Source organism: Neolamprologus multifasciatus, chromosome 1 (genome assembly GCF_963576455.1).
Source record: "Neolamprologus multifasciatus chromosome 1, fNeoMul1.2, whole genome shotgun sequence".
In the NCBI taxonomy this organism is placed as follows: Eukaryota; Metazoa; Chordata; class Actinopteri; order Cichliformes; family Cichlidae; genus Neolamprologus; species Neolamprologus multifasciatus.
Genome location: NC_140439.1, coordinates 6787572 through 6859660, shown reverse-complemented (window position 1 = coordinate 6859660; position 72089 = coordinate 6787572). Strand labels below are relative to the sequence as shown.

Genomic DNA, 72089 nt, shown 5'->3' with positions numbered 1-72089 from the left:
TTTGTGAGATACTGTAGATATTATATCTGTGCAACAATTTCAGAGATCGAGAGAGAGAGAGAGAGAGAGAGAGAGAGAGAGAGAGAGAGAGAGAGCAACGACCACTCATCAGCAAGAAATCGTTCCCTTTCTACAGCTTTGTTTGAAAGATATGGGAACAGGCAAAATAATAAATACCTCAATTTCAGGTAGATGATGAATAGGGACCTGTGGCAGACAGAGTTCACATCCCTGAGCTGCCCTGTGCCAGAGCTCATAAATCTAACTTTACAATTTCCAGAAACAATAGCAACTTAAAATAAGACAGTTTACATACTTTGAAAAATGCTGGAGCAGGTATGATCTGTCTGCCAGAAAAAGGTCGAGTAAATGGCAATTTTTAACTTCCTGACACCATCAGTCCATTTTAAATTGGGACTTTTCTGCACTTTATACATCATTATGCTAAAACATGTTTTTCACTTTGTTAAAAGATGTTTTTTTAAAAATATATATATATTATGCTGTGGTTTTCAGTAGAACATGTGTTTCATAACTCATCCAAGTGATGAAGTGGATGTCATTTGGATAAAACATTTCTCCCACTGAAAAAAGATTGGCTCTGGATGAACTCAATCAACTTTTAGGGACTTGTTTATGTGGATTATTGAGCATGCATAAAGACATTCTTTAGCATTTCTTTTGCCTTATTTTCAGCCTTAACAAGCAGCAACAGTTTACAGAAGAAAAAACTGTATCTGTGATTTGCCAATCATCAAACAGCAAAAGATTATTCAGCCAAGTTTTATCCTCGAGTGTTTATTAGGACCGAAACTGAGCTGAAACAGTGAATTAACTTTATCCTGGAAAGCAGAAGGTGAAAGTAACACCAGTACAAAGGAAATACATTTAGTATTTGCATATAGTTTAAGGATCTCTAACAGTCAAAATTCACTTGGACTTAGGATAGGAAAATTCACTTTAGGATTTAGGATAGGATTTGATATGTAATCCAATCATCTCACAACATCATGCAAAATGAAAGAAAACATGAATTTGTGCCCTTATTTTTAAACTCCTGAAACAAGTAAAAGTATAAACATGTACAAGTCACAGACTTGTCTCCTAATAATTCTACACAGCTCTTTTGAAATGATTTTAATTGTGAGATTAAACGTGAGACTAGCAGATAAAGTAGGACACAGAGTCAAAAATCACTGAGGCCGGTAACTTTACCAGTCACTGCTGATAAACATATTTGTGCCATTTGTAGGCTCAGTCACATTTGATTAAACAAGGGGTATATAAATAGAAAATATATGAGGGTCAGGAGATGGCTAAACCATTAAGGAGAAATCCCAACTCTGACTCCATCCTCAAATGTCAGAGTTTGTGCCATTCCTGGGGTACACATTATTTCACGTCCTTTTTCGACATTCATAAACAATGAAAAAGCATCCACAGCTGATCTTTGTGGAATGAAGGCTCTTGTTTGCTTTACCCACATTAATCGCATTTGATTTACTTTCACTGCGGTGACCCTATCCATCGCCGCTCAGAGACCACTTTAGAATTTGTTGCTACCTTAATCTGGAAAACACACCAGCCCATTACCTTGATAATGTAAGTTGTTGTTAATTCTGTTTTCCAGTTAAATGTGTAAGGTAGCTGCAGTTAAAATGAACTTTAAAACAAAAGAAACTCAAGAGGAGAGCTTCATCTGTAAAATCACATATTATCAGAATCAACAGTAAAGCGAGCAAAATGGAAAGAAAACGTTTAGTTTAAAACGCTCTAAGCACACTGGGCATGTGTTTGCAGTCTTCTCTGCAGAGGTCTCCAGTCAAAAGCCTATCTTTAGCCTGCTGCGTGATTGTGGCAGAGCTCTGTAGGCCTTGTTTAGTCCCCTAGTGCAGAACTAATGTGCTTCAGATCAATAGTAGCTCAGAGGCAGGGCTGAGATGAAGTCTGCACTACAGCAACAGGAACACGGCCACTGTGCTCCCTCTCTCTCTCTTTTAACAGAGACAAATGCAGGGTGGGCTTAATTTCAGACTTCTTCTGCTTGATCTGAGGTTTCTGACATTCCAAACTTTTAAATTAACAGAAGAAAAAGTTCAGCATGACTGCATAAACAACCCTGGAGTACTGGTGCACTTGATATTTTCACTCACCGTGTCCGCACTGATTTTCCTTTCTTCTTTTCAATTCTGCAATGCTGATTCATGTGCGGCATTCTTCAAGCTTTGGCCAGGACTAAACAGCCTTATCTGTGCCCGCCTTGTGTTTGTGTACGGCATGTCAGAGACGATTGTTTTCAGAGGACATCACAAGCAGATGGACAGATACTGCCACGTGCCGACTCCTTGTCAATTCTCGGAGCGGCAGCGTATTCGTTCGCTCTGTGTTATCAGGCGGGAGATTGATTTCTGTGTCCATCTTGTTTACCCTTCCCTTTTGTGTTTCAGAGCTCAATTTAGAGAGGCCTATGATGTATTGACGCACGTACTGTGAATTACTCTGCTAAAAGATGCAAGCGCACAAAACATCTCGCCGAAACTGATAGGTCCTGTCCTTCCATTTCTGATGGCTGGTTGTTGCCGTTCAGGGCACGTCCTCATTGTGAGGCAGCGTGTGATGTCTCGCAGAGATGAGGCTAATGTTTGGCAGCCAAACGTCTGACTGCAGCAGCACTAACCAGATCAGGCTGCTCTAAAATAGGATGTCAATGGTGACTAATATGAAGAAACTATTTGCCTCGTGGCGACGCTTTTTTTCTCTCTCTCTTTCTCAGTTTCGCTCTGTTCGCCTTGCAAACACATTCATCACCGAGCAACACAATAAGCGAAGAAACACCATCACTCTCTACTCACTCTCTGAAACCCACCATCCCTCTACACACACACACACACACACACACATTTGTCCTCTCTTTATCCACTCTCCCTCCATAAACCTGGGCCTTTACTTCATTACCTCGACAGGCCGTTTGTAGTCCTGAATGCTGCACATCTAATTAAGAAACTTGCTTAATTAAAAAAGAGGCAATAAGCCCTTAATGGTGACTAAAAATAATGATTATGTCAGTGAGGGAACCAATAATGACTAAATGAAATACTAATGCGGTGGAAGGCGTCTGTGTAAACATGGCTAGTCCTCCATACATCCAACCACTGTCCTCCTCCACCACAGACGGGTCCTCCAGAATTCTTCAGCCCGCTGCTGTCGTTGTTTGGTCAGGAGGAAAAATGAGACCGTTAGTGACTGTAATAGATGTGGCTGTAAAAGCTGGCATGGCTGTATTAGCTCTGCTCTCTCTGCCATCAAGAGCGGAGCCGAATATCTCAGCCACTAAAGGCCTTGAGGAGAGGAGGCACATGTCCAGCATACAGAGGAGCATCCAGCTAAATGCCAGCGGGCCGCAGTCATTTATCTCACCATAATGTTTTGTGACTATTATTATGCCCATTCATACACTGTGATGTACAGAGTGGAGAGTTCAGTGGTGTCAAATGGGTCTAATATTGCCAGTTGTTGGGTTTTTTTCATGTTAATTGTCAAGCATTTGACCCTGCACCCTTGAATCTGGGGGGTGGGCAGACATTAAAATCTAGTGAAAATAGCTTGTCATCAGTCATCTGATTTCGTAAAACTCTGAAAGGATATGATCATCTGCACATTTGCTATTGCAAACTGAAATAAGACAAACTGCAAGATAACATATATTGCTCCGTGCTATGCTATATGCACAGACTCAATTGACTAATTACAACTGAGGAAAATCAGTCATCAAGCCAAATCAAGCCTATCACTATGAATGAAAAATATTTGATAATGTACTTAAAGTGGTGATGGCATCAAATCAGCTAGAAGGTAACAGGTTTAGATAACTGGAGCGCTGCAGCTGACACAGCTGATTGGTTGGTCCACGCACTGCTCAGCTGATCAGGGAAATGTTCAAATGGGTGATGATCAAGAAGGGACATGGTGAGGATAAGGAAAACTAAGATAAACTCGTATACACACTTTCTAAACACTAGGTAATGAACTCCATTTTTCAGCTTTAGTTTCAAAGTCCTGGTTGGAGCGCATACAGGCTCAAAGGCACTCCTCTTGGGCTCCCTGAGACAGTTACGTAGTAGCATCACTGATGTGCTTATTTTTCTGTGTCAACATGTCGACACAACTGATCAAACCATTAAGACATTTTGAATCAAACTGTTTTAAAAGTAGGCCATATTTGAAAAGTTGTTTCAAGCTTTTTCATGTGAATACTTCTGAGCTTAAGCTTAATTTTGTTCAGCTGAGTTTTACTCTTGCATGAACTTATGCCCATTCTGATATTTGGTCCTTGAGGGTCTTTGATTTAATTTTGAGTTAGATATCTCAAAATTTCAAGTGAATAAGTCAGGTTTTGAGAAAATAATTTAAAGTTTGGATAACTTGAAATTTTACAAATTTGAGTAAGTTGAAATTACGAGTTAGTTTTAGGATTCAGACAGGTCTGTGAAGGACTGCACTTCCTTGTTACCCAGAAGAAAATTCAGCAGATGCATGCGCACTCAAAATCAGGTAGTGACAGCATCAGTGAGCTACCCATGTATAGCACACTGGCACCAGTGAATGATAACTGAATAAAAGGTATAGAATCAGTGTGTTCATGGTGAACTGTTGGACAGCTGATGCCTTCAGCTTCTGGGTAACAAAGAAACTTCCGGACCTTCACAGAGCTTCCTGATTGGCAGACCTAACTCGAAATTTTGAAATATTTTACTTGAAATTTCAACTTATGGATAATAATTTGTTTTTCATTGCTAGAAAAAAGCTGACATACCTTGAAGTAGGGCTGGGCGATATATCGAGTTTTTTTTAAAAATATCAATATATTTTTATACGAGATATAAGATGTGACAATATCTTTTATATCGATATAGTCTATGTTATGTTATAATTATAGTTGTGGAGCCACAAGTTTGCCTCTCTTTTGTCTTTACGCAACGTTACTCGGCCTCGCCTCTCCTTCACTGAACACAACTCCCCCTCCTCCCCCATTGCTTCACCTGCAGGCAATGACAAGATGGACACGGCAAATCTCTGTTAACGAGTTACTGCGCATCGCCCCGTGCGTGGGGCTGGACGGCGTCAACGTGTTAACGAGCTAACCACGCTAACGAGCTAACCACGCTAACGCCATGCACGGCCTAAAATCCTTTCATTTTCTCAAAAATCGACAGCGCGCCTTATGTATGAATTCTGGTCGTGCTTGATGACCGCGAACCGATTTTATGGTGAACACGGCGCTCAGAAATCTGTCAAAAAATGTTTTAGTATGACTTTGCTAAGCTACGGAGCTGCACTGGCTTGATGGATTGTCGGAGCATTACGGCTACCGAGGAGTACTGTGCTTCAACGTAATATTACCGTATTGTGTGTGCATAAGGACCATAAATGGCACCTGTTAAGAGACACAGTTATGATGCAGATTTCAAACTCCAGGCTGTCAGTCACAAACTTGGAAAGAGAGCAGCTGTGAAATTTGTCTTTGTTATTCTGCTCAGCGTCTTTTTGTTTACATTTTGACTGCACAATTGTGAGCTCTTTGTTATGCACAAAAACAACATAGCTTTCTTTTATTTATGGAGCATTATTAATTAATAAATGCTCATAATTTATTTTTGAGTAGTTTTTTTATGTACATCTATGCTGTATGTTAATAAAAGTGCCTGTGTGACATCTGGGACACAACTTTGACTAAGAACTCTCTTTTTGTTCTTACCTTATGGCTTTAAAAAAATATCGAGATATATATCTTATATCGCCATCCAGCTAACAAATATCGAGATATGAATTTTGGGTCATATCGCCCAGCCCTACCTTGAAGTCTGTGCTGCTCACTAAGACTGTGTGGGCTCAGGGTCATTCCACTGTGAAATCGTGCATCTGGGAAAGTGGGTGCCCTTTTTGAACATTTTTTACTTTTTATGTCAGCTGCATCAAAATTAAATATCCGACCTCAATTTGTCAAGATCACACACGCACACGCACGCACGCACGCACGCACACACACACACACACACACACTTCAGCAAACTCACCATTTAAAATCTCAAATATGCATTAATTTTGAACACGTCCATTCATTGTTACTGATGGCAGATGTGCTTACTGTAAGACATCATGCTGCAAAAGCCACATGTCTCCGTGATTTGAAATAATTTACAGAGGTTTAGGTGTGGAAACTTGATTTGGCGTGTTTTAATTTAGCCAGTTATACTTAACACAAAAAGGTGGGAAAGCCACAGTTCATCTTTTCAACATTGTGAGTTATTTGTTAAATTCTCCCTTTAGCGAGAGCCATTATAACTTGGAATGCCATAAGTTCTGCTGTGCGCAAGGTGTGATAAAAAATATCGGCTTGGAAATGCATGTAAATACCTTCATGAATGCTAATAGCACATTTACAATACAAAGCAGTGCGCTCAAGAAGGTGAAGGAGCTCGAGCATCGTGCATTTGCTATATAACAGATGGTTACATCGGGCTGTAAATTTCCTCACACAAGGCCAGCGACTCTACCGTGATGTGACCCAGTCTGTGAGGAGAATGGGGAGAGGCGAAATGGAGGAGGGTGAAGTCAAGGATGAGTGTGCTCCACGCTCAGTTTCGGCCAGGCTGTAATTGGTGGGCTAGAGTTCTACAGCTTTGTTGCTATACCGAAGCAATAATCAGTGCCTTTCTATCACCATGAGAACGACTGTCTGAGGCCTGAGAGGAGAAAGTATGAAGAGCAGTGGTCAGGGATAGTGCTCAGTGTGAAATGCGACAGAGGTCATGGGCTTTCATGCATGACAAACAGGCCACAGTTGCTTCCTTTTAAACCCAGACCTTGAACTTAGCGATGAAAGTAAGTGCAGTCTTTCACATCATAATTATGGACATGAAAGAAGGGGAAAAAAACAAAACAAAAGAATTCACCTTGTTATTTCCTGCAAAAAGAACACACCCTTCAGTCCCTCAACGTGCTGTTTCTTATTTCATCCAAACGCATCTCGGCTCTGCAGCACTTTATTGTGTTTCGCTGTTTCTGAGTTGATTCAATGAACTAAAATGAGATGAGACACACTCATTCCCGCGGGACAAGACAAAACCTCTCCAGAGCAGAATCACTGATTGAAGCTTAAACAGAAAAAAGAAAAAGAAAAGCCCTCATGCATCAAGGTTGCGTTTTCCTGCTCAGGTAAATGACTCGTCATTCGTTAAACTGATCAGATTGTGTTTCTGTGCAGAGCCCTGCCATTATTTATTTAAAAAATTGAAGAAGAGTTTTACTTGAATCTTCTCCAGACATGACTTTAAAGTCACTTTTCTGTAAAAGTCTCACTAATCACAAATTTAAAAAATGCACCAGGCTGAACCAAGTTCCCATAACTCTTTCAGGAAAAGATAATTCTGAGTTTCTGTAATATCCATGATAAGATGTGTATAGAGGGACTGAATGTATAGGTAGCCAAAATAGGTCACCCCCACATGCAGCAGAGCAGATGAAATATATCTGCTTCAGTATTGTATGAGTCAGCCCAAGTACACTGAAACCATGTCCAAGTGCTGACACTGAGTCCTGTCTCTATTTTATCATCAGACATGGCCTATAGTTTCAGTGTGACCACACTTACCAAGTCTCAGCCAAGCCGGTCCAAATTGACACCCCCCCAAATCTCTCAATTTTTTAATGGGCAAATATGTTTGCCCCTCAGGTTTTTCCAAGTCTTCACACATCCCCTCACGTCATTTCCATAGATTCAGCAGGCTCCATCATGGCACTTGTTGACATTTCACAGTCCTTATATTGATGTCATCATTATTATTACTTGTATTGAGACAATGGCTGTTATTTTCTCACTGATCAATTCAAAAACTCTGGTGAAAAACTAGCTGGAAACGCACAGGAGGAATCAGGTCTGTCTAGTACAAAAAAAAGCTTGAGGGGCAAACAGTTTGCCTCCAAAAAAAAAAAGCTAATAACAACATTGGCCACTTATTTTGGTTACAGATACTACAGTGTCACCATTCAGTTTTATTCCACAAAGCATTCACAGCATGCACAGAAAGCTTTGAGCTAAAAGCTAATGCCAGCATGCTAATGATTAGCTTGGTTTCATGCTTCCAAAACACCAAGATGGCAACCATTTAAGCATTTAGCTCCAGGTTTCAAAACTAGATTTTCCTAACTTGGTGGTGGATACGTCCATCTTTTATACCGTCTACGCTGGAATTTGTGTTTGTCGCTAATGTGATTGAAATTAATTCTGCAGGCATTTTGTTCTAAATAAATTTGACATGGTGGTCTGCTGGGAGATTAATTGGATATTACACATATCCCCAGATTTCAACACCAGTGTGGGGATCACAGAAGCGAGGAGAAAAAGAATCTATGCCAAATGCGAATAAATCCAAGACACCCATCATCATACTATCTTGTCGTACTTTTTTGTTGTTGCTTGATTTGATACACACCTGATGAATATTTTTTATGCATTAGCCTGAGAGAACAGGAATCACTTTATTTCAAGATGGTTGGTAGAAGTAGTGAACTTCACAACCGCTGCCTCAATCAGTCATTACGGAACATTTATGTGTCTGAAAGACTAAGAGCCATTAGCTTGACAAATTAAGCCAGCCCTGTTATGTATTTGATGTCTAAAAGGGGCTTGGTCTGATTCACCGTTCATTTTTATTCCACACAGCACCGCGTACCCTGCCTTTACTAACGGCCGGCCGGCGCTGTCTGCCTCTATGATAAACAGAGCTTCACATGGCGCTCTTAGTGTTTGAGTGTCTGATGAGCGCATGGACAATGTAGCATTAATGGGTTTGTGAGTGCTGTTTTAATTTCCCATGTGGAGGCCAGGGGAGCCCGTCCTCCTGACCCTGGCGTGTGTCAGACAGCCCTTCCAGAGCTCAGTGGAGAAAAACGGCCTTATTAGCCCAGTTCATTAAAATCATTAATAGTCATGAAATGAGAGGCACCAGAGTCCAAAAGGCTTAATGCTCCATCCATATTAATTAGACACCCACAAATCTGAAGTGAGGGAAACTGGCCTTGCTGCAGCTCCTGGAGCAAACACACACATGCGGGCACACACGCACACACACGCATGCACACTCAAGCAACCTGCCTAGTGTGGCGTAACCCCCTCACACCCCTCACACTCCCCTCCTCCGACTGTCAGTGCCGCTACCCTCCTGTTACTACTCCCGATTAAATTCTGTTTTAATTAAAACTGATCACATTAAGAAACTGATGTGGTTAATTAACTGGACTCTAGTGGAAGTGCCTTCCCCTACATCTGACGGCTGCATTGTAGAACACTTCCTGCTGAGGGAAAGGGTGCTACATATAATACCACGGCCACAGTCCACCACTGCCGCACTCGCTCTCTTCTCCAACATGATGCTTATTTGTCTTCAGTTCATGGAAACACTCATCAGTCCTCACAATGCATGCAGACGTTTTCAGTCTCAGTTTAAGGTAAATAAAGAGTGCACAGCCAAACATCTTTGCTTTGATCAGGAGGAAACGGCTCTTTAGTAACATCTACTGGCAGCTGTAGAAAACCACATTAATAAAATGCATGTCCACCTGAATAAACCTGTTTTTTTTTTTTTTTTGTAGAATTTTGCATTCATTCTGTATTTTTATTCTGTATCTCAATCATGCTACTATTTACTATACAGGTCCATTTTTAATCTAACCATCTAACATGAACAAAGTTCCATCCATCCATTCGCTTCCGCTTATCCTTTTCAGGGTCGCGGGGGTGCTGGAGCCTATCCCAGCTGTCATAGGGCGAGAGGCGGGGTACACCCTGGACAGGTCGCCAGTCTGTCGCAGGGCCAACACACAGGGACAGACAACCATTCGCACTCACATTCATTCGCACATTCTCAACTAGTGACAATTTGGATTATCCAATTAACCTATCCCCACAAGCTGCATGTCTTTGGACGGTGGGAGGAAGCCGGAGTACCCGGAGGGAACCCACGCAAACACGGGGAGAACATGCAAACTCCACACAGAAAGACCCCGGCCTGATGGTGGAATTGAACTCAGGACCTTCTTGCTGTGCGGCAAAGTGCTAACCACCATGCCACCGTGCTGCCCTACATGAACAAAGTTTTTATTTTAAATGTTTTTGAGGATTCCAGACAAGCATAATGCGTAAAAACAGTGGAGAGTGTACAGGATGCCAAAATTAAAGTGCCAAAGTGTTGTTTATGGAGTGTGAGAAACATTGAGGTTACCCAGCAAATACACTAAGCCCATGTAGAATTCTGTTAACTTGGAAAAGTGGACCTGTCTCTGTAAACATCCTGTTTTAGTCTGAATTCTTTGGCGGTTACAGAGATCGACTTTACTAGATTAAACTTCAGTGGCATATTATGGTTACATAAAAAACTGGCATATGCACCGACCCCTGTACAATGTGAAGAAAATAATGTTCGATTATTTAAAAGCTGTTTTAAAAGTGAGAACAAACTTTTCTGCACGTTTTCCAATCTTTATGATCACCACTGTCCTTTCCCTCACCGTGCCTTTTCCCCTCCTTTCCTTGTCTTCCTCCCTGCCTTCTTTGCCAGCCTCCGACCACACAGCGCTGTTGCTAGCAGTTAGAAGTTATGGTTTGTGGCTTGTGAGCTGACAGTGCTACAGCAGAGGGCGAGATAAGGTTGCGACCTCTCTGGCCAGAGAGGATGAGATGAATGCATTTGCTCCCTCTGTGATGGGAAGCCGGGATGAGGCAAAGAGGGAGAGGAGGTGTGGAGTGTGCCGTCCCTGGGTGCCTGGCCCCCCAAATATATCTGCTCTATCTGAAGCAAGACGGCACAAAGGCGGGCGGATGTGGGGGATGGGTATATGCGTGTTCATGGGTGTGTGTGTGGAAGTGGAGGTGGGGAGGTGGGGTGGGGGGGATAAATATATATATGAGTGTGTATCGTCTCTCCTTTTTCCCCAAGGCCTGATATTGGATGATGTCCCAAAATCAAGGCCTCCTGGCCACGAGGCCACTATTCATCACCCTGAATAGATTTGCGAATGCATGTGTGTGTGTGTGTGTGTGTGTGTGTGTGTGTGTGTGTGTGTGTGTGTGTGTGTTTTCTACATGCACAGCGCACTGTATAGTATAATATTTTACTGCGTTTTTTTCTGCCTGCAGTACATTGGCACGGCATAAAAAAGGTGAATTAAAATAGCTTCTTATCTGATTTTGTAGATCTAAAGTGTGTCTGTGAAAATATTAAATATAGATCTGCTAAACTGTTGCACTATCCCTCTCTGGCACTGTTACTTATTGCAGACTGTACTATTTTTACTCTTTATCTGGCTATTTAACAATAATTTGTGGGATTGATAAAGTTTCTGTGACCTTACCTGGAATTTAACTTCATTTCGAAATGAGGTGGTGAGTGAGTGTATATTATATATATTGGCTTTCAAGTCTGACTAAAGTTCTGTCTAAACCAATAGAGATACATTGAAAAGAGACATTTTACTACAACACTCCATTGCTTTTTTCTGTTTTATGTATAAAACCAGATGTTAAACCCAAATGATTTACTGTCTACATAATTTGGGGGCTGTGGCTCCGAAGTAAAGTAGATCTTTCACCTGACTTTGGTCCTGACTGCTCAGAGAATCTGTGGAAGAAATTGAGTGCCGCGTCTTGCTGCATCCGTCATTGTGTGTGTTATAGAATAAGATACCGCTTCACATTAGGCTGGCCCCAAAGCTTGGGGTTTAAAAATCTCTCTAAAAGACATTTTAGAAGTAGCACCAAAGTTTTTGGTTATTTGGCCACACACTGATCTTTTTTATTTATTGTTAGTTTTATTTATTGTACAATATTTTGTCTGTTTCACTGTTTTACTATTATTTGTTATGTTTTATGGTTTTTATTATTTATTTTTCTTGTTTTTCCTGACAAACTGAAAGAGTAATATGTGGTGTTTCCTAGAAAAAAATAGAGTTCTTGCGTCAACTGTTCACAACAGTAAAAATACTTTAAGGAAAGAGGCATTGTTACTTTGTCTTTCATGGCTTTGAGCAAAGCAAGGTCAGTGGGCTACCTTGCAGACAAGAGCACCAGAAGTAAGGAGGCAGAGTGGTCACTGTTGATGACCGAACGGGTATGAATGAAAAACCCACAGAGTTATTTTATTTAGTTTTGTTGGAGATCAATATATACAGTGGGGCAAAAAAGTATTTAGTCAGCCACCGATTGTGCAAGTTCCCCCACTTAAAATGATGACAGAGGTCAGTAATTTGCACCAGAGGTACACTTCAACTGTGAGAGACAGAATGTGAAAAAAAAATCCATGAATTCACATGGTAGGATTTGTAAAGAATTTATTCGTAAATCAGGGTGGAAAATAAGTATTTGGTCACCTCAAACAAGGAAAATCCCTGGCTCTCACAGACCTGTAACGTCTTCTGTAAGAAGCTTTTCTGTCCCCCACTCGTTACCTGTATGAATGGCACCTGTTTGACCTCATCATCTGTATAAAAGACACCTGTCCACAGCCTCAACCAGTCAGACTCCAAACTCCGCCATGGCCAAGACCAAAAAGCTTTCGAAGGACACCAGGAAAAGAATTGTAGACCTGCACCAGACTGGGAAGAGTGAATCTACAATAGGCAAGCAGCTTGGTGTGAAAAAATCAACTGTGGGAGCAATCATCAGAAAATGGAAGACATACAAGACCACTGATAATCTCCCTCGATCTGGGGCTCCACGCAAGATCTCATCCCGTGGGGTCAAAATGATCATGAGAACGGTGAGCAAAGATCCCAGAACCACACGGGGGGACCTGGTGAATGACCTGCAGAGAGCTGGGACCAAAGTAACAAAGGTCACCATCAGTAACACACTACAACGGCAGGGAATCAAATCCCGCAGTGCCAGACGTGTTCCGCTGCTGAAGCCAGTGCATGTCCAGGCCCGTCTGAAGTTTGCCAGAGAGCACATGGATGATACAGCAGAGGATTGGGAGAATGTCATGTGGTCAGATGAAACCAAAGTAGAACTTTTTGGTATAAACTCAACTCGTCGTGTTTGGAGGAAGAAGAATACTGAGTTGCATCCCAAGAACACCATACCTACTGTGAAGCATGGGGGTGGAAACATCATGCTATGGGGCTGTTTTTCTGCCAAGGGGACAGGACGACTGATCCGTGTTAAGGACAGAATGAATGGGGCCAAGTATCGTGAGATTTTGAGCCAAAACCTCCTTCCATCAGTGAGAACTTTGAAGATGAAACGAGGCTGGGTCTTCCAACATGACAATGATCCAAAACACACCGCCCGGGCAACAAAGGAGTGGCTCCGTAAGAAGCATTTGAAAGTCCTGGAGTGGCCTAGCCAGTCTCCAGACCTCAACCCCATAGAAAATCTGTGGCGGGAGTTGAAAGTCCGTGTTGCTCGGCGACAGCCCCAAAACATCACTGCTCTTGAGAAGATCTGCATGGAGGAATGGGCCAAAATACCAGCTACTGTGTGTGCAAACCTGGTAAAGACCTATAGTAAACGTTTGACCTCTGTTATTGCCAACAAAGGTTATGTTACCAAGTATTGAGTTGTATTTGTGTTATTGACCAAATACTTATTTTCCACCCTGATTTACGAATAAATTCTTTACAAATCCTACCATGTGAATTCATGGATTTTTTTTTTTCACATTCTGTCTCTCACAGTTGAAGTGTACCTCTGGTGCAAATTACTGACCTCTGTCATCATTTTAAGTGGGGGAACTTGCACAGTCGGTGGCTGACTAAATACTTTTTTGCCCCACTGTATATTCATTTCCGGGAAAACAGAAGCAGGACCCACCTGTGTCACCTGTGTGTCAGTGGACCAGCTATGTGGATTTACACACATTCGCAAATAATGAGGGACCTTATTCCTCTAATTAGTAGTGCATTAGTGCACTTTCAGCTCCTTGCATGGCATTCCACATCACGCAGGTTTGTCCACACTATGAGATTACCTATGTCCAGAGCAGTTTAGTGGAGTTTAAGTTTAAAAGCCTATCTAAAAATTAGGTAAAGCATATTGGGTCCTTACAAATTGCTAGTTGCAATTGCTAATGACTTTTATATCAGATAGAATGAAGATGAATAATCAGCTGCCTGGAACAGAAGACAAAGTACATCCACATTTCTAAAACACAGCAGGGAAACGTTCAGTTGTGTAAAGGGTAATCAGTTTGTATTAAATGGCTGAAACATGCAAACACACTGGTGCAGTGTGCGTGTCTTTGTTCAAATGTGCTTGTGTCTCTCTTTTGGTTGTGTGTGTGTCCACCAAGGGCATCATTTATCCACCAGCCCAGAGGCAAAAACAACCTGCTGCCAGTATTGATGGTTCCTCCTGCAGCACCTGTGTGGATTGGGTTCAGAGGTCACCAGTCACAGGCAATCAGGAGTAAATGGAGCCTGTGTAACACTAGACAAACGGCTAAGAGCTTTAGAACAAAGCCAAGGCTGCGTCCCGAGTGTGCTGCTGTGTATGTGTGTGTTTGTGTGTGTTACTGCAACGCTCCCTTATTTCACCCAACCTTAGCCACTGTAACAGGATTAATTCCTGTTTATTTTTAAGCGTCTGACCTTCCTGATGATCCGTTTATCCTTATTTGTCCTCAAGACTGCAAACCTCACCAAAAACGCGCATCTTTTTTTTTTTTTTTACTTTTAACTCAATAAAAATGACCGCCAGGTGAGCCGTGGCAGGCCTGAACACATTTCCAATCCCTTTATGCCAGTAGTAACCTTTAACACAGTCAGCTGATACAGCCAGCATCTTCCCCCTGTTCATCCGCAGGCTAATCCAATGCTGTTTTATTGTCTTATTAACTCTCTGGGCCTGAACGCCAAGGCTCGTAACAGCTTGTGGGAAGCGTTGTGAAGCCAAGACGGCAAACACATCTCCGAGTAGGCTGAGCCGCGGAGGGGCTCGCTTGAGGAGGAAGACACATATCAAAGAAGGTTTTAAATGCACTGATCTGCCTTGCCTTAACTCACTCTTACATCATCATAAAACATCATCCAATTTACCAGCACTGTCAGAGAGGAACCATAACATATTTGCATAATGCAGAGTCTTCACTATGTTAATCCTCCCTCAACTCAGCCATGTAAAGAGGACTCTTTTGTGTTTAGGCTCATTCTCTCTTACTCTGTCTAGAGTGTGTGCATGAGTGCATTACACTGTACTTGCGTGTCGATGAATGTGAAAGATTATGGAGGTAAATGAGGCTCTCTACAGCCCCTCCAAGCTCTCCATACAGCGGTGTGATAGTCAGTGATACCGCAGGGCATCACAGGAGGAGCAATAGAAACGCATTACTGCTGAAATCACATTGCTCTCCTCCACTGAGGGGTGTAAGTTACTGGGGAAATGGATGAAGCTCGCAGGAGGAGGCGAGGGCGATGAAGGTGGGGGAGAGGTGCGGCCTCTCCACAATTTGCACTGACACGTATGATCTCTTTTTAATTTCCCTGGCAGTGTGAAATATGGATGATGACTTGATTAGATTGTGTCTCGGCTGGATTCAGATGCAAAGCAGCGCGTGTACTGACTGACTGGCTGCACACCCACCTCTGGTGCATTTGGAAATTCAAGTGTGTTAACGGGAGAAATGCTCCTTCAGACCCTCTGACACAGTTTTGTAGCATCGATTTGTGGCTTTCAGTGAAGTGCAGGAGTCATTATGTGGTGAGATGTTATCACTTTTAGCAATGCTGGCAGCTTGGCTCTGGCGATGGTAATATTGGTTTGCTGGTTGCACCAACACGTTGGCCCAAACTCAACTGTTGTCATAACATTATCTGCAGACATTCATAACAGCCTGATATTGCAGATGGATTCATCTTCCTGTAACAACATCATGAAGTAGATATTTTTTACTTTTAGTGGAAGAAGTAAAAAAAATTAAATGGTAAATGGGGTTTTACAAAGCACTTTACCATTTCACATTTAAACACACACATAGGAGGAGGTGGCCATAAACTACCAAACCTTGCATAAGTAAGAAAACAACATTACCTTCATGAATTGGTACAAAATACTGAAAAGATGCTCAAAAATGAGTACACCACATGATTCAGCAGCTTGTAGAACAACAATAACTTGAAGTCCTAATTTTCTATGTATATGTAAGACATTGAGAATGATGTGGAGGCCCACTCTTCTTTCCAAAGTGACCTCAGTTTAATTGGGTTTGTGGGCATTCATGTAGACACAACTCTCTTAGTCTTAGTCCTTCCGCTGGATTTCAGCGGAATTAACACCTTAATTCTTTTGTTGTAGTTGCTGGCGTGCTTGGGGTCATTGTCCTATCGTACGAGGACCACGATGCAGCCAAGCTTTAGCTGTACATCAGATGGACTCACATTTGACTCTAGTTGGCACACAATTAACTCACAGTTAATTCACAACTGAGTCACGGTTTACTCAGTTTCTTGTCCACTCAATGACTGCAAGATGCCCAAATCATCACCCCTCCTCGGCCGTGCTTGAAATTGGTATGAGGCATTTAAATGTGACACTGTACATTGATCTTGTCATTGTTCGGGAAGTTTTGTGGTTTCTTCAGGTGCAATTTTAGACAGAGGTTTAGATAAAGGCTGTCTCCCAGCAACCTTCCAAATGAGCCATACTTTTTAAAGACTTTTTTAATTGTGCCGTTATGACTGTTAACCTTTGGCATGCTAAGTGAGGCCTGTAGAGTCTGTGATGTAGCTCTTGGATCTCTTGCAAAATCTCTGAGCATTACAAGTTTACTTTGGGGTGAATTTGCAGGGAATTTTACAGCATTGTATTAACGCACAGCTGAATGCTCCAGATGTAAAAAAACAAAAAAACAAAAAAACAACTACCAAAACTTCTCCTTTTATTTCACGCTTGTTGATCACTTCATCAAGTGCATTTGATTAGCAGCACCTCACTGCTAAGTCATCTGGAAGCATTTTTTAACAGGACTTCATAGAGTCACATGAAAACTTTATATGAGTGTATTTTAACCAGTGCTAGGTCAAAGGTTTCCCTTATCCTATTAAATATTTCCAAGTCTACAAATTTACACCAGCATTTCTTCAGACAGTTATAGTCCCCAGTGGACACATTGTAATGACTGTAATGACTCTGGCAGCTCTGCTGACCTTACCGCGTGGTTGACATTTGTGGTTTGGAGTGAAACCTCTCAAGAACTATCAAATTAACTGCCGTTAAATTTAGTATTCATTAAATTCACCTTCAGGATTTTCTAGTTTTTCATCTAGGGTGTTGTTGCTCAAAACTTTTATCAATAATTTATTCAGTAAATGTTTCTCCAGCCAAATACCATCTTAAAAATAATACAACACTGCACCATAATGTAGATTGAAAACTATCACTTCACTTAGTTTTCGTCGCTATGCACTGACCCTAAGATGATGAAGTTACATTGAACTGAGTCTTTAGTCATTTTCTCTGTCATTTTTCAGTGGCAGGGAAGCAGCTGCACTGACGAAACTCTTTTACAGGCTAGATTAGTCTTTCTTGGTCATTTATTTATTTATATTTATCATCTATTAATTTTCTGAACATGACTGTGTTTGTCAGTTACTTTTTCTGTAGGTTTCATAGCATTTGACACACTATACACCAGCTTATAATTACAGTGAAACATGATACAGAATATTAAAAAAACAAACAATTAATCCAGTCACTAAACTGAGTGTAGTTTAATTAGTTTAGGAATCAATAATACATAATGCAACTGATTTATATTTTTTAATCACTTGTGCATGAAACACCTTTAGCAGGATTCCAAAGTAACCCTAAGGTGTACTACTACTACTTTCATCTCTGACCACTGATTTAGTATCATAATTAAATTTAAGTTTTAAGTTTGTCCAACATTTGAATACCAAATAGCTGCAAAACTAACACCATTCCAATAAGCCTGCATTTTGAGTGTATTTAGATAGAGCACATCTACCTTTATGGTAGATGCCATAAACTGTAAACCCTGCTAACTTTGGTGCAGAGGTGCAGAATCATCTCAAATCTGATGGGACATGGTTTGATCTCAATCCTTGATATGTGTATGTAGGTATATATTTACATGTACATATATAGATCAGTTTGCATGATCTCATTCTACCATGTTTAATGTTTTACTTTTATATATTTTATTTGCTGACCTCTAGAATATCCCTTTATTGTCTTGTTTTCTTCCAGTGTAACAACATTTAAGTAATTACAGCCACCTGTATAAACAGTTACATGTGTTTTTGCTGGTAACTAACACGCGAAAGTGCCCCACTAAGTATTTATGATAGATATGATTAATTGTTTCTGTTTCTGTTTACAGTAGTTGTCTCTTCTTGCCACACAAGATCATTCATTCATGAGGAATCTTCACTTTACAACCCCAATTCCACAAAAGCTGGGTCACAAATGCAAATAAAAACAGAATGCTATGATCTGCAAATCTCATAAGCCCATATTTTATTCACAAATGTTCACAAATCAAATCTTTCCCATGTTCAGCAAAAATTACCGCGGACATTGGGCCAGGTAAAAACAGATATACTTTCACCACACAGAAAACTCTGTATTTGAGCTCAATATGGGTCACTGAGCCATTAATCACACTTCGTAGTACACCTTTGTGTTTTAATGCATAAACAGGGTCAGTGTGTCATCAGAAGCTAACTGTACCAGTAACCCTGCAAAGCATCTGGAAAAGCAAGACCTTTTTTTTAATGAGTGGTCAGGCTTTCTGGCCAAAATCAAAAAATACTGGATTAGAAAAGAAGCAGTTCAATTAAATGTAAAGAAAACCTTAACAACAAGCCTGATGGCAGCAACATTTTGCTTTTTTGTTGTTTGGCTGCGTCTTGCACAAGAAGCATTGAATTCAATAAACAACTTCAAAAAACAGAAAATGACTGCTTTATGTATTTACTAAAATATTGTTTATAAAGAAATGGTCAATTAAAACTCTCCACTGAGACTTGATAAGAACAATAAACTTGAGATAACAGCAGAAAGACAAGTTTGCTCTTTTTTTCACTCAGATGCAAACTATTACTTGATGTGAAAGCAAATCGTGATTTAATTTTGTTTAGACTAGAAGAGATGCTCCTTCGCGTTTTGCGACATATTTGCCATCATGCACTTGTAAAGGGAGGTGTATGCATAAAAGGACTGTGGTGCCATCTGCTGGTAAATTCACCTCTTTGCACAAGTTGCAAAAATGTAAACCAAAAAAAAAGACTAAATAACAATGTAAAATGTAAAAAAAAGGTCTCCTTTTCTCTTTATCTGCTTTAAACAACAAACCTCTTTTAGTCACCATGTTTCCATGTCTTTAGTATTTAAATAAACAAACAGGAACTTGAAATTAATAAAACCGTACAGTGTCAAAATCATTAAAATAAAGACTGTGTTGCTTTTCTTTACTAAAAATGATGATTATGAGATCGCATTTAAGCTAAACAAAAAACATACCTCTCTTTCAAAAACCATCACAAAGAATATCACGTCAAATTTCAAAGACACATTATTGTTATGTACTTACTGTCTTTTTAGCCATGTACACATTTGCATTACAATGAAATGACAATATAACTAAATATAACTATGAAAATGCTGTGGTATGAAGATAATTTCCTCTCAGGATATTCAATCCAGTAATATACAATATTAGAGAAAGAAAACCCCCAGTGATGAGATGAACAGGAAGAGACCTCTGACAGACCCAGCTTCAGGTCTTGGCTGTCACTGGCTCTGACCAGGTGGGATGTGAAGACCTTAAACAACAACCGGGAATTTCAGTGGAAGAGTTCCAGATGAGACCCAGCAATGATGATTCTCAATACACAAGCCAGGTAACATTGAGTCCATGGTAATACTGCAAAATTCAAATTTATTTTAGCACAAGCTCTACAGCCACTGTAAAATAAAATATGAAACACTTACTCAGGAGGAATGATTTCTGGGCTTTTGGTTTTATTTTGTTGACGATAGAGCCATAGAGCTAATCACAGAGAGTAAAGAGTGAAAGAAGAAAGGAGCCTGACACTGATTTATGCCTCTTTTCTACAACATACATAACCCCTTTAACTACGGGTGACCACAGTAGTTCTGCTGGTAACTCAAACATGTTGGTGATCAGTTAAAATTCACTGATGATCAAACCCAGTTGCATTACGAAAAACATGTTTTTAAAAATGAATTTATTTGATTTAGGCATTTACAGACTATGTTAAGCTGAAATGAAATATTTACCATGTTTTTCTTCACACTTATTTGATTGTATTGTTTCATGACACAGTGTGTCATGAAACACATGACACACTGTGTCATGTGTTCAGGAAAACACCATGATCCGACCTGATTCAGGAAAACACCATGTTTTCCTGAATTTTTACAAGAAATAGCTTTCCATACTACCAGATCATTTCACAGAGACAACAGAAAACCTGACAGGAGGTGATACTGTAGCCCTCCCTGCATCTGGCCCAGTGATGCAGCCTAAGCTGCCTGCTAATTGAAAACATGACTTCTCTTTGATTTCATATGCCTCATTAGATTTGAAACCAGGCTTTTGTGCTCAGGAAATGGCAGATCACATCTAAACATGATAAAACTGACCTCATGTTGAACATTGCACTGTTGCCACAGAAGGATGGATTACACAGAACAAACTGTGCACCATTTAAAGTTCATTATGACTTCTGGTACTGTATGTTTAATTCACTGAGCTATTCTGGTGGATTATTCTACTATTCACTCATTTGATGTTATTAAACTGGTCTAATGATGCCACACATGAAACAAATCCAAACTGGGAGCTGGTCCAACAGATGAGGGGCCTGAAAGCCAAAGGCTCTGCCTCCCATTCTACTTTTAGATATCCTAATAAACACAAGTAAACCAGCAGTCTGAGAGCAAAGTGCTCTATTGGGATGATATGGTTTTATAAGGTTTTTAAGATAAGATGGGGCCTGATTATTCACGACTTTGTACGTGATGAGAAGAATTTTAGCCAATGAAGAGTATGGGCGAAATGTGCTCTGTGTTTCTAGACCTGGTCAGTGCTCTCACTGCAGCATTTTGGATCAACTGAAGGCTTTTCAAAGACTTTTTAGGACAACTTGATAATAATGGTGGTGCAGCCTAGTAATAAATGCATTAATTATTAATTATTTTTACAGAGTCAGTCTAAAACAGGATATTACAAATTTTAGAGATATTGTGCAGATGGAAGAAAGTCCTACATATTTGTTTAATATCTGTATACTGGAGGACATATCCTGGTCAAAAACAACTCCAAGCTTCCTCTCAGTGTTACTGGAGGCCAAGGTAATGCCATCCAGAGTAACAATCTGGTTAGGTACCATATTTCTAAACTTTTAGGGCCGAGTACAATAACCTTTGGATTTAGAAAGAGACAATTGGAGGTCATCCAGGTCTTTATGTCTTTAAGACATTCCTGCAGTTTAACTATTTGGTGTGTGTTAACTCACTTAAGCTAACTCAGAAAGAAAGAAAAAGAAAGAAAAAAAGTCTAGATAAATATCAATGGTACTGAAAATAGCTGTCCATAATGCTATATCTGTGAGATGGCTTGTGTGTTATAAGCCTTTATGAGTCATTTATGAGTCATTTTTTCTCTAATGGTAAAATTTTTATTTTTAGAGAAATTCATGAAGTCATTACTGTTCATGTGTGCTTGGTTAAACAGAGCTCGGACATTTTGTCAGCCTGGCCACAGTGCTGGAGAAAAAGTTAGGGTTGTTCTTGTTTTTTCAGTGATGAATAATAAGCTTTACAGTGGGCTTTAAAAAACAAAACAACGCAGTAAACTATCTTTCCAGGCTAAATGATGATCTTCTAAATTAGTGAGATGCCATTTCCTCTCTAGCTTACAAGTTATATCCTTTAGATCAGCGGTCCCCAACCTTTTTTGCACCATTGACCGGTTTAATGTGTTTTCACGGTGTCGGGAGTAAATACAACAAAATAAAATGACACGACCAAGACAAAAACTGTGGTATTTTGTAAATATAATAATAAACGCGAATTCACTGTGTAACTGTGTAACTTTATTAGCAGTGTCCTCCTGAAATGCACCAACAACAATGAGAGTAACATCCTCCCCTCTGCTGCTCAATGCTCTCTGGTCGCTATGGTAATGCACAAAAATTTATTTCAAAATAAGACACACAACTACAACCCAGGAAAAGACCCAGGGAAACCGAGTTAACGATAAAAACCACAGAAACCATAAATTTCACACCCGAGCCTCAACGCTCACGGCCCGGTACCAAATGACTCAGGACCGGTGGCCCAGGGTAGGTTCCTCCAGGAAATTCAGTTTCCAGTAGCAGAACACCGTCAGAAATTTGCAAAAAGAAATTAGAATATGAAAAAGGGGGGGAAAGAGAATATGAATATAAGCATAAGCATTAATGCATAAATATCGCATATATACACATATATAAATACAGAATATATAAATAGGGTGCACGTTTGAGAGTTATACCACGGAGTCGAGTACTTCTGATTTGACACTCTCTATTTTAGAGGAGCTAGCTAACACTGAAATGCTAAAAAGCATCCTCTCAGCTTTAGCTGATAAGTTAGCACTCCAAATATGGTAAATTCTGGCGTTAAAAAACACAGCTAGTATTGAATGTGGAGTCAAAAAGCAGTGAATAAGGACATGGTGGCTAACTTTCTGCTTGATGCTAAATGTCTGTTTTATGAGCATGCTGAATTGTTTTATCTAAAACAGAAGTGAAAGTGAAAAGCTAAATAATTGCAGTGGACACAGCTGTGATAACTTAAGTTCAACTGTACTGAAATCCACATCTTAGCATTTAGGTGCTAAGAACAAGAGCAGAGGAAAGCTAATTCTTCACAGGGTAATGCTGCCAAGATTTCAGCCAGGATCATGAAGATGATGATGTTAGAGCTAAACTAAATGAATCAAAATGCCCGGACATGACTCACTGTGGCCTCCGCTCTCTGTACCTGGGTTTTCCATATCAACTGCTGCAAGACATTCATGCACACACACACCTTCTGTGCGTCTTCATTTAGAGCAGGGGTCTCAAACCTAAATGAGATGTGGGCCACTGCTGGCAGTGTCATCTCATTAGATGGCCACTTTAGTGTTCAAATAGTACAAAACAAACAAGAAAACACCCTCCAATATTTCCGAAATTTGTTTTTTTATATTTCAAATATTGTATAACAAGACAAAACTGCAAATGTGAACCTATTTTTTGTTTACCCATCACTCCTTACTAACTGAAGCTTTTTACACACTGGTACTTTCTTTCTGGTCAGATGTGGCAGCACTTCTGCTTTAATTTTGTTCGTATTTAACAAAATAAAAATGCAGACATAAGTGTACAAATTAGTTTTCAACTGCTGCTGAAAATTGTTTTCTTTACAAATAACTCTCTTACTGCCAGTCCCTCAACACGTTTGTACTGTTTGCTCATATTATCTTCATATTAAATAATTTTTAGCCTTTCAAAGAACTTGTTTTAACATTGCACTCAACAACAAACAAATCCTCCCTGACAAACCGGTAACTTTAAGGGCCAAATTGCATTATATTTTTTTCACGTCAATATACCTGCTGTAGGGGGTGACATGGGCTGCAAGTGGCCACCGGGCTACAAGTTTGAAACCCCTGATTTAGGCCATACTGAGCGTTCACAAGAGCACATGTCATCTCAAATACAGACTTTATAACACAAATACTAAATGAAATGGTAAGGCATCCTAACAGACCCTGAATGCATTGCATACATATTGATATTGTTTTGTCCTCTTAGGTGTGACAAAAAGCCAAACAAACCTCGTCAAAGTTCAGATCAATGTCTTATTAAACTATGAGAAAGAATTAGCATTCATTGTGCCATGGTCGTAGAAAAAGTACATTTAAACTGAATCCTTTCAGTTTTCGAGTAACTTTGCCAGAATTAGCAAAACCAGAGACTCAAAACATTCTTTTCAAAAGTTTTTTTTTTTAACCATAAGGTGGCAGACTTTTACCAGAAAGTTTAAGTCTAGTCTAAGTCTAGTTTAAGTCTATGCAGTAGACCTGTGTGTGTGTGTGTGTGTGTGTGTGTGTGTGTGTGTGTGTGTGTGTGTGTGTGTGTGTGTGTGTGTGTGTGTAGTCTTGCTCTTTTCTGACCTCAGCTACCCCTTGTTTTCCTTGAGAAGCCAGCGTGCACGGGGCCTCACTCAGTAATAACCTGGTTAAGAGCTACTTGGTCAGTTAGTGTGTGAAGCAGCCCTGAGAGTTTAGAGCTGTTGTGATGTAATTTGTTTGAGCCTAATGTTGTTTTAGTGCTGCTAGCGGGGAGCTTGGGTTTGTTTCTTTTTTGTTTAACCATTTCTTTTTTCTTTTAGGATATTTAGGTTTGTTTTTAGCTGATACAGTGACACAGCTTCATGTTGGGTTTGTTGTCTGATGGTGTGCTATATTCTTTATATATCATTTTTGTCTGACCTGTCAGGGACTACAGATGAAAAATAGCCTTCTGGATAAATCTGGCATATTTACATTGGTATATGTTCATCAATATGCACTGTCCTTTTTAAATAAAAATATAAATAAATAATGAAAGCTTACTCTTTATGTACACCACTCAGTTTGACTTCTGTCTTTCCTGGCTCTTACTTCTCATTTCATCTTCTAGCCTTTTTTTGGGGACGTAACAATTGGTTAAGACATTTGCCCTTCATGAAAAAGATCCCTAGTTCGAGACGTTTATATCTCAGGGGGCATAAGCTAATATTTGCCTCATATTGGTCTCAAGCCTGGGTAAATGAGAGCATCGGGATCAACATCATACTTAAGATTAGGCTTAAAACTTTCCTTTTTGCTAAAGCATATAGTTAGGGCTGGACCAGGTGACCCTGAATCCTCCCTTAGTTATGCTGCAATAGATGTAGGCTGCCGGGGATTCCCATGATGCATTGAGTTTTTCCTTTTTCAGTCACCTTTCTCGCTCACTATGTATTAACAGACCTCTCTGTGTTGAATCATATCTGTTATTAACCTCTGTCTCTCTTCCACAGCATGTCTTTTATCCTGTCTTCCTTCTCTCACCCCAACCGGTCGCAGCAGATGGCCGCCCCTCCCTGAGCCTGGTTCTGCCGGAGGTTTCTTCCTGTTAAAAGGGAGTTTTTCCTTCCCACTGTCGCCAAAGTGCTTGCTCATAGGGGGTCATATGATTGTTGGGTTTTTCTCTGTATCTATGAAGCGCCTTGAGGCGACTTTTGTTGTGATTTGGCGCTATATAAATAAAATTGAATTGAATTGAATTGAATAAAGTCAGTGGTAAATCAAATATGCGGATGTTCTGTGAGGGGAATAAGGAGCATCCAAATACCTTTTATTTTTATTTTGAAAAATGACTTTGAAACAAATATCTGGTTGTTTGCTTTTGTGTTTTAATCTGTGCTTTCATAGGTACCAAAGTAAATTGGTGAATAACATGAATCACATTATATGCTTAACATTATCTTGAATAACGTTGGTATCAGTCCACTCCATTTCAAGTCAGAAGCTGATATTCTTGAGTTCCCAGTCAGAATTTTCAAATGGACCTTTAAGTCATATTTCCAACTCGGAAAGTTGGAACTTTCCCAATAACTCTGTGTTCACAATAAATACACATACACTGTTTACTGCACATAAACAGCAGTAAAACTGTCAACCTTGTAATCTGTACTGCAACTGCTGTTTATAATAAGCTGGGCCAGTTCCCAACAACTGTCGCCTCAAGGCACAACCAGCCGAAGTCCCCTTTCTGTCAGCCTAAAGGAGTTTAACTACATATTTAAAACCTGAGATATCTTAATACAATAAAAATAAATCTAATCTCAATTTTTCTACATGATAAAGAAATGCTGCTGAAGAAATTTAAAAAGTAAATAATCTGTCAGTGCGACTTTTTCTTCTTAAATTGGAAGAAATAAACGTGTGCAGTTACAGAAAAAGTTCTGGTAGCTCATAGCACAGACTGTCTTGTAATTATGACACAGAAAGTCACTGAATTGTTTTTCTTTTACTTAAGTACTCTGGTGTACGATGAGTATAGCAAAAGCTGTAATGTTTGACAGAAAATTCTGTCAAACATCCAGAACTGATGTCCTCCTTCACATTTTCCAAAGCCATGAAGCTGGGCCAGATTGGAGTCTTTGCTGGGCCGGTTCTGGCCCATGTGCCTTATTTTGATACCCCTGCCAAAAGCAAGGGCAACCCAGGTTCTACTTGCTGCATTGTTAGTGATGCCTGAACAGTGCTTCCTAATTCAAATTTTCTGAATTTGCTGCTGTGCTAGACTGAACACAGGTGTGTATCCCTCACAGCTCCAGATCCCGAGGCAGCGGAAAGACCTCTCTTGTTGAACTGTATACACTCACTCAGCTCCCATCCTGTGTTTCAGACTGGTACTAGATAAGATTAAAGCTGGCCCTGTTTCAACTTGGTAGAAATGCACAGACCTCTTGGCTATGATCATATACTGGTTCTCTGTTTTTCAGGTCTAGGTCATTTTCGAAGGTTTAAAATCTTTTAATGCTTTTTCCTTTGATATTTCAGATATTTTAACATTGAAGTCTGAGTGAAATGTTTTGTTTTGGAGCCAGATTTAAGTGGGCATGAGAGGAACTTGGTTTTGTTTGATATCAGAAAACGTGATGCTGTCTGTTCAAAACCTCTTTCCCGCTTCAGATGCAGGTTTATTTCACTATTTCACACAATTTCTGGGGAAACCACCAGAAGCACAAATACGCATTTACAGATGCTAACTACAACTAACTAACTGTAACTAACTGAGTACGATAAGTAAGCCAGCTTTGAAATACACATGAAGACTTGATGAATAACTATCTGGCTGATCAGCAGGATAATCGCTGGCTGCTGCTGTCATGATTAAGCAGCTCTGCCATATTTAAAGAGCTCTCACATCAGTCGCCATGTCTTTCAAACCAAGCCGGTCAATTCCCCTTTAAATTTTTTTTGGGGGGGAAGACACTGGTGCAGTTCTGTCCGGGGCTGAGTATGAGTAGGGGAGATGTGTATGTGTGTGTGTGGAGGGGGGGATACCTCAGTTTGACATATATCCCAGGAGACACGCGTGTTTTCATCATGTAGAGGCAGCCAGAGAGCCGAGCTAAGTCACATTCAGCTTTAAACTTCCATCCGGCCTGAAGCTCACACTGCCGTGACTGCAAACAGCGGCTTCTCTGCAGAAACAAGCAAAACAAATCACACGCAGGTAAGCACGTCACCGGTTTTGGGGCCGCTAACGCAGAGAATAGGTGTGCTCTTTCCTCCCGCATTATTTTTACATGCTGACCCAACGTCGAAGTCTCTGCGCACAGGAAAACTTTGGTGTTTTGGTCGACCAACAGCGGGTGGCGAGCTTCACAGTTTAAAGATGTTTCTTTCACAGCGACATTACAGGGTGCGTGGACGCAGACGCGCGGCTCATCTTTCAGAACCAAGGACAGAGGCTGCTGCGTAGTTTGAAACCAGAGGCTTTCCCCAGCGGCCCAGCACTCAGCTCCACCGCTGCTGCTTTGAAGGATACACTGACTCACTGCAGTTTGTCAGCGCATTCCTTCGAAGCTTCGAAAATTACATCGTTGTCACTGTTTTCTTTTCTTTCCTGATTTTCCAGACGCTACAGGGCTCCTCCTTGTTTGCCATTTCCGATAGAAACGTGTACAGAGCTGGCATGAGGGAAAGCCACGAATGCGTGAAAATATTTAAAGAGAAATAGAGAAGAAACTTGAGGAATATCAGCGGTGGGGCATTCTTTCCCCAGTACAGTTAGATATTGTTTTATGTGAATCGCAGAAAGAACAAAAGTGAGACGGCACGGTGTAAAACAGGTTAGCATTGTATTGTAAATAGATTAATAACTCATGCATGCTAAATATTATTTCATGTTCTCTGCATGGAACAGTGTCTGTGTCTCTGCAGGAACTGTAATGAGATTTCTCCACAGCTTTTCGTGTGCCAGCAGGAAATGGATAAACCTAAAGCTTTCATCAGTGACATTTACTGAGCCAGAGAAATAACTGAGAAATTAACATTTTGCTGGACCGGACTTTACCACTGTTAAAATTTTTTCCATTTGTGGATAATGGCTCTCAAAGTGGTTTGCGGGAGTCCCAAAGGGCTAGGAATTGCTTTGTAACACTTTCCAGACTGATAGATGTCAGTGGCTTTGTTTCTAAGTTGTTTCTTTAGATGATGGTATGGTCAATCTGTCTGTCACTGTTAAAATTATAAAAACTGTGAAAAAAAGTGACAGTTTTGCTTTTGTATCTGCAGGAATTCCAAAGCCTAAGTGAAATTTCTCCATAATTAGTCTTGTATCTGCAGGAGATGGGCTCAGTTAGAGCATCAGTAACATTTACTGAGCCAGAGACACTCTGTAAATATTTGAGACTTTATATTTTTGGTTTAATTTTGTTTGCTGGCCAGGATCTTAAACATTCAAACTTCACTGCTTTTGGCTTTCTAATTGAGAACACTTTGAAGTCATAGAGCAGTATTCCAGCTGGAACCACCTCTGTGCTGTTTTAACAGAAAAAGCTTCATTTTATTTTAATTGCATGAATTCTAAAGATTATCAGTCCTTTCAAGTTATGAAGCAAATTATTTAAATGATGTTTTGTGTGCATTTCCTTTCCATGTAAAGTCTCAAGCACAAATACACAGTTTGGCTAAAAGTAAGGTGATCTGTAAGCTCACTGTATCGATGGTGTAAATGTTGGGAAAATTAGATTTTTTGTGTAGCGTCTGTCAGGCTGCAGACTGACAGAGAGAGCAGTGTGCACACTCATTAATGCAGTCAGGACTCTCTCCAGCTTTTTGAACTCATTTGGAGCCTCTCTGAATGATTTACAAATCTGTCTTGGATTATATAAACATGCTCCATTTTCATGTTGTTTATATGCCAATTTTTCTTCTTTTTAATATTGTCTTTTACAGCACTGTGAAAAAGTATTTGCCTGTTTTATAGTTTTTTGCATATTTGTCACACTTACATATTTCAGATCATCAGACAAATGTTCAGGTTAAACAAAGATAACCAGAGTTAATACAAAATCCAGTTTTTAAATGATGGTTTTACTTTTTTAAAAATCAGGAAGGGGGCAGATACTATTTCGCAGCACTTTTTATCTGATTTAATGCACTCACTAACAGATGGACTGTGACTCCATTTTACAGAAACAGAAGAATGGCAGCTGCATACATCCTCTTCTTCACTTTGTGGGTCTCTACAGCCTTCACCACAGGACTGTTCTGCCCTCAGCTCTGCACCTGCTCGGTTAAATACAGCCGTCTCTTTGCAGATTGCTCCTACAAGGAGTTAGATAAAGTCCCAGAGGGTTTTCCTCCCAGTGTTGCGACCATTAGTCTCTCTGCTAATAAAATCAGTGTACTACTTCTGGGGACATTTGACAATGTCACCAGGTTGATTTCCTTGTGGATGTCACACAATGAGATTGTGTCCATTGAACAGGGGACGCTTGTGCCTTTGCTTCATCTGCAAAACTTAGACATCAGCCACAATAAAATAGTAGACTTTCCTTGGGAGGATCTACAGAACCTCACAGGACTGTATATGCTGAAGATGAATCACAATGAGATGGTCAGCCTGCCAATGGACGCCTTCTCCAACCTGAAAGATCTGAAGTCTCTTCGGCTCAACAATAACAGATTTGTGACCATAGCTGAAGGAACATTTGAAGGTTTGCTGTCTTTGTCACATTTGCAGATTTATAATAATCCATTCGCTTGCACCTGCTCCCTGGAATGGTTCAGAGTTTGGATTTCAACAACCACCATCTCACTCACTGAGCACAGCCCCATCACTTGTGCAACACCAGAGAAATTTAAAGGAATGGAGATCAGGAAACTGCCTGAGACAAAATGTACAAGCCCCAATGTCACAGTATGGACTGAGTCAGATAATGCACAATTCTATGAGGGCAGCAAACTGGTCTTGACTTGTGAATTCAAAGGAAACCCAAAACCACTAGTCCTGTGGAGCATTCACAGCAAAAGCCGAAAACAGGAGCTGGCTTTGTTGTTCGCTGAGGAGGGCTCTGCAGAATCCAGCGAGGACTCCTCGGTGTCCTACGAGTCGGATTCAATCAAAGTCTTTAATAACGGCACACTTCTCGTTTCAAACCTCAGGAAGGAAGATGGGGGCAACTACAGCTGCTCTGCCACAAATGAGCTTGGAAGAGCGGAGGATTCGGTTTTAGTTGAGGTGATGGCGCTGTCTACACCAACACCCACAAAGCAAATGACCACAGTACCCACTTACACTAAAACAAACCCATCTACACGCCAGGAAACAGTCAAAGCATCTGCTTTTAATGCTGTGCAGAGAAAAAAAATTACGAGCATCATACCCACTCACCCACCAACTGCAGACAGCGTTTCCGAACCTAATGAGGATTTAACAAAATATCTATCTAGCAAATGTGGTTTGACGGCTAATACGAGCTATATTTCGAGTCCTGTCTCAAACGGGAGCCTAGATGACATCAAATACATGTTTGACTTTGGTGTGATTGCATTAGGAGTGTCAGAAACACAGGCAACAGTGCGACTCAATCCTCTTCTCATGGCCAGACAAAAGGGCAACCAGGCAGCTGATGCCACCTCTGACAACAAAGAGCACCACGGCCTTCCAGACATCTCAGAAAAAGCCCCTTCAAATGGCTTGTATCTGTGTGTCACCGCGGACCTAAAACATTCTGCCGTGCAGTGGTCGAAGATCAGGGATGGCGTCAACTCGTATCAGTTCAGCGGTTTGCGACCAGGCACCAACTATTCCCTCTGCCTGACCTACAGAGGGGAGGACTGTGAGGTCCACGTGCTGTTCACCACAAGAAGGAAGGTGCCAAACCTTTTCATCATCATCTCAGTCAGCATCTGCCTCCTGACCGTGTCCACTGTGCCTCTGCTCGGGGCTACGTGCTTCCACCTGGTGTACAAGTACCGCAGCAAGACCTACAAGCTGATCCTTAAGGCCAAAGACCAGTATCACATAGAGAGGAACCTCACCACCAACTTCAACATCTACGCACCTCACGCCGAGTCTCTGAAGAAGATTGACAGCAGCCAGCTGGATGAAGAGGAAGACGAGACGGAGAGCGGAGATGGGGACAAGGAGGCCGATACGGAAGAGAGTGTGGTGACCGACTCCTTTACTTTGTCTCAGTGCAGGGGGAATTTGGACGACTGTGAGGTGGGATCTGAGTACAGTGACAGGCTGCCTCTGGGAGCTGAAGCAGTGAATATTACAACTAATTACAAATATCCCAATCAGTAACTTGTCACTACCTGTGATATAATGTAACTTGCTTTCGTAACATCCCCACCACCTCAAAATTACAATCCCACACAACTAAACGACATCCTCCAGAATGATTGTATTTGTTTCATTAATACTGATTGTAATTAACATATCAGTTATATTCTCACCTTTCTCTGATGCTCCATTTTTTATCAATTATGTAAATATTAGCTGCGCAAGACCAGTCTCCATGGAATTTAACCCAAACCATGATAATTTAAATCAAAAGGTTCCACGGAGGAGCTGAAACACAGTGCCCTGGTTTAAATTATCGTAGATGATGCCTTTGGAAACCATATTCCCCCTAAAATGTGACTACTGATGTAGTTTAGATGTATGAATTTAATTATCTTGGATCCAGGATTGTTTATCATTTGTTTGTTAATCAATATGTTGCTTCATTTGTTGGTGCCATTCAGTTTCATAGAAATATGACTTTACTATACTCGCTTGAAACAACAATCCATGCTGCAGCATTCAGTGATTGGATGGGCAACTGGTTGCCTGTCTATTGATCACTTGTGGAAATTTTCCAGATTCTCCAGTTCAGCAAATAGGACAACAACGCGCCGATAAAATCCCCTCCATCAAAGCAGGAATTGTCTGTACACTTCTTACTTGTTAAGAGATGACTTGAAAATTATTATTTTAAAATTTGGGAAGAAGTTTCTCTTCTTGGTGAGAACATGATTATCACCATGGTGACCATTGATTGATCTTAGCACTAAACAACTAAAGGTAAAAAGAGTTCCTTTGCTAATGGCCATTTTCACACATGTAAGAGAAAACAGGGGATTGTCTGTACAGATGTGTATTCACTACTGAAAACACTCCTCGCTATTGTGAGGAGCGTGCAGGAGGTAGGATGTGATGTTCATCACCGGGCACACTATCGCCTGCTCTGTTCACACGTGGGCAAACCACGCAGTGTGTAGACTTTCTAATATCACGCTTGTAGGGTGAAGTGTATTTATTGCAGAGATCTGTTCTGCCTGGTGAAGTTCGAGGTTACAGTGAATTTACGAAAACTGTAATAAAAAGTTGGAGAAAGTTGGAGAAAGAAAGCAAACTGAAAAGCATAGAGGAAGTATGCACTGTCACCATATCTGCAGAATTCCTGATTTTCTTCTTTGAATAAAAAAAGTCTTTTAAATTTTTAAATGTGCACCTAGATACAGATCTACACGAAAATACACATAGTGATAGACAATCACGGGGAGCAAGTATACTATTTAAACGTCTTTTTAAAAATTTATTTCAGTACTGGTGATCTTGAGAAAGAAAAAACAGCCCCACAAAACATGCACGGACTTGACCAAATTTTAGTAACTCTATCTCAGTAAATGCTGTTTACATAAAATCAGAAAGGTACGAGTTAAGAATTCACGGTATGACCACAAGAGCAAGAATAAAATCTTCTGTGGTGTGAAGGTAAAATTTCCACAGTAGGGATTGAATATCTATTAAGAATTTCTATGACTAACTGACACTAAGTCCTGTATGTAAATGTTTTTTCAGACCAGTTATTCAACGGTTATATCCACATTTACATGAGTGCAGGTATGACAAGAAATGAAAGCCTATGTAACCTCAGAAACGTTGATATCTCATTCATTTTTAAGCACTGTTGCTAAACCTGTTTCTAGATAACAGTAGGCAGGTCATGGATGAGAGCACACATTTCTGCCTGTCAGGATGAGTACAACAGTCACAATCAAGGTTTGATTAAGGGAAAAAATGCTGATTGACTTGTGTCACATATGAATTGCAGCGCAAAGCAGTGTGCGTAGTGAAATCAGTACTAATAAATATGCCTATATTCTGCTTTAAAGTAAATGTGTGTGTTTCTATTAGGAGTGTAGTGGCTTAAAATAGACATTTAATAAAAAATCACTTAATGGAGTTTAAATGTTAATGAAAACTGTGTTGTTTCATTAAAAAAAAGATCAAATCTTTGTGTACTGCAGCTGTGAGCACTTTGTTCAGCTATACGGTAAACATGTCCAATAAGGAGAAGTGTGTTGACTCCAAATATAAGGCTGCTTTAAACAGACTCCATCGTGATAAAATGTAGACACCCTACTCCAAACATAGAAGCACCTATGAGTGTGTGTGTGCTCTGTTATTGCTCTGTTGTATCTGGGCCATGTGTCCGTCCTGATGTTTTTCCCAGGGCACAGTGTTAGAGGACCTGCATGCTGCCTGTTGTGGAGTCACCGTATGTTGTGTCTTAAAAATGGCCCAAATAATAACTTTAGATCAGTATTTCTTGTTGTCTATTTTCTGTTGTTTTTTGTTTTTTTTATCCCTGTGATAAAGGAAACAGTATGTTTTTACCAAAGTGTTTAAATATTGTAACTGCCCTATTCCTATGTGCCTCAATAAAGTTTGAAAAAAAAAAAACCCACATTATTTTCCTCTCTCTCAAAATTCAAAGTGGGCTACGACATGCTGCCAGCACAGCTGTCAGTGTACCTTGGCATACCTACAGTATATTCTCCAAGTCCTTCTAATCCACATAGCAGGGGCAAAGCGCCATTCTTCAAACAAATGTCATGCTTTTGATGGTGGAGAGCACGCTAACGTGTCTAACCCTGTGAACGCCATAGCATATGATTTGTGTCATATTTATATTCATCAGATTATTCAGTAACCAGTCTTGGGATGTGGCTGGAGTCATTCCTATCAGAACATAAATGTTTCATGACAGGATAAAGATGATCACTCAGAACAATTTTTAATTGATGCTTTGTGATGAAATGGAGCAATTGAGAGTGGACCTAAGAGAACGCCCGCAGCAAAGAAGTACCCATACAGTTCAAGCATTCTGGCCTGTACTTCTCATGTAACTTGTCCACTTGTCCGTGCACTGTGACTCATTGGAACGTCTCTCTATCACTCTCTTTTGTTTATTTCTTTTTTACAATTTTTTTTTTTTTTTTTTACAATTTTTTTACAATTTTTTTTTTACAAATCCTACAACAGCATGTATTATTACTGCTGCACTGAAGGCTTACATATGCGTTCATGTTAAGGAGCATATGGCCTGTTAGAATGGCCTGTTAGCCCTTCTAAACTTTCTGTCAGTGCTTTTGTTTATGGGCTATTCATGCTCACTCAGATTTATCATGCTCTGCCTACACATATTCAGTCACCTAAGGAACAGTTATGCCTAATGCTAATGCACTGAGGGGCTAATGTGTACCTCAACTGTCAGTCCTGTTTACTTTTAAAAAGTAATTTCTTATTCATTCAAATTTAATTTCACAGTGCACATCTTGAAGCACTGACATTGTTTTGTTAATCAGAAAATAATAATGCAATAGGTGAAATGTACATGCATGGAAGATGATGCACAAGTTCTTGTAAAAAATGATCATGTGAACAGGAAGTAAAAGACTTTACTTCTTAGTAAAAACTTCCTAATGACTAGATCAAACAAGAAAGCTGCTTAATGATTAAGATAATAAGATCAATAAACACTAAACATATGATAAATTCTGGTATTTGGAAGAGTACACAGGAGGAAAATGTTACTGTTAAATTACAGTAAAGTAGTATATCCTTACCCTGGTCAGCATGTCCTCCATTATTTACCCTTTTATTTTATTGTCTTTCTTTAACAGTAATAAGATGTCAGCCCAGTCTGAAACATTTACATTTCAGGATATTTTCACTCACCAAGCAAGAACTGTATTAAACCATAAAAACATATAGTATTTAATATATTTGCTTAATATTCTTAGTACATTGGAACCCCGACTTACGAATACCCCATTTAATGAAAAATTCAAGTTATGAAGGCACTTAACGGCAATATTTCTGCCCCTGTAACGGCAAAATGTCCGTGTAACGAAATCCGCTGGCTCTGATTGGCTGAGCCCAGAATGCCTACAATGCCCACAATGCCTTCTGAATCATGTGACTTGCGCTTTGCTGTTCCACTTGAACTACATATTGTTGTTACAGTTAGCAATTAGCCTATAGCCTATCATTCACTCAAAAGGTGCGATGGGTGCTTCTACTTACAAAAATTTTCGACTTACGAAAGACCCTCGGGAACGAATTAATTTCGTAAGTCAGGGTTCCACTCTATTTAATATTAATTTTTTTAAAAGCATTAGAATTTACAGAATTCAGCTGCATTCACCAGGAATGGGAGCAGGGGAGATGCATGCATTATTGGATAGTGATTTACAGTCATCAACAAAATAAATTCATATAAAAACTGTGAATTTTCTTTTAAAAAAATATTGACATAGATTTAAAAGAATGACTTAAAAAAGAAATATGCAAATTTACTAGCACATTATCTTTTTGCTTTTTTATTTATCTTCAGGACTTGTATGTAAAACAGCAAACATAATAGGAAACTAATAGGAAACTGTAATTAGGTCTCTAAATATGAGATAACATGCAATACCATCATTATGACAAAGCTGAAATGTAAATAAAAACATACACACATACAGTCTTCTAACAGCATATTAAGATCATACACTGTATTCTGCAGCAGAAAACAATGTTTATACTAGAGTAAATATAAATTATTTGTATCTTCAGCTTGTGAGATTTTGCTGTGTAGTTGGTTTATATATAAATTTGCCCGTCCATGGTCTTAAAAATCCTCCTACACCACTGAGAACACAAATATGCAATCAGTATGAGCTGGCATAGCTACCTTAACCCCAGACAAAAATAAAGTAGGACTGCTTATTGACTCCGTGCTGCATGTCTGATGCTGACATTGATCACTGCCATCAGACTGTGCGCCATGCAAGTCAGTATTAACTAATTAAAAAGGCTTCCAGACTAATTGAACAATACTGTAAAGGTTAACAAAACTGAATTATATTTTTCATACATGAGCTGAGACCTGCATTGTTATTAATATTTCTTTTGGAATCCCATTGGATCTTCTTTTCGCAGCCACATTTCTTCAGAGTTCCTTTTGGTTGGTTGAAATGTGATGTACACTCTGCGGGGATACTTTAGTGATAGACACTCCAATCAACCTCAAGGTTATAACCACATATTAAGTTGTAGACTACCTAGGGTCTCTGACCCTTTGGGTCACCAACTGGGAACTTCTCAGCACATCCTTTATTCTCTGGCACCGAGAAATGCACAGTGGTTCCTTTGGGTCAGGCTTGTTTTAGTGTGTCCCTGCAGCACTTTCAGTAGTTTTAACTGGTGGAGTCAATTTGTGGCAAAGAGAACTCTGTCGCTATAACTGTTGTGTGAGGGAGTTCTGTGAGCTATCTCAGTAAACACAAACTTCACATACAATGCCTGTGATGTACTTTGTTACACATACAGTAACAAAGTACAAAAACTTACTGAACTTGAGTAGCATTTTCAGGTATTTGTACTTTACTTGAGTAGTTTTTTTTCTGACAACATTTTACTTTTACACCCTACATTTTAAAATAAATATCTGTACTACTTCTTAACAGACTTGTTACTTTTGTTTTAAAACATTTTACAGGGAGTTATTATTTTACGTCACTGCGGGCCTTCAAACATCAAGCCGATTTAAGCCTGAACAGTAACTCAAGACAGGCAGTCCTGTTCATGTATTAGTCACCAGGGGAAAGAGATGAAAGAGGCAAACCTGTGTGCCAAAGTCAGGGGTTAAAGTGGTTTGTGCTTTATTTTTTTCTGGCACAACACCAACACAACACAAGTACTTCAGCATCTAGCTAGCCTAACAGAAGAGGACAAAACAAAAATGGAGTGACATATTTTTAGTGGCAGGTAATTTCAAATACAACATTTTTATCAGCACAACACGCATCATCAAAAACACTGTTTGTGCGCAGTTTGTCTGCTGCTACTGCTTATTTCACAGGGAGAGAAAAGTCAGAGAGCTAAATTCATTCAGAGATGGAGATAAGAAAGACAGGACAGGAGAGGAAGAAGAGAGATAAGGACTACAGCTATTTCCTCAGGATTTGATAAACCAGACGTTTAACTCTTACATGATGTCATCATGTTTTTAAATAATAATTTCCATACTTTTATTGTACATGACAATAAAGGTCTATTTTATTCTAAATCAGATATTGGGTCTGTACATGTTACATGTTTTTTCATATTGTGAAACAAGCTGCAACAAAAACTGAGGTAGACTAACCCTAACTGTGTTATTTATGAAAATACTCTACAGATTAGTGCAGGGTGAGAAGGTTAGTTAGTCTGTACTGTGATGCATTTGAAGTAAAGAACGGTGTGTGACTTGTGCACAGTGACTGTCTAGTAAAAAGTTAAACAGAATACTGTCAGGATAGAAATCAGTCAGGACAGCTTATGAAACATCTGCTCACATCTTGTTAATATTAGGTGTATAAATCCACAAAGAGCAGCAGGTCAGCTGATCACAGCCTGTACACTAAGAAAATCTACTGGAGCTCACATTAGAAATTAATGTGAGTTGTGATTCTTTTCTTTTCCCCACTCTGAGCCATTAGAACTGATTTTAGGTTTCCTCCACCTGGTGAATCTCACTTTAACCCCTGACTGTACTCATTTTTAGAGGCAAAATCAGCCTCTACAATGTAAGCAACAGAAAACAGAGCTATTTATTTTATTTCCTTCTTTTTCTCTTTTCATGTTCTACATAATCGATTCAAGCTGAATACATTTATTAGAATTAAAAATGAGACTGAAACAAGTTTATTGTTCCCTCTACTGATATTATTTTATCATTACATTAATACAGCACAGAGTTCAGCTAACTTTGCACAAAAATAGGTGGTAGAAACACTCTCCAAAGAGCTACTTTTATTACTTTGAGTTCATTTCAGAGCCGGTACTTTTTTACTTTAGCATAGAAGTTGAATCCATACGTATTTTTTAACACTAGTATCTGTACTTCTGTTTAAGTACATATATTCTGTACTTTTGTGCTTTCTGGATGTGATCTTAATGTAATGTTTTTGTTGCCTAAAGCTAACCTAAGAGAAATAAACAGAATCATTTAGACAACTATTTACGTAAGTTAAATGCTAAAAGATCTCTGAAGCAAAGCGGTCGATTGCAGTAGTTATATTTAGCACTTGCAGGTTTGTTTAATGCAGATCACACCCAGTACAATTTTGAAATATATTGCCAACTCAAACTCATTCTGTTTTTTCTTGGCTTTCAGGGGGCTCTGCTGGCTCTGCGCCCAGCTTGCTGGCCTCCGTCTTGCTGCCCTTTTTGGAGGTTTGGTTGGGGGTGCCATTCAGGACGTTCTCCGAGTTCTGCAGAGTCTGAAAATGCTTCCTGGAGCCCAGCAGGGAGGGGTTGTTAACCAGTGTGTACATCAGCTGCCAGCGAGAGCGAATCCTTTGACTGCTGTTCGCCTTGCTTGGTTTATTCTCCTGAATCCCTGAAAGCATGAAGGAGGAGCAGGCTGAGGGCAGAACGAGACAGCAAACCAAGGGACTGAATATGCTTAGTGTCATGTATCAATGTATGCATGACGTATTTTGAAAACAGTGGCTAAGAAATTGCTACAACCCCATGTAGCATGCTTTATGTGTGTGTCACTGAAAAGAACACATTGTGGAGAAACACTCAAAGCCGTCTGTATTTGGCAGCTCTGTGGGTTTAGAAATTGTAGTCAGTGAAAGCTACACAACTAAATATCCATTTTGATATTTGTCATTACAAGCATATTCATCTGAGAGTCAGCAACTTATAATATGATGTAGAGAAAAGTGGATTTAATGAAAACACAATGGTCCTGTGCTAATTTTGGCATGCCATTCTAAAGTGATAAATGTTGCTCTTTCCTGTAAGCTAAATTTTTTATCATTTATACTAACAATGTTACACAATTACAACATGCAGTAGTAATAATCATAAAGTGAGGATTGCCAGGATGCATATTTCAGCATGGCAGCATAATAAGCAGAAATGCTAAATAATAAACATATTATTATGATTGGACCACAGCATTAGCATTAGCAATTAGCTGAGTCTATTGTAAAAGCTCTTCCTGACAGTGAGGATAATTAAGCTGGACAGTGTAGAGCTGAGCTTGACATGTTGAGAGTAACACATTGTGGCCTTCAGCACAGAAGTTAAACCACGGCTGTATTAAAAGAATAAGTCAGCACTGCTTAATTTTTTCCAATTGTGATCATTCTAGGTATTACAACAACTCCCTCTCCTGCCCACAACGCATTTTTTTCCATAAAGCACTATTATTACATTCTTATTAAATACTTAATGTTCAATATGTTTTAAATGTAGTGGCACAAAAGCTGGACTGTGTTTGTGTGTGTGTGTGTGTGAGAGACAGAGGATGTTTGTCTTTATGTGTTTCCAGTTTAGGATTTCTACCTTCCTCTGCATCTTGTATTTTCTGTCCAGCTCTCCCACCCCCAACCATCATGTCCAGCAGCAGCCCACAGAAAGCCTTCATCACCGGGTGCGACTGACTGACCTCCACCTTCAGGAAGTGTGTGTAGTAGCAGTAGGCTAAATAGAGTCAAAGGTCACAGAGTAGAATTTAAATCAGACTGTCTGAAAAATGCAATTGCATACTTTTGTTATTATCATCAAGTCATTCAAGATGATTAAAATTAGTAACAGTGTTACTGTACATAAAGGATGTGTTCACAAAGGTCTATATAGCCTATTCCTCAATACTCCGGGATTCTAGACAAATTGAATGAATCGTACCTGGGTCATAGGACTCTGCTGTGCGATGCAGCAGACTGACATCAATACGACCAAGATGGATGATGTTGTACAAAGCTGTTATTACTATTCTCCATATGGCAACAACCAGCCCCACCACAGTGTTGATTAGGAACAGCAGGTACGTCAGGAGGAACAGACTCTCTCTGAAAAGCATCATGGAGGAGACTGTGAGAAAAAACTGAGTGTAAACATGAAGTTAATTACATTAGCAATACAAAGCCTGTGACAGAGCTTGTGACCCTGAAAGTGCTGACCTCTGATGAGTGGAGGCTTCACATTTTTAAATGAAGTAATAACAAATAAAGGATTCTGAGTTGCATTGTGGGAAATGGTATTTGAGGTTGGACCATAATAGGTCCTAAAACTCAAGAAATCTCAACCCTTTCAGCTAGATTTGTTCTTTGTTCTCCAACTTTATGCCCCAGTACAAAATTAAATAAACCCACTCATTATTCTTTAACAATTAAACAATAAATTAATTAAACAATTTCTTTGTATTAAATGCACGTTTTTGAATCAGTTTTCAGCATAAAGCTAAAACTACTCAACAGAAACTCTCTGAGGCCCCCTCTCCCACAAAACAAAGACCCCAGTGTCCTCAGAAGTAGTTGCATGTCTCTAATTAACAAGTTGAATCCCAGTGAGAAGGGTTTCATGTTGTAATCTACTTAATCTACTTCTTTAGTATTTTTTGACGATACAGATACAAAGCCTTCAGTACTAATAGTTGGAAAACCATTTATTTATTTATTCAGTTCTTTGAAAGACATCATTTATGCTGTAAAAGAGCTAAACTAAATAATTGACACTTGTTACTAATAATTAAACAGTTTCATCCTCAGAATTACATTGCATTTTTATTAGTATCGAACAAAAATAAAATTACAACTAATAATTAAAATGTCTAAGTAATAAACAAAACCTAATTAAACTGCATTCCAACAAATGAGTAGGACTAAACAAACACACCTGTTGTTCAGGTCTCTTGTGCCGGCTTTTTGTTTGATGAAAGCGAACTTAGCAGTCACATGCTGAAGCCCTGTAATCAGTATCAGTGTGACCCAGGCCGGCCTGAGACATCACAAAGGTGGAAAATGAAAGTGTTTTGAATCATTGATTCATGAAAAGAGAAAAAAGGAAAGAGCTATATGAATTGTTGCTGACTCACCATGCCTTTCCTGCAATTTCAAAGACAATGATGTTACGGCCGTAAAACACTGGGATAATGATCAAAAACACCAGGAACAAGAAGCAGATGAAAAACACAATGGTCTGGATAGCCATTCCTGCAGAGTTAACACAGAAACAGGCCACTTTGAATATTAAAAGCATTTCTAAAAGTTTTTTTTTTTCATCTGAGCCATTTTTTTAACAAATCAGTCCATTTGAAGTGTTTTGTGGTTGTGGCGGTCTAAAGAATGAATTCTGCTATTTCTGCATTTCTAATGTAATTAAATGAGCAAAAAGATCAAAAGTAAAAATCTTAAAATCTTATTCCATTTCTTCAAAGAGCTTCTTCTATTTGCCCTTAAGCCTTTTTTAAATGGCCAGCACTATAGGTTTTATCAAGCATCACTCACAAGCATTTGCAAAGCTGGATTACTACATAGTTAGTACTTTAGTAAACTACAATGAGTGCATTCATGGTAATAAGGGAACATGCCATCCAGATCAACAGCCTGTCTTTTTTAGTTGTAGTTCTTTTCTTCGGACAAAAAACTTTTTGAGAGACAATCCCTATTAAAAGGACAAGCGAAAGGGTTTTTTTTTTTTCTTTTCATGATGTGGTATTTTCCAGCATTATTCTTAAAACTAAAGTCAGTTTATTCAAGCTTTACCAAGGCTGACGATTGCAGCCTGGTATCCCGTCAAGCCCATCCAACAGACAACACCAGGTCTAGACGGATGCATGGTTTTCTGGTTGTTGCAAAGCTTGTAAATGTCTCCCTTATACAGTCCTCTTAGGTTTGATCTGAAACACATTAAGCCAGTGACACAGGTTCAGACAGGAAGGCCTAGAAAAATCTAGAGAAAAATAAGTAACAAAGTTGAAATACTTATCATCAGGCAACAATGAGAAGTCTGACAATATTGGGGTTAGACTATAATCAGTATTCAGAATAAGTAAACTTTTCATGGAGAAAATAGAGTTTCCTTTAACCAATGCCTCCAGTCTCTGAGGATTTACTGCACATACCTGTGGAGAACCATGGACCTCATGAGCATAATAAGGCTGACCAAGCAAGACAGGGTCATCGCACAGAGGTAGCATACTAACAAGCAAATGATGCAAAAGAAAAAACAAATTAGTCTTACTTTAAAACAAAAATACTTTGGTATTTTGTTTCAGGGACAGCAAACAGACACACATACCTTCCAGCAGCCATGTGTAAAGAGTTACAATTCTAACAACCTCCATCCTGTCATCTGATAACACAATCCCAAAACCCAGTAACAAGAAGGCGATATTTTCATCAATACCAGCACGAACAATGTGGAGAGTGGGCACCACCAGGACAACTATCAAGAGTGCGGTCTGTAGGGTGAAACAGGCAATGGTGAAAGTAAAACAAATGAACCAAGATGGTATGACATTTTAAAATAGGTAAAGGTATTATTGGCTTATTTAAGCTCACATGGTATATAGCCACACAGGTAACAAAAAATGATACCGCCAGCTTCAGTGGAAAACGAAACACTGAAAGGAAAAATGATCAAGTAGGTTACTGCAGCATTTCCAATATGTCAGATATGCAGAAGAAGTTAAGTCAGCGTTACATAAAAAATATATCTGTATGAGAACACTCACCTTTTTCAGGAATATAAATGTAACCCTTAATCACCTCCAGAATTCTCTCTGCAAGCGCTGGTTTGTCAGATGCTGACGAACTACAAGAGAACAAGTCGTGAGAGCTGCAAAATACATGAATGCGATTTATATTTAATTTATTTAACTTATTTACTTATGTATTGTTGATATCTGCAACTGAATTAGAAGTTCCCCTTCAAGCCTCCCCCAGTACCTCACTGTGGGAAGAGCCCTCCGGTATGATCCATCAGATAATCACAATCAGTATCATAGTTTTCAGAGAATCTGGGTTACGCTAGTAACCAAACATTTTCTACAGTAACAATTCAAGGCCACAAGCTCCATTGCAACACTGTAGTACTATATTTCCTCCTATTCTGGTTCACATCTAACTCTTACAGTAAGTATTTATTCAATAAATGCTTAAAAAATATCTTTAAATAAATAAAATTTCAACAAGGATATTAACTTAGTTGTTTATTTATGCATATTACAGTTCTCAAAATTTAAAAAAAACCTTGTCTATAAATAATTTAGAAAATACTACATTATGTATTCATTTGATCTTGATTAGATTAATGCACTGTTCTCATTTTTTGCTCACACAACAAAGACAAAGAAAACAAACTTGAGCTGATTCAGAATTAAAGTAAGGTAAAGTTGAATAAATATCCAAATCCCATTTTGCAATGATCATTTCGGTTATAGAGGTTTATCCCCCGAAATATACGGTAAACCTTCTGTAAGCACCTTAATTGTTCAATGGGCTGGATAAACAAAGCTAACACTTCATCTTTTTTAATTCAGCATTTACTTTATTTTTAAAAACTGTCACTTGCTTTTGGCCTGTCTTTAAATAATACCTTCACTCATACTTCTTTAATTGCACGTAAACTTCTTTGTACCTTGTTTTGAAAATAAATTTGTTCTTCCTCTTCTTCCTATCAGTCTTAACAGTAATCTGGATCTTTAAGGTGGATTACCTATATTGCAAGCAAATATACAGTGGGGCAAAAAAGTATTTAGTCAGCCACCGATTGTGCAAGTTCCCCCACTTAAAATGATGACAGAGGTCAGTAATTTGCACCAGAGGTACACTTCAACTGTGAGAGACAGAATGTGAAAAAAAAATCCATGAATTCACATGGTAGGATTTGTAAAGAATTTATTCGTAAATCAGGGTGGAAAATAAGTATTTGGTCAATAACAAAAATACAACTCAATACTTTGTAACATAACCTTTGTTGGCAATAACAGAGGTCAAACGTTTACTATAGGTCTTTACCAGGTTTGCACACACAGTAGCTGGTATTTTGGCCCATTCCTCCATGCAGATCTTCTCAAGAGCAGTGATGTTTTGGGGCTGTCGCCGAGCAACACGGACTTTCAACTCCCGCCACAGATTTTCTATGGGGTTGAGGTCTGGAGACTGGCTAGGCCACTCCAGGACTTTCAAATGCTTCTTACGGAGCCACTCCTTTGTTGCCCGGGCGGTGTGTTTTGGATCATTGTCAAGTTGGAAGACCCAGCCTCGTTTCATCTTCAAAGTTCTCACTGATGGAAGGAGGTTTTGGCTCAAAATCTCACGATACTTGGCCCCATTCATTCTGTCCTTAACACGGATCAGTCGTCCTGTCCCCTTGGCAGAAAAACAGCCCCATAGCATGATGTTTCCACCCCCATGCTTCACAGTAGGTATGGTGTTCTTGGGATGCAACTCAGTATTCTTCTTCCTCCAAACACGACGAGTTGAGTTTATACCAAAAAGTTCTACTTTGGTTTCATCTGACCACATGACATTCTCCCAATCCTCTGCTGTATCATCCATGTGCTCTCTGGCAAACTTCAGACGGGCCTGGACATGCACTGGCTTCAGCAGCGGAACACGTCTGGCACTGCGGGATTTGATTCCCTGCCGTTGTAGTGTGTTACTGATGGTGACCTTTGTTACTTTGGTCCCAGCTCTCTGCAGGTCATTCACCAGGTCCCCCCGTGTGGTTCTGGGATCTTTGCTCACCGTTCTCATGATCATTTTGACCCCACGGGATGAGATCTTGCGTGGAGCCCCAGATCGAGGGAGATTATCAGTGGTCTTGTATGTCTTCCATTTTCTGATGATTGCTCCCACAGTTGATTTTTTCACACCAAGCTGCTTGCCTATTGTAGATTCACTCTTCCCAGTCTGGTGCAGGTCTACAATTCTTTTCCTGGTGTCCTTCGAAAGCTTTTTGGTCTTGGCCATGGCGGAGTTTGGAGTCTGACTGGTTGAGGCTGTGGACAGGTGTCTTTTATACAGATGATGAGGTCAAACAGGTGCCATTCATACAGGTAACGAGTGGGGGACAGAAAAGCTTCTTACAGAAGACGTTACAGGTCTGTGAGAGCCAGGGATTTTCCTTGTTTGAGGTGACCAAATACTTATTTTCCACCCTGATTTACGAATAAATTCTTTACAAATCCTACCATGTGAATTCATGGATTTTTTTTTCACATTCTGTCTCTCACAGTTGAAGTGTACCTCTGGTGCAAATTACTGACCTCTGTCATCATTTTAAGTGGGGGAACTTGCACAATCGGTGGCTGACTAAATACTTTTTTGCCCCACTGTAGGTAATCCACAGTTTTAAAATGCTTTTACTTTGAATGAAAATCATGCATACATGTGGTGAGGCATGTGGTAAATTTCAACATATTTGTGGGTTTAAAGGATTATACACCATTACACAATTGAAGCCAGTAGGAATCTCACTTTTAAAACACACACAAAAAAATAATTTTGGCATGTGGCTTGAAAGTGCAATTAATTTGATTTGCATGAAGCTAGAGAAGCAAATGATCAGTTGATTTAATATCAAATGCTAGACTCCACTAATCTCATTTTTGAAGTTACTCCAAAACAGTGATTATTTTAGCTTATAACTTGTGGAGCCTGGGCTCTGAACCAGTGACAGTCAGCTAATACAATATAGAAAGAAAAGAATATTCTGAAAGGAAAAGAAGAAAATCTTTAGCAAATACTACTCTATAAATATCTATTAAAAATAAACCTACAAACATTATCAGGCCTTTGTCACATATCACATTCTGAAACTGAGAAGTCAGAAAATGATCACACTGCAATAAAGAGCTGCTAGCTCACTGTAATGGCACAGTTAATGGAACTGGAAGTGAACACATTAAAGTCAGCAGCAAAACTGCCAGTGAGCAAGCTTTCATTATAAATTTTGTCGTCTTCATTGAAATATGATCCCGACCTCTATCATGTTTTTTATGTGTCACCAATCTGAGTCTCATAAAATAAATCACTCTTTAATCTCAGCTCACCTGGCAGTTGAGGACTTTTTCTTGAGAAGTAACTTCACATAGTTGGTGTAGTAGCTGCTGTCAAGGTCCTGTGAGCAAAAACATTTTAAGGTGTCAGTATTTCAGAACATAACTACAAGTTTAATTTCCTTCATAACTCTGTAATTTCAATGTTACCAATTAGTGTTTGTTGGAGATTTAATCTGCTTTTGAAGTATAAGTCTTGAATTAATATATTTGAAGGTGGGAAAATGTCACCTCTCCCGTCATAATCTGCTGAAGGACACAGCATTAAACCTGTTCTTTTTCTGCACAAGCTGCTCATTGTAATCACAGTTCTGTTTTACATAATTGAACTATGTTACGTACTTATTCATGTGCACCAGCCACAGCCAGAGATAAATATCATACATTTTTAGAATGTTGAAATTTAGAATGTTTGTGTATTCTGACTTTTCTCACCTCGTCCGTCTTTGGTCCTCTCACAAACAGCAAAGGGAACTGAATGCAGAGATATGCAAGGCAGGCCAGCTGAGGCAGACTTGCGAGTAGAGCATAGTATTTATAGATCTGTAAACAAATAAAATATGCTGTCCTTTAAAGTATCAGTTCTTTCAATTGTAACGTGATGTAATCACTGTTTTTATACAAACCCAAAATGTTATAAAATTATCAGTTACTAAAGGACTTACTAAATGACAAATCACAAAAGTTAAACAACTATAACCAGACTTGGCTGTTCCCATCTTGTTTGGGTTTTATTTCTTCCAGCTTTTGCACTGTTTTCAAACTTTTTAACTGGACTAGCTTGTGTCTGCTACAACTAGAAGCAAGATCAACACTGTACAAGCATGTCATGAAAGTGAAACATGGAAAGGAAAATCTTTGGGATTGGTTGAGTTGTTGCCACAGTAGCTTGTTCATGCACCTCAAAATCTACCATGAGGTTGCATAGCAACAAATGTCTTTAAATTCAGCAGATATTTGAAATCTGTGTAGGATTTTTTATACCAAGTCTGACGTTGAAAACAGAAGTGCAACGTCAACTTTTAAAGAAAGTATTCTTCTCAGATATGAAATTCATTTGTTTCCCTTAAACATTATACATCAGTATTTTTTTGTTGGTATTTTACCTCTGGAGTCTTTGGACAGTCAAATTTCTGCCACACCAGGACTCCAAAGTGAGTGAAGGAGAGCAGTGTCCCAAATACATAACCTGCTTTGCGCTGCAGAGTTCCACATACCAACAGAGGATAATACAGGATTGGGTAATAAAATATGGCGATTATCTTCATGTACTCTGGAAAAAAAGGACCCAAAAAAAGACAGGGCATATCAGTTCCTAAAATGAAACCTCTAATCTAATCAGTATAGACAATATGGAAAAACAAGGACTCTCTAGAATCCTCCACATAAATAATCTGATTCATAATAATAAAGGGATAATAATAAATGCAGTGTATGTTCAAAAACTACTGACTGGCATGATAATCAAACCACCATATAACTGAAGCAATTACAATCTTCATTACAACTAAAGAACAAACAAGCATTCAGATGTCTACCTTTAATATCTGCTGGAGTATCTTTGGAGAAAGGCAGAGGGTCTGGGGTGATCACCAGCATTGCCAGCTTGCTGAACACCAGTCCAAAAACAGCCATAACCACTCCTTTTTTCTGAGTCTGATCCAGGAAGTTGGCTGGACTGTGATATCACACAGGGAGGCTCAGATAACATGAGACAAATGTGCAGTTAAATTTGTATTTACCAAATTTACCTGAAGACGCTTGAGGATCCTCTTGCAAAACCCTGGCAGAATTTATTTTTCCTGGTGAGACCTGCCAGGATTAACATGATCACCAGCTAGATGGAAGGACAAATTTTTAGATCTTCAGTTACGCGTCATACAGTTAATGCCACATCAGTGATTGTCATTATATACTAATACAGTAAACATTTTTTTACATTACATGCTGTAAACGCAACTTTAGGCTAGCTTGTTCTAAAAAGTTTCCTTTTGTCAAAAGCTGCCCCAAAATGTTGGCAGATTCATAAAAAAAGACTGTTTGTAACACACTTGTAAACAAGTGTAATCGAATGCTTCCTTGAAATGATAGGACAGGATTATGACATTCGTTTCAGGTACAAATGGTGAAATGCAAACGTTATTCTTAATATGCTGTCATGTCACTAAATGATAAGGCATTACTGTGCCCCCTATCTTTCAGGGCTAAGTTGTATTTGATTGCGTTTATCAGTTCCGGTTATTCTCAGCCTTTGCCAGCTCCAGGAGCTCATTAAAACTTCAACTTTCCAAAATAACACAGCACTCTAGATATGTCAGGAACTGACCTATAAATCAGAAGAAAATAACCTTGTTTGGTAGAAAACATATTTCATGACCCACCTCTAATAGTTTTTCAGATTGTTTACCGTACAATGAAATTGGGTCGTGTCCATTCTATATACAGTAGAAGGATTTTTATGACTGAGTCAGTTGTGTTCATTCGTAATTGGTTGAAGGCTAAATGACAGTAAAAGTCCCTAAATAGCATATCCTTTGGGAGCAAAGACAACTGACGGATTCCTGGAAAATGCACCAAAGGACGTACTGGGACATGAACCTCTCTCATCTTCTCATTATGTTCCACTTAAAAGGAGAATAGTTTAAATGTTCAAGCTGTGTTGGCAGCAAACATTCAAATCTAGAATTTTAGCTGATACTGCATAAAAATTTATTGGCTTGTGAGTCAGAGCTGACCCCTGCTTGTTATGTTTGTTTGCAAAAAGCTATCTTAAGACTAAGATGACTAGCGGATTACATTGGTGACAATGTCGACTTTTTTTATACAGTCTATGATTGCAATCAACTGCTTAAGCCATGCATTCCCAAGAAACTACAAAGTTATCAGTGTTTTTCTTGTTCATTCTGCCTTACTGTAGAAACAAGCAGTGTTGGGTGTAACAGAATACAAAGTAACACATTACTGTAATCACACTACATTTTCAGCAACACAGTAATGTAGCTTGTTACTGAACTAAATTCAGTCATTTCATTACAGTTTAAACGTTGCCACTGCTTGTGTTATAAACTGCATTCTTCAGTCATCTGCACACAGGTGGATAAAAAAAACCCATCTAACAAACTTTTTTTTTCTGTGCACTTATTAAAGTATTCTGATTCTGATTCTGATTCTGATTTGCGCCACAATCAGCCAATTTCAGTTCTTGTGCAGGAGGAAAAAAGCTTGTGGGGTGATACAGCCTTTGAGGAGTGGATATGCATCCTCTTATTTTTATTGCATTTTAATGAGTAGTGTAATGAATTACTAATGAATTACTAAGTAATTAATTGCATTGCATTACTTCAAAGAAAAGTAAAGAGTAATATATAATACTTTACTTTTTAAAGCTGCATCTCCTTAGACACCTTTTACATTATAAAGGGACTTATTTTAGCCTAACTAACACAACAACAATTTGCAGTTATACATTAATGAAGCAAAGCTATAAATACTACATTTCATTGTGCTACTACAGTAGCCTATAGGTCCGTTAAATTAATGCATTATTAGCATTATTTCCCATATGATCATAACTTAGATGGTGACAAGTTAAAGAAAAAAAAGCAACACTCAGTGACTTGAGTAAGGTGTTGTGTCACCATGTACAACCAGATCAGTGCACTGTAATATTGATTCTCCACGTCTGTGGATCTGTACTGGATTAAGAAGAACATCATTCTTCTAAATTATTCCCTCTTTTGGTGTTTGGAATATGGTGATGGAGAGTGCTAATGTGTTCAACAAGTTTGATATTATACTGTATTTTAAGTGACCCCAATTTATCTGCAGTAACCCAACAAAACAACCCCCCGCCCTTAAGAGAGTAGTCAGGTCCAAGTATACTTACTGATATCGATAATATACATATATGGAAGAGCTTGTCATCTGCTGTCGGGTCACATGGTAAAATAACTCTGCGACAAAAAGAAAATAAAGAATAAAACCATCATTAAAAAATGTGCAAAGTAAGTCTAAAACAAGTCAAACCACCACATCTCAGCACTTTCCTGACCTTGTTGATGTACCAGGACCCCACCTGTGCAAATAATCAATGCTTATGGCCCCATTTGACACCTTTGACTCAACTTTTTTATACTCACTCTTTGGGTGGTTTTGTAGGCTCTGCGTTGTTTGAGTACCAGTCTGAATAGTCATAATAGGAATATTGAAAAGGCTCAACTCCCTCTTTGCTCTGATTCATTGCAGCTGTTTAATCAAGTCATACAGGTGAAGCAGGACAAATAAAGATCCAGAGGACTCCTCCTGGTCCAGCTCCAGTCAGCAGTCTGTTGGTGCTGCTGCAACGTGTCAGGACAGCTTGGCCCAAGAACCCCAACACATTCCAGTCCAGCTAATAACTAAACGCAGCAGATTAAGGGCTGCACAGAAGGGAGGGAGAGTGGAGCAAGGTTTAACATTCACGTGAAATGAAGCAAGTGGAGGAACAAATGTTTTAAACCTTGCCACTTAATCATTTAAAAGTGATTCATAGAATAACATTTGGTCAAAGACAATGTAGCATCACGTTTAGGGATTTAATTAACAGTCAAGTTAACAAAAAAAATGTATTGTTGAGTTTGGTGGTGCAGATATTTAAATGGTTAGTAAGTAATAAGTCTGAGTCCAGTAAATTCTTCACATCTGGCTGGTACCATTTCTACAGTGAAACACGCTGATGGTAGTATCATCCAATGGGAGTGCTACTCAATAACAAGACTACAGTCAGGAGCCATGTATTAGGCACAATCACTCTTCAGCACAAATATGAATTCAGCCAGTCACATGGGAGAAACATCAAACTGAGCATCAAATTAGGTTGTCGTTTGGTTGTTGCCAGACACACTGGTCCAGCTATTGCTGCTCATCTAATGGGACATCTCATGATCTTCACCTACGACTCTATGGGTTTGTCATTCAGATTAGGTAATGTTATTTTTGCACAGCAAATGGCACCAACCTGTTTGCCTCCCTCCGCTTGTTACTTAACAGACTAATCTTTTAAGATGAAAATCTCTCACTGAAACAAAGGCAACCTTTGTGTGAACGAGAGACAGAAAGGTGAAAATGAGAATGGGACACGTTACGTAAGGACCTCAACTTAAAGTTTTATGAAATAAAAATGAGACAGAAAGAAACCATGTGACGAGCATCCAGTGCCGCTGCAGAGGACGAACACTAACAACAGACCTCACCTTCTCCAAACTGCAGCTGAAGCAGGACTTTATGATGATTTCCAGTGCTCATGCTGTGTATCTTAAAAGAAAATTTAATGGCACCATTTGAGTCGAAGCATATTTTGCTGGGAAATCTGGTGCCTGTGGGAGCTGGAAGTGTTTTAATCTGGACTGGTGAGTTTCCGTCATAAGGCTGCAGAGGGCCAACTGATCTGATCCAAAGACTGGGACTGTAAGGGCCTGGCACTGGATCCAGATGGCTCAAATGCTGCTATTTCATCATAGAAAAATCACCACAGATGTGCTGGATGCTGTTCTTAACTTCTTAAACTCCAGACTTCAAGCTCAGTTTCAGCTTAGAATGAAAAATATTTGTGTTAAAATAAGAGTTTTCAGTTTCTTGCTCTTTAAATTCAGCTTACAAGCATAAAAAAACAAGTTTGATGTCTCTATGAAATGCAGCAGGGGTCCACTTCCTCTCCTCTGCTGTGTCTCTTTGATAGTGGCAGTGTGTTTGAATGAAAAGGTAAAGAAATACTGACTGACGTTTCTTATCAAGCTGACATTTGGCTGAGGTACACCAACGCTCATTTAAACCACATAGAACTCATCATTTCAAACCTCATTTCAAGGTGGAATTTACTTCATTTTAATAATACTGTTATAAGGTCACTGTGTAGATGGCAATGTGAAGACACGTGGTACAGAGTGTAAAGATCCTACTACTTCTTGATGTAGTCAGGTGTCTGACTACAGTCTGGTCAAAATATTTTTGCTTGTTTGTTTACCTTTTAAATATTGGAAGGGTGACAGTCAGAGGCATAGAAATACATGGGAGTATAATACATATACTTATATATTCAAATGTGTATTTGTATTTTGAATTTAATGCTTTTCACAAAAAAGACAAAATACATTAAGCAGAAATAACGAAATAATGAGCAGTTACAGCATGATAACTGATGATAAGTTGTAACTGTTACTTTCTGTGACCCGTGTTTCAGTCATGTGTCCATGTTTGTTTTGTCTAAGTGTGAGGTCCCTGTGTTATTTTGAAGGTCCCCTTATCCTGTGTGCATTGTTTTCAGTTTAACTGCTTTTGTTTCCTCTTCCTTTATCGACTGTATACCAGCTGTATCTCAGTCCATCCTTCAGAGGCCGCATTTGAAGGCCGATTACGTCACAGCGACGCAACGTAATTTGAAGGCTGCTCCAAATGCAGCCGACAAATGCGTCCTTCAATTCCCCGGATTTGAAGGATGGGTTGGGTGTATCCTTCCTGACCCAACCTATCCCAGAATTCATAGCACGGCCCAGCCAATTTCAGTTTCCAACAATGGTGGCAGCTACTTAGTTGTAAAATTACTCTTATTACTCTTTACAATACTTTATTAATCAAATTAGTATTCCTAATATTTCCATAATAATATAAAAATACTTTTCAAATGCGGCAATGGTGAAGAAGTGCGGCTAACGAGTTTGAAATATTACTCTTTCTGGGTCACAAAATAAACTTTTAACATATTTTCAGGCTAGAATGTAGGTGTGTAAACTGCAAATATCTGCTCGATTTATCAAGACATCACATATTTGCAAAAGTGCTCCAACGTTTTCTGAGACGTCTGTTACTCACCAGCTCAATAGCTGACCGGGTGGCCAAGGCTCACTAGAGCCGGCGAGAACACCGGACTCCCGGCACATCGTTTTCAGACCCTGCGCGGTCTTTCACTACTCAGGTTAAACATGATATATAAGTCACTTAGATAACTTAAAAATGTTATTGTTTGGATTTTTTCAGTGTTCTATTTGTTCCTGAGTAAGTCGGTTTGGCTGAGATTAAAGTTTCATACAGCTGAATAAACATCAAACAGAAAACTGATTAAACAGAAAACTGATTAAACAGAAAACTGATTAAACAGTGTGAGATGGTAGAGAATTTACTCCAATGTCCTGTTATATTTTAGATAGCAAGGAGCAGACGGCTCAGTTTATTAAACTCTACCGAGACAGCTGGCGAGGCAAATCTGAAGGCTAGACCGTCCCACTTCACAGCCTCGCTTCCGGCCTTCTCGGTCTTCGGAGGATCTGGCCCATGTAGACCGCGAAGGCCAGGTCCTCCGAAGAATGCAGCCCCTGAAGTGAGACACAGCTATTGTCTTGGTGTCCCTTTGCCCTTTGTTGTGTTGTCCCTCATTCCTGCTTGCTGAGTGTCCTCATGTTCCAAGTGTCTCGTGTAGTTTCCTAGTTAGCAAATTCCTAGTCTCTCCCTAGTTAAGTTCTTTTCTATTTTTGATCCTTGTGAGTCCAGCACAAAAAGCTTTATTTTGAGCTCAGTGGCGATTCTGAGTCCTGCACATTGGCTCCTAATCTTGTCAGTAACACAGCAATATATACCTGCCAAAAAGCTGCAAAAGAATTCAGAAGCATTTCTGTCCCGTATTTGCAGACAAACTGTCAGTGTGTGTTCTGCAACATTCACACTAAAATTTGAGTGAAAATGGTTCATCTGGAGTAAAAAAAAGTGAAAAAGTAAAAAGTGTTTTTGCTTCTACCAGCAGTCTTAAAGATGTCTCACCAATGTTTTTCAGTTTTGTTTTTTTCATTGGTTGTCACTGAGAAAGTGGATGGAAAGGTGTCACATACATAGGGATGGGTATCGTTTAGGTTTTATCCGATACAGGTGCCAAACCGGTACTTTTGAAATGGTGCTTAAACGGTGCCCAAACCGGTGCTTAAAGAATGGAAAACACAAAATTGGTCAAAAAACCTCTCATGTTCAGCTGTTTTTTTGTAAAAAGATAACAATGTTAGTCTTTTCTGCAGGTATAGGGCATACAGTTGTGGTCAAAAGTGTACATACACTTGTAAAGAATATAATATAATGGCTCTACCGAGCGTCCCGTTATTTCTAAAACTCTGATTTTTCCCTGATAGAGTGATTGGAACAAATACTACTTTGTCACAAAAAACATTCATGAAGTTTGGTACTTTAATGACTTTATTATGGGTCAACAGAAAAAAGTGATCACATCTGCTGGGTCAGAAATATACATACAGCAGTGCTAATATTTGGTTACATGTCCCTTAGCCATTTCCACTGCAATTAGGCGCTTTTGGTAGCCATCCACAAGCTTCTGGCAAGCTTCTGGTTGGATCTTTGACCACTCCTCTTGACAGAATTGGTGCAGTTCAGTTAAATTTGATGGCTTTCTGACATGGACTTGTTTCTTCAGCATTGTCCACATGTTTTCAATGGGGTTTAAGTCAGGACTTTGGGAAGGCCATTCTAAAACCTTTATTCTAGCCTGATTTAGCCATTTCTTTACCACTTTTGATGTGTGTTTGGGGTCATTGTCCTGTTGGAACACCCAACTGCGCCCAAGACCCAACCTGTGTGCTGATGATTTTAGGTTATGTTGAAGAATGTGAAGGTAATCCTCCTTCTTCATTATCCCATTTACTCTCTGTAAAGCACCAGTTCCATTGGCAGCAAAACAGCCCCACAGCATAATACTCCCACCACCATGCTTGATTGTAGGCATGGTGTTCTTGGGGTCAAAGGCCTCACCTTTTCTCCTCCAAACATATTGCTGGGCATTGTGGCCAAAAAGCTCGATTTTTGTTTCGTCTGACCACAGAACTTTCCTCCAGAAGGTCTTATCTTTGTCCATGTGATCAGCAGCAAACTTCAGTCGAGCCTTAAGGTGCCGCTTTTGGAGCAGGGGCTTCCTTCTTGCACGGCAGCCTCTCAGTCCATGGAGATGCAAAACACGTTTGACTGTGGACAATGACACCTGTGTTCCAGCAGCTTCAAATTCTTGGCAGATCTGCTTTTTGGTGATTCTTGGTTGACTCTTCACCCTCCTGACCAATTTTCTCTCAGCAGCAGGTGATAGCTTGCGTTTTCTTCCTGATCTTGGCAGTGACGAAACAGTGCCATGCACTTTATACTTACAAACAATTGTTTGCACTGTTGCTCTTGGGACATGCAGCTGCTTTGAAATGGCCCCAAGTGACTTTCCTGACTTGTTCAAGTCAATAATTCGCTTTTTCAGATCCATGCTGAGCTCCTTTGACTTTCCCATTGTGGCGTTTGTGGGCGTTTGTATCCAATGAGCCCTATTTAACTGGCCTGAGAGAAGTCACCAGCTGTCGTCACTCATAATCACTCACAAGCAGTTACGAGGCCATGCTATGAAGCTCAGTTCACTGACAACTTTCTAAGTCACCAAAATTGCTAATTCATGTTGCTGTATGTATATTTCTGACCCAGCAGATGTGATCACTTTTTTCTGTTGACCCATAATAAAGTCATTACAGAACCAAACTTCATGAATGTTTTTTGTGACAAAGTAGTATTTGTTCCAATCACTCTATCAGGGAAAAATCAGAGTTTTAGAAATAACGGGACGCTCGGTAGAGCCATTATATTATATTCTTTACAAGTGTATGTACACTTTTGACCACAACTGTATATGGTATCACTCTGGGCTGGAAGCAGTGCTTAAACAATGGAAAAAACACAAACTTTGTCCAAAAACCTCTCATGTTTAGCTGTTTTCCACTTTTTCTTTGGTCATTTTAGCCTTTTTGGCCAGGGTGAAAGGAGTATCTGCCATCAAACAAGAAGACAACCGCATGTAGCTATGATGGTGTTTGCTAGTTCACGTTACATGCATTAATTTAATAACGTGGTTAGCTTACTCAACGTAAATTACACACTAACAACATTAAGCTACTCACGCAGAGAAGAACGGCTGCTGCTGCCATCATCATTTCTGCTACACTGGCAGGGCTAGGGGCCAGGACTCTCCTCTTCGGGTTCTTGGGGGATGTTGCTAACTCCGGTCCAATAACAGGCACCACACCAGCAGTAGATGTGCTCGGTGTGAGGTCTGGCAGCAAGCTATCAAATACGGCGCATTTCTCGGCTTTAAAAAAAATGCATTGCTAGGTGTTTCATCGGATTTAAAGTGTGACCTCCTTTGACAGTATCAGCTTAAAGCACTTGTTGCAAGCTGCTGAGTTTGCATCTTTTGCTGTGAAGTACAGCCAGACTTTTAACCCTTTGCCTTGGGCATTTTTAATCTGTAGCTCTGCTCTAAAAGAACGTACGTACCTGGACCCGCCTACTATCCTCGAAATGTAAAATGATTGGCTAGAATCTAAAGTGTATCATTCCATACCAGTTGGTGGCGGTAATGCACCTTTCGGTTGTTTGCCAACCGCCAATACAAATGTAAGGAAGAAGAAAGTGTATCACAGCTCAGGAAAAAAAAAGCACCGAAATAAAGCACCGAAATGTGCGCTGCTTTTCGGTCTGGTTACTACCGTTTATGTCAGAACCGGTGCCATGATGGCACCGGATACCTACGGTGGCCCCTAGAGACAAAGCACGTACAAACTCCAAAACACTTGCAAACTCCAAAACACATGCAAACTCCAAAACACTTGCAAACTCCAAAACACATGCAAATGCCAAAACACTTGCAAACTCCAAAACACATGCAAACCCCAAAGCACATGCAAATTCCAAAACACAACGGAAGTGCTCCAGGACGCTAGGGGCAGTGTTGAGCTCGATTTGCAAAATAAACGGCAAGTTTGTCTGTATGGGACGGTCTAGTCTCTGTCGCGCTTCCCAGGTTGCCTAGCAACCATGATAATAACCGCTGGTAACGTGTCATACAATTTTGTTTGACAGAAATGAAGGAAAACATATTTTGTTCATTTGTTTGTTTGTTTCTACAAGAGCTTTGTGTGATTTGATAAGTATCTGAGGTTGAGACCACAGGACAGTAAAACATGATTTTTGGGCTTCATTTCTGTACTGAACAGTCATTTAAGATTAGTTAGTAAATAACAATTAGCTAATGTTGTTCATGAGACTAAAGTCATATCACTTTGGTAATGTAAATATAATATGGCCAATATTATAGTTATTATATTAATCATTATTAGCTATTACAGCAGTGAACATGAACTCTGTGTCAAATACTGAGCCACAGTAGATTCAAGTTGCAGTTATTTATAGGTCTTATCACCTTAAATCTTCACTCAAAGACAAGTATCTTTGACAGTGCATATATAGGTGTATCATATATAAGAGAGAAATGTTGTTCCTTCAGTATGTTGGCATTACTAAATTTGGCTCATTGCTTACATACGTGTGTAAAAAGAAATTATATGAGCTGTGATAACTGTTTCTGATAAAATGAAGAGTAGACTGATATATTGAATATTCCTTTATTGGGTGAGAAAATCAGACCATGTCATAACTGCTTTAAGTCATACAGAATAGATATCAGAGCCTTAAACAGGCTGACTTCTGCTAAATGGGTCAAACTGGGCAGAAAGTATACAAACACATAGCATCATTATAGAATATGATGTAACACTATAGATCAACTTACCTCAGAATATATAAAGCATATAAACAATTACAGCAATATGATGCAACAAACACAGCACTGCTACTAATCCAAAATACTCAAAGCTTCATAGAACTGAAACAAACATTTATTTTTAGGTCCATTCAGCTGCTGATACATACTTTAGGTTTCTGAATATTAAACTTGTTTCTTCCTTTCATAGTGTGTAACTTGAAGGCCCTGAGTACTTTCTCCCACACTGCAAACACTGGAATGATAAAATTATTTGAACATTACCTAATAAGACTGATTCAGGACAGACAATTAGTTATGTTAAACTTTCCTAGCAGTCCTTCACAAACAGGGAACAGTCTGTCTATTCTCTCCATCTGTCAGCTGCTGCTGGCTCTTCCTCCTCCTCTTCCTCACACACTGCTGAGTCCTGGTGGATCATCAGGGATGCAAAGCCTCACAGATGATGTGCAGCAGTGAGTCCCTCAGTCTGTCCTCACTCTGGACACTTGCAGTTGTCACACATGGAAATCAAATGCGTGATAAGCTGCAGGATTCAAACACAAATGTAACTTATAAATACATGTTCATACTTTTATTACACAATCAGAGAGAAAGAAAAAGAGAGAGAGTGCAGGACAGACAGACAGGTGACAGCCTCAGGTGTATACACTGCTACAAAACAGCACAAAAGAAGGAGGACTGTGTTATTACGAAACAAGAAGAGTTCCCAGATGGTACAGTGGACACGTGTGTGACTCCTGTGATTAAAGCACCTTTCTTTCAGCTTAACGAGTGAACTGTCAGCTCGTTCAAACACACGTTAAAGTCCGTTTGGCTCTACACCACCGAACAGTGGCAGCAATATAACATAGCTAACATTAACAGTGCAGTGAATCCTGCTTGTGCCGTGATATTCAGGACTGCAAACCGAGCAGCATCACTGACTTTCAGCCTGTTGTGTTTGTGGATATATGACTGACTTTAATTATCCATAAAATCATCACATTCTCTGTAAGATTAAAGTCAACTATTGAACGGCGTATATTTTGGAGTAAAGGCTTTAAAACAAGTTAGTACAAACATCGCTAATGTCACATAACTTTCCCGACATGTGGCCAACAGTAATGTTTTAATGTTCTTCATTATAAAAAACATTTGCGCATAAATAAGTGACATAATATTCAGTACTTACTTCTGAAAGTTTACTCTTGGCGGCTCCGCTTCAGCCGTTTTTTTCGGCAAAATTATCCACACCACAGGCGAGCTATGAAATCTGGGATATGTTGGGCCATGAAGGCTACAGCGACCCATTCTTAAAATTCAGGGAAATTAAGGACGCATTTGAGGGCCGCATTTCGAGCAGCCTTTGAATTGGGACAGCCTTCGTCGTGTCGCTGTGACGTAATCGGCCTTAAAATGCGGACTTTAAGGCTGCAGACCCCAAATCCGGTCATTGGTACATCCTGGCTTGTGTAGTTACTAGGTAACAAAAGCTCAACACTGCCCCTAGCGTCCTGGAGCACTTCCGTTGTGTTTTGGAATTTGCATGTGCTTTGGGGTTTACAAGTGTTTTGGAGTTTGCATGTGTTTTGGAGTTTGCATGTGTTTTGGAGTTTGCAAGTGTTTTGGAGTTTGCATGTGTTTTGGAGTTTGCAAGTGTTTTGGAGTTTGCAAGTGTTTTGGAGTTTGCATGTGTTTTGGAGTTTGCATGTGTTTTGGAGTTTGCAAGTGTTTTGGAGTTTGCATGTGTTTTGGAGTTTGCATGTGTTTTGGAGTTTGCAAGTGTTTTGGAGTTTGCAAGTGTTTTGGAGTTTGCATGTGTTTTGGAGTTTGCATGTGTTTTGGAGTTTGCAAGTGTTTTGGAGTTTGCAAGTGTTTTGGAGTTTGCATGTGTTTTGGAGTTTGCATGTGTTTTGGAGTTTGCAAGTGTTTTGGAGTTTGCATGTGTTTTGGAGTTTGCATGTGTTTTGGAGTTTGCAAGTGTTTTGGAGTTTGCAAGTGTTTTGGAGTTTGCATGTGTTTTGGAGTTTGCATGTGTTTTGGAGTTTGCAAGTGTTTTGGAGTTTGCATGTGTTTTGGAGTTTGCAAGTGTTTTGGAGTTTGCAAGTGTTTTGGAGTTTGTACGTGCTTTGTCTCTAGGGGCCACCGTAGATACCGGTACCCATCCCTACACATACATGATGCTGTCATTCCAACACACCAAAATAATGAAGTTTCACTTAAGGCTGAATGACAATGTTTTCAAATGACTCCACAGCTGTATTTAAGAGAAACAATAAGAAAATTGATACAGTTAATGCTTAACACAAAGACATAAAGTGAAATGTCACTCTCCACGTCTGTGGAAAGCAGTAATGCTGATACGCCAGTATAAGCATTAGTCTTACTCACACTTTGCTTAATTTTCGTAATTCTAATTTAAATAGCAGGTACAGATTAAAGGGGCTCAACTTACATCTTAGTCATCTTTTTTATTATATTCATTGTGTGTGAGAGTGTGTTGAAGGATCTGTGTATTAACCAGACAGAAGAGGGCACTGTTTCATGGTTTCAGTGCAAGCTCTTAGTAACATAGCAAGTATACTGAAAACATTCATGTTCCATAGAATTAAAGCAACAGGTATATTTTTGATTTTTTCTTCTTTGTTTTTACTTTTTCAAGGCGTAACAACATAAATACAAGAGTCACATTAACGTCAGCAGGGCCACACACACTTTACCAAACAAATTACACTATTACCAAACAAAGTATTTTTATTGAAACAAACAACAACAACAAAACTAGTATGACCATAACTTCAAATCAGAGACTCTTGATATAATACAAAGAAAACGCATTATGACAAAAACTGAACTGAATTTTCTTCTTTGTCAAATTAACTGATGTGGAAGTGACAAAAGAAGACAATAAAGTGGCCAAAAAACAACAGCATGCAGAATCTCTTATACAAAGCAAATATCTGTCAGTCATCATCCCATCCAAAGCAGGAGATTACTGATGACTGCATGGGTTTCTCTGTGATACTTTTAGTTTTTGAACATGTCACACAGCAATTTCTCCATGGGAGTGTTTCCAATGGTTCTGTGGAAGAACAGCAGCTCTATCCGCTCAGAATTCACAAAGCGCAGAGAGGGAAGGAGAAGAAGCAGCTTTCCGAACCTAAACACAAAGATTATAATAAAATTAAGGCCATGTCAAATGATTTAAAGCAAAAGCCTTTCACATTGTAGAATCAGTTAAAAAGAGAAATCAGTTTTTTATATAAAACCTCAAATTAAGGATGCTTGTCATGAAACAGAATGAAGGATTGAAGGTTACTTTCAAATCCAGAAATCAACTTTTAAACATAATAAAGAACAAAAATTCTGTGTTTTGTTGTAAACACACTGGAGTTTTGTTTTGTGTTCCATTAAATTGGTGACCTTTATCAGGTAGGTTGTTACCTGGCTGGTTGGCTAGGGTAGTGTGACCGTATGTGTTGTCCCAGCATGACTTGCGACTGATCCTGCAGGTTCTCCACTTGTTCTGGATCTTTCAAACCTCGAGTCTCTGTGAAGCAGAAGAAATACTTTATGGAATTTTTGCTTTCTAGGGAAAACTGTTCCTGACAAAAATTGCATTCCATGTAATAAAAAAAAAGACTCTATAATTTTGATGTACCATACTTATGGGCATCATAATTATAAAGTGATGATATGATTACTAAATGACATGTATGGTAATATAGTGATCTTAATTAAATAAAACACACTGAGGGAAATTTTAGCCTCTGCGTGGTGCTTATCTCTTGAAAACAATGACAGTGGACATAGCTAAGTACTGTGATCATGTTAAAGGTAATCTGCCAGACTGTAGACAAGCAACTGAATAGTGTTTTGTTCCTCACCTGGCTTGAAGAGCACAATGGCCTTCAGGCAGGCGAACTCGGTAGGATCAACAGCGAGGGCCTTGAAGCGGCTGAAGACCTCCTGTAGGAGGCGCAGGTCCAGGCTAGTGTAGCTGGTTTTTCCCTGCATGCCAGGGCAGAGGTCTGGCAAAGACAGCAGTGGGCAGCTGTCTAGTGGCAAAGACCACTGGATGGCGCAGAGGAGGAAGAGTTCACTCCATGCTTCCTCCAGCAGGATGACCTGGTGAAGAAGAAAAACCAGAAACTGAATATGCACCCCTGTACTCAGCTTCACTGTCGACCCAAAGAAATCACAAAGAAAAACTATAGATGCTCATTCCTGACATTCCCTTTTATTGCAGAGCCAATCACATTGTAATGTTGTCAAACAGGAATGGGACCACTAATTCCGTGTTCACTTACTTATTTATAGTCAGACAGTATTTGTGGTACTATTAAATGTCATATTGTCATTTCATGATGCTGAATGTGCTTTGTGGTCATTGTGGCCATGTCATGAATGTCATGAACATGAAGTTACATCAACATATGTAATCCTGTAAGCACATAATGACATCGGTATTTGGAATTTACAGATAAAAATAATAATTTCTCTCTTTTTCTGTCATTGTCGCATATAAAGATAAATCATGATTCAATATATTTTTAGATATAAAAGAGACATCTGAATTTTATTTTTTTTATCTCTGTAACTTTAATTTGTCTTTTATCATTATACTTTTTTTCTAACAAGAATAGAGGTCAATTTTAACCTATTAAAAATAGTTACAAATGCAAAGTGAAAAAGTTTATAGAGACTATCTTTAAAAAAACAAACAAAAAAACCCTCACTTTCAGCTTACCTGGTCTCTAAAGGGCAGGTTGGAGAAAACGGGCAGGTTCTTGGCCCATTTCACGGACATGAAGAGAAGCCTTGCTGAGGTCTCGTATACATTTTCAGAACCAGACGGGTACAAAGCCATGTGGTACTCTGAAGACGCCCGCTCTGGTTCATTGCTGGTCACATCTATGTTTTCATCAACTGAAACAGAAAAGATGAGCTCAGAATCAAGAGTGCAGAGGGAAAAAAAACAACTTGTTGCATAGACAGATGAAACTAAACTTCAGGTAGTTGTGATGATCTTCAGTTCAGGTTAGATTAGACTTTATTACTATGTAATAAAGTCATAAAATTTGAGCTCCAGCTGAAAGTCAGCAGCTGCCCATATGGACAAAAAAAAGTCTCTCTAAGACTAAAGAACATGTCATCATAGTTTCACATGTTAGCATTTTGTACATGCTACTACTTGCCTGATGTTTGCAAAATAGTAACTTTAAAATATTAAATTGAATTAGAAGAATATTTAAGCAGAGTTGCAAATTTGGTTAGCTAGTAAAGATAGTGATCACTCCAGAATGGGATTGATCATCATGGTGATCTCATCATGCTCCGGTAAGTGGAGATGTAACCATGACAGATTTGAAATCAACCCCACCTTCTTCACTGCCCACCTGATAACACCCTCTTATGCTCTGCTTTTTGTACTGAACCCCAATTATTTGCGTTTTACCCAAGAATATGTGTTTTCTAACCATCATTTCCCCTGCAAGTCCTAATGTGAAGGAGAAAGCTTCACCTTAAATTTACAGCAAAAACCTTTCATTTGACAACTGTTGCTCACCATCCTCAGGCTCCAACTTGGCACAGGTCTCAGCTGTCATGAGGCTTGCCATAAAGCGGTGGTTGTTCTGGGGACTGATGCAGCGCTGGGTTGCAACAGAGGAAGTGATGGACATGGAGGAGGTGATGTGGGGCCACGTGATGACAGAACCATTGGAGGATGATGAAGAAGATGAGGAAGAGGAGGAGGAGGAAGAGGAGGTGGGTTCCCGTGTGGTGGCCAGGTGTTCCTTCTCCGGGTCCACATCGATGGAGTCCAGGCGGACCTGAGCTGTGCTGCGGGGCTGCCGCTCGTTCTGAACCGCTGCAGGGGGAGACAGAAAGGCGCAACCTGTTATCTAAGGTGATAATACAGGAATGATTTTAACCTCTCACAGGTTCATGTTTGAGTTCCACTGGACACCAATCAGTTTAATGAAGCTCATGAATGCTAAAACGACTCACCGTCCTTATTCATGCCCGCCTGCAGGCACTTTTTCAGCCGACATGCCTGGCACTGGTTACGATGAGCCTTGTCCACTGGACACATGCCTGTACCGGCCTGGCACCTGTTAACCAACAGTCACGCATTTTAAAGGGAGAGTCCACTCAAAATGACAAAATAACATTCACTTATTTTCTTGTGGCTTACAGAATATTGAAAGCAGTGAGAACATAATAATTACTAAAGATCAGAATGTATATGGAAAATGTCTGAATTCTGAATAAACCAGTGTGGTTAAGTCCTTAATTTTAACCTGCCATTCATCAAAAGAAAAACATCAAAAGTGAAAAGAAAAGTTTTGGGTTCTACTTTTAATCACAGATGGAATGAAAGGTGTACTAATACCCCGGGGATTTTAATATATATTTATTAAAGCTATTTATGTTTTATGGCTTTAAAAGTTACTTTATGTCAATATTATTATTATTATTATTATTATTATTATTATTATTATTATTATTATTATTATTATTATTATTATTATATTTGAGTGCAAAAAGTGCATTTTTTTTTCATTCACAGTGACTTGCTGCTACAATTTTTTTTTAATCTGAAAGGCATTTACTTATACAGTAATAGGAAACACTTTAATTTAGAATAATATTTGGCAAAATATAGGGTTTGTAGAGGCTAAAACCAGAGTTTATATTCCTTTCACCTTGGATATTGACTATTTTAAATAGATGAGGAAACGTCACACGATGAAGCTGGAATAACTGTCTACAGCTGAGTTTTCTCTTGCCTGTAAATGAGTCTCCTCCTCACACTGCGCTTGAAGAAGCCGCTGCAGCCGTTGCAGGCGTAGATGCCATAGTGTTTCCCGCTGCTGGTGTCTCCACACACTTTGCAGACCAGAGCTGGGCTCAGAGCTTTGCCCGGTGCAGGACTCTTGGCTGTGAGTCAAAAACAGTCACAGAGTAGGTCGGTTATTGCCACTCATTAGGGCTGGTATTGTTTCATACATGTGCCTGCCATCTGTACAGTCAGCTCTGTCTGCTGGTAGCAGGACAGTCTGTCTAAACACTCACAAAAATTGAATAAAATCCTTAATTATAATTTAAAAAAGCATTGCTGGCTCATAATTATGTGTTTTATGAGAGTTTTTAATGTTTTTGTGTTGGATTTCATTCATAACCCGATGCATAACCCGATAATTGAAAAAATTTCAGGTGTTTCAAACTTTCATATTGTTTAAGTGCTAACTTTTCCTCCCTGTTACAGAGCCAAGTCAGTGTTACACTCTTCAGACTCCATTGGCAACTTGTTGTCGTTGGTGTGGAGCTCTTACCTCCCCTGCTGTCATCAGTCCCACCGCTGCCAGATGACTCGGTGGGGGAAGAGGATGGCATCATGGGTATCTTTGTAAGGTGATCCTCCATTATTTTTCTCTCAAAATATCTCCTCTAGTGATTGACGAAGGCAGATAGGAAAAAGTTTTGGTCCTCTTCTGCTCAGTTGCTTCAAAGAAAAATACGTAGGGCCGCAGGGCCTCCGGTGGTCCCCGGTGGACAGATGGCAGGGTGAGCCCGTGCTGTGTGTTGCAACCTCTTCTGTGGTTGTTCAGATGAGCTGGGGTCCTGTCATGAGCTCCAGCTGACACTTGTTGCACGTGAACAGGTTGTGTGCGCGTGTGTGTTCCCTCCGATGTCTGTCACTGTCTGTGGGCTCTCCTCAGCAGCAGGTCCTCAAAAGGGAACCCGGGGGGTGGTGGAGGGGGTAGGATTAGCCCCAAGCGCTGTGTAAGCAGCATGCTTATTTGTCATCCTCTTAATCTTTACTGTTCATCTACTGATCAATCAGTCACATTGCCAGCACAATGGTGCTGCTCAGACATGGATCGTCATGAAGTCTGCAAACAAACAAACAAGCAAACAAACAAAAAAGAATCAGCAATGACAACAAAATCTCCAGCTCTGTGCTGGAAGTCTTGTAACTGTAGACTAGTCCCCATCCAGGCACTCCTCCTTGTGTCTCCTCTGTCTACATCAGTCAACACTCCTCTTCAGTATCTGCATTTAAAAGGACGATTACATGAGGCACACATTATTATATTTACCAGCATCTTCAATTTGTATTTCCCCTCCTTTTCTTTTCTTTTTCTTTTTTTTTTTGCCTCCTGAATTCCAGACCCATTTCCCCTTGCTGTATATTTGATCTGTGTGATTGCCTCCTATTCATAAAGACTCCCAGTGTTTGCAGAGGAGCTGCCTATTAACTCCCATTTCTACCCCTTTTTTTTGTCAAACTGGAGATCATCCACTTCCTCAGGTTGCCAGGAGAGAAAGGTCACAGAGAGAATGATGGAGTTTTGGGGGGCTGATGTGATGGTCAGCACTAATTTGGCTCATTCATGAGGTTTTCCCATTTATTATTGAGAAGCTAGAATTATCATACATGTGGAATTTACATAAGCGGCAGTTTATTAGCCAGAGCAGGTATGAGATTGGATCTGGTGAGGAAGTGAGGAGAAGCGTGCAAAACTGAGGTAGGAAATATGAAACAAGCTTTCTTGTCATATTTAAATAAGACTGGGTTCTTGTTTTATCAAAATACCAGTAAGTTTATGGCTAAGAGAAAAGCTTTCTACATTATTTTATGATTAAGGTGCGAAAGGACTCAAAACCAAGAAAAGCAAACTATAAAATATTCTTTGCTAACATGATTTTTACATCAAACTAGAGATAAGAGATGGAAGGTTGCTGGAAAGTTTCAAATGTAAAATTTAAAACAGGTGTCAAACAATACTTCTATCTGTTAGTGCCATCATCATCGTCATCCCTTAACGCTTCAATGCCCTCGTGCCTCCCCGCTCATTTTCATCATTTGTCTCTTTGCACAGTTGAGCGGTTCAAGTGAAAGATGCAAATCTGGAGGGGACACAAGCTGCTGGGTCTCTGACATCTGCGCAGTGGCATCTGTACTCATTCACTGTTTGTTTGCTTTTTGTTCTGCGCTTGTAACGTGTGTGAATAACTGCGCTAACGACTGCTCTTAGATTGGACATATGAACGCTTTAATTAATTTTGTTTTACACCATCTGACATAATTGCTTTAGAAAACAGCATCCTGCTTATGCCAGCAAAATTCACAGTGTTCATTCGTGGTCTGTTTTGGCAGAATGATAAATCTAAGTCCAATGTTTGCTTGCATTTCAGCTCTGGTGTCTTAAGCTCCAATATATTACACACTCTTAACTAGCTAATAGCCAACTGTCTGCTTTTTATTACAGAGAAAATCACGTATGGTGTATTTTTAGAGCTCTCTGACAAAAGGCTTCTTACTGGGACTGAGCTGAATAGAAAATAACTGCTAAAATAGACACACAGAAACACTCTGGAGATCTATGGATTCGCTTTCTGAGGACTTAAACACTAAGGATCCTTTTCTTGATTTTGTTTCTGTAAGTTTGTGAAATTTAACAACCTAACAATGCATTTAAATTTTTCAATAAACAAGTTAACACATATTTCAGATGAATTAATAAATATGCATTCAGTGGGGTGTGTTGAAGAATTTTACACATGACCTCTGTATTTCTGAAAACTTGCCATTAGCTATATTTTATTTAACTAAAAACAAGCTGTGAACACAATTTTTACATAAATGTTATCACAAAGCACCTTACAAAATTTGCAACCTTACAATTCATTTACATCTCCCTAAATGAAAGGTAAGTATAAAATGGGCTGTTCTTCTATAGTGTTCTCTGCTCAAAGTCTGAACATGAATACAAGTCCAATCTTCATAATCTTTCAAGTACTCTTTCAGGCGCTCCACTGTGTTGATTAGCCAGTCTGACACTTTGTTGGTTAGCAGTAAATTTAATGAGATTCTTTAGTAAAACTTACACTGTGAGAGCAGTGAGAGTGAACTGTTGTGGGCTGAATAGCTAAATAATAACTCATTACAACACTCAGCAAAAGTGATCGGATCAGTATCCTCACACTGTTTCTATGTATTCATTGGATAAATGATTCTTTCATAAATTGTTGGTTGTATCTGTTTATTTTACGCTGTAAAAACTGTTTCACGTCTGTTAAACTCTGAGTAGAAAATTTGCTTAGAAAGCCAAATAAATGCTGATGTCAGCGGGTTTCAGCACTACAATAACAAGGCCTAACCATAATTGGAAAAACAAAGTGCCAAGCAGTTAAGTAGATTAGAGTTTGACCACATTTTGTCTGCCTGAGCACTGGCCACAATCACGAGAAGACTGGGGGTGCAGGGGGGGCACAATTAGCTCAAAAGATTAAAAGAGCAGTGAAGACACACTTCTTGAGGGCATCTTTAGCCATATGGTGGCTACTCTCTTCATCCTTAGCCAACACACTGTTGACCTTTGTAAGATTTACCATTTAATTAGTCTTCTGATGTCAGTGATCTGCTGCTTTTCCGCGTGGATTCCCCCAATTACACACTGATTAGTTATGTTGAGACGGACTCTGTAAATGTTAACAGCATCCACGTCTGCCTGCCTTCATGCACAATAATGAAATGCCTGGAAACCTAAGTTTGAATTTTATGTCTGCTCTCTTCTTTCTATCCTGATCTTTTTGGTAAATTGGGGAAATGCTATGATGAATCAGTTACTGTGTTCCTTCCTCTTCAGCGAATTCTTAATTATTTAATGGTGTATTTAATTAATTCATTATGGCAGTCCTGGCGTTCCATAGTAGAAGGATGTACACATTGTATGTACAATAATGCACTAAGCAGCATATATATTTTCTTGCACTTGAATATATCAATACATTTGAATTAAGATGTTTTTATCAGACATTTTAGGCTGGTCAGTTTTATTGGTCTTGTTCCAAATGAACCAATATTCACTATGTTAGAAAATGGGCATATCTTTTGACTTTATAGCTAAATTAACCCTGTAACCAAAGTTTGCTCTAATTTGACTGGCCAAAAACATCCAGTACCAAAAATCTTCTCCCTGCATGCATATTCTACATATTCATATACATTTTAGGCAGGTGTGAAAAAATGCTGTAAACAAAGAATGCTTTCAGAAATATAAATGATTGTTTATTGGCCCCAGATGTATTCTGCAGCAGGACAATGACCCCAAACATACAGCCAAAGTCATTAACAACTATCTTCAGCGTAAAGAAGAACAAGAAGTACTGGAAGTGAGCCCTGATCTCAACATCATTGTGTCTGTCTGGGATTACATGAAGAGACAGAAGGATGTGAGGAAGCCTACATCCACAGAAGATCTGTGGTTGGTTCTCCAAGACGTTTGAAACAATCTACCAGTGGAGTTCCTTCAAAAACTGTGTGCAAGTGTACCTAAGAATTGATGCTGTTTTGAAGGCAAAGGGTGGACACAACAAATATTGATTTGATTAAGATTTCGCTTTTGTTCATTCACTGCATTTTGTTGATTGATGAAAATAAGTGATTAACACTTCCATTTTTGAAAGCATTCTTTGTTTACAGCATTTTTCTCACCTGCCTAAAATGTTTGCACAGTACTGTATGTGTATTTATAGGCAATATAATATCCATCGCTTATTACCATTTCATTGGAAAATTTTAGGAAGTTAAAAAGCTTGAAAAGCAGCAATTTCACCAGTAGGTGCTCAAATGACCGCCTCATATGTGACTTGCTTCAGATTCATAAATAATGCAGCTTTAATCTACACAGAATGTGCTGGTGGTTTCTTTAAATAGCTTATGAGCTTGGAAGTATGTAAGTGGCCGCATTATTGCTTTATTATTTATTGAAACCCCAGTACAGAAGGTTGGGATTGGTATAATTACCAAAATGGATTAAGAACGCTGGAGTTAAAAATTTGAGATATTTGGGTTTATTAAATGGCTGTGGTACTTTTTTGTTGCAGATCTTATCAAGCACTACTTCACCTTCATTTCACAACCAGTAATTAGCCTTCACTTTGCCTATCGGTATTGTTACTTGGCTGACTGTAATCACTGCACACGGCATATGAAAAAAAACAAAACAGATTTACTATATGTCGTACAAACCACTTGGATTTTTACTTGAGTCTATATAATACCTCTGTTGTAGAAATTTGTAATTACAGTTCTCTTGCTATTTTATTCAGGATTTTGTGGAACAGATGAGAACATGTTTACATCGGGTAAGGTCATCCAGTAAAAATTATAATTGTTTGTCATAACTGCTCCTACATCTACCCTCCAGGTAAGAAAACAATCAGCTCAACGAAGGCAGATTGTCATGCTCTTAGTAGGCCTCAGCATGCCTAACTTGGTTTAGTCCAAAAGTCAATTGTAGGAATATTTGCTGCCATTCTCTACTTTTCCACTTATTTCAAGATCATTCTGAAAACTACGAGACATGGTTCAAACCCATGTTTGAAAAGCACATAAGCATACAAATGCAAAACTACAAGCACTATTAACTGCTGAAAAACAAATCACGTGTTCCTTTGTCAGCATTTTATCACCAAATTAAACTACTAATAAGGTTTACCCATTTATTAACAGGGAGGAAACAATCAAAGTGAAATAATCTTTTTTTTTTTAAAAGGGAAGAAGAAAACATGAAAGGAATTAACAGGCATTTTAAAGTCATCCACTGCTTTTGTTCTCTTTATCAAAAACATCCGCTTTGTATAAAAGCGATCCCTGCTGTGGGAGCGCGACGGTGTGGAGCTACAGATCAGATCTATTTAGAAGACAGCATCAACTTGAGTGGCTGAAGCCTGCTAGCCAGGCCAAATACAGCAGTATAGCTGTTTACATAATAGTAATAAGCTACAGTACACAGTGACACCATCAAGTTTTAGGAGGAGACTTGCTTACATGAGCAGGCCATAGATTATGCCAAGACAAATCGATTAGCATGGGAGCAGTCTAATATTAGGATTCAAAGTATGATTAGAGGAGCCGTGTTATGTAATGACAATAATGAGTCTCTGTTATACTTCAATACACAAACGAACATCCACTGGCCTCAAACTGACAAAATGTCCTTTATCTGTCCCGCAAAATTTCTCTTTTGTTTTTGAGATAGATAGATAGATAGATAGATAGATAGATAGATAGATAGATAGATAGATAGATAGATAGATAGATAGATAGATAGATAGATAGATAGATAGATAGATAGATAGATAGATAGATAGATAGATAGATAGATAGATAGATAGATCTAAGGGGGGGGATTTATTCACTTGAATAAATCTTACAGTAAATACACACAGTCTCTGGCCATCTGTGTTTTTGTTTCTTTGGTTCCCAATTCCTTCTTTAACATCAAGAGTTGGGCAAACTTGACACACTGGTACATCAGGTCCCTGCAGGCTCTAATCTAGATTACATATTGTGACGTCATCATGTTACCCTACAACATGAAATTTGAGCACTACTGCAACTACTACACTTTATAAAAGCATTGCATCAGTTCACAGACAACAGCATTAAAATCCAAACAAACTGTTGCATTTGCATGTACGTGTCATACAATATATATTATGTGGCATAAACAGACAGTGTTCATTGGTTCTGTTGTGAGTCCATCTTTGAGAACGAGTCCGTTATTGCATCTGTTGTTCGCACATTACAATAGACTCTGGATTACATCACTACACTGACACTCAGTAACCTGCCTGGCCTCAGCAGGTCACACAAATGAAAGACGCACACACACGTGTACATACACACACACACAGAAGTGTTACCATGGATCACTAAAGGGAACTCAAGGAGGAGGGTAGATTGGCCGTGTGTGCGAGGGGGTTGGGTGTTAAATCTGATCTGGCCAGTGCTGACGATGGCAGTGTGGCTGCGCCCTCACATCGGCCAAATCAGAGTGTGTGTGTGTGTGTGTGTGTTACATAACAGCATGATAAAGCTGCCTTTGGGATCTGACTGTGGCTGCTGAGCCTCTTACCTGTGTGTCATATGGAAAGCTCTGGCAGCAATCTTCATCTTCCACATCAATCATCTCAGTGGATCCTGAATTGACCACATTTAGCCTGTCACCGTTACTGTGTTTCTCTTTCTCGCTTCACTCTCAGTGTGTGTGTGTGTGTGTGTGTGTGTGTGTGTGTGTGTGTGTGTGTGTGTGTGTGTCTCAGGGGTGCCACCAGGAATTTGGGGTCCCATGAAAAAGAAAACTTGCAGCCCAAGTCACCCCTATGTTGACGTGAAGAAATATAATGCAT

At 39.4% G+C, this 72089-nt stretch overlaps 2 protein-coding genes and 1 pseudogene across 5 annotated transcripts; 1 reads left to right on the top strand and 2 right to left on the bottom strand.

Moving 5' to 3' along the window:
• Positions 1–27064: 27064 nt before the first annotated feature.
• LOC146525241 (immunoglobulin superfamily containing leucine-rich repeat protein 2 pseudogene) lies at positions 27065–36899 on the top strand (annotated as a pseudogene). 2 transcript variants are annotated; one of them, XR_014873934.1, is made up of 2 exons: positions 27065–27336; positions 29304–36899. The product of XR_014873934.1 is annotated as an immunoglobulin superfamily containing leucine-rich repeat protein 2 pseudogene, transcript variant X1 (transcript). The 2 variants fall into 2 exon arrangements; XR_014873935.1 differs by lacking the exon at positions 27065–27336 and adding an exon at positions 27343–27955.
• LOC146525240 (receptor for retinol uptake stra6-like) lies at positions 35756–50672 on the bottom strand. Of its 2 annotated transcripts, none has more exons than XM_085158367.1 (17): positions 50419–50672; positions 50166–50232; positions 48031–48116; positions 47818–47957; positions 47386–47552; positions 46715–46822; positions 46274–46341; positions 42950–43029; positions 42777–42838; positions 42514–42676; positions 42338–42413; positions 41979–42112; positions 41309–41426; positions 41110–41211; positions 40120–40283; positions 39778–39915; positions 35756–38842 (listed from the first exon to the last, which is right to left on the bottom strand). In XM_085158367.1, exons 1-17 carry the CDS (start codon positions 50517–50519, stop codon positions 38568–38570), a joined length of 2049 nt encoding a protein of 682 aa, XP_085014493.1. In that variant the 5' UTR covers positions 50520–50672; the 3' UTR covers positions 35756–38567. The 2 variants fall into 2 exon arrangements, with proteins under 2 accessions (XP_085014493.1, XP_085014502.1); XM_085158376.1 differs by having other exon boundaries at positions 35756–38818; positions 50419–50671.
• A 9465-nt stretch (positions 50673–60137) lies between these two features.
• Positions 60138–66040, bottom strand: LOC146525239 (photoreceptor-specific nuclear receptor-like). The gene is made up of 8 exons (XM_085158342.1): positions 65219–66040; positions 64673–64823; positions 63891–63994; positions 63448–63750; positions 62629–62807; positions 61766–62006; positions 61323–61428; positions 60138–61038 (listed from the first exon to the last, which is right to left on the bottom strand). The coding sequence occupies exons 1-8, from the start codon at positions 65307–65309 to the stop codon at positions 60906–60908; spliced, it is 1308 nt and encodes a 435-aa protein (XP_085014468.1). The 5' UTR covers positions 65310–66040; the 3' UTR covers positions 60138–60905.
• Between the last annotated feature and the right edge of the window lie 6049 nt (positions 66041–72089).

Excerpts from the sequence above, each read along its gene's own strand:
- LOC146525240 (XM_085158367.1), bottom strand. The coding sequence starts at position 50,519 with ATGAATCAGAGCAAAGAGGGAGTTGAGCCTTTTCAATATTCCTATTAT. Across the intron at positions 48,117-50,165 it reads TATGTATATTATCGATATCA|CTGGTGATCATGTTAATCCT; the intron begins GTAAGTATACTT and ends CCTTCCATCTAG. Across the intron at positions 41,212-41,308 it reads GAAATTGCAGGAAAGGCATG|GCCGGCCTGGGTCACACTGA; the intron begins GTGAGTCAGCAA and ends GTGATGTCTCAG.
- LOC146525239 (XM_085158342.1), bottom strand. The coding sequence starts at position 65,309 with ATGGAGGATCACCTTACAAAGATACCCATGATGCCATCCTCTTCCCCC. Across the intron at positions 63,995-64,672 it reads AGGAGGAGACTCATTTACAG|GTGCCAGGCCGGTACAGGCA; the intron begins GCAAGAGAAAAC and ends GTTGGTTAACAG. Across the intron at positions 61,039-61,322 it reads TACCCTAGCCAACCAGCCAG|GTTCGGAAAGCTGCTTCTTC; the intron begins GTAACAACCTAC and ends CTTTGTGTTTAG.